This window comes from Schistosoma mansoni, chromosome 1, assembly GCF_000237925.1.
Source record: "Schistosoma mansoni strain Puerto Rico chromosome 1, complete genome".
In the NCBI taxonomy this organism is placed as follows: domain Eukaryota; kingdom Metazoa; phylum Platyhelminthes; class Trematoda; order Strigeidida; family Schistosomatidae; genus Schistosoma; species Schistosoma mansoni.
In genome coordinates this window covers 32,453,451-32,524,732 of record NC_031495.1, presented here as the reverse complement: position 1 = coordinate 32,524,732, position 71,282 = coordinate 32,453,451, and the positions used below count along the sequence as shown (strand labels likewise).

At 37.4% G+C, this 71,282-nt stretch overlaps 4 protein-coding genes across 6 annotated transcripts; 1 reads left to right on the top strand and 3 right to left on the bottom strand.

The window, feature by feature from the left end:
• Window positions 1-11,146: 11,146 nt before the first annotated feature.
• Smp_004940 (putative 60s ribosomal protein L35) lies at window positions 11,147-11,657 on the bottom strand. The gene is made up of 3 exons (XM_018794092.1): window positions 11,625-11,657; window positions 11,449-11,591; window positions 11,147-11,404 (listed from the first exon to the last, which is right to left on the bottom strand). The coding sequence occupies exons 1-3, from the start codon at window positions 11,625-11,627 to the stop codon at window positions 11,173-11,175; spliced, it is 378 nt and encodes a 125-aa protein (XP_018648539.1). The 5' UTR covers window positions 11,628-11,657; the 3' UTR covers window positions 11,147-11,172.
• A 16,796-nt stretch (window positions 11,658-28,453) lies between these two features.
• On the top strand, window positions 28,454-41,429 carry Smp_124820.1 (putative chromosome region maintenance protein 1/exportin; the record flags this gene model as incomplete). Of its 2 annotated transcripts, XM_018794090.1 has the most annotated exons (14): window positions 28,454-28,525; window positions 29,580-29,903; window positions 29,939-30,045; window positions 30,078-30,483; window positions 30,521-30,594; window positions 30,632-30,976; window positions 31,767-31,931; window positions 35,876-35,947; window positions 37,289-37,468; window positions 37,509-37,646; window positions 37,728-37,913; window positions 38,008-38,358; window positions 40,328-40,478; window positions 41,425-41,429. In XM_018794090.1, the coding sequence occupies exons 2-14, from the start codon at window positions 29,597-29,599 to the stop codon at window positions 41,427-41,429; spliced, it is 2,487 nt and encodes an 828-aa protein (XP_018648538.1). In that variant the 5' UTR covers window positions 28,454-28,525; window positions 29,580-29,596. The 2 variants fall into 2 exon arrangements, with proteins under 2 accessions (XP_018648538.1, XP_018648537.1); XM_018794091.1 differs by having other exon boundaries at window positions 29,580-30,045.
• An 859-nt stretch (window positions 41,430-42,288) lies between these two features.
• Window positions 42,289-58,201, bottom strand: Smp_124830.1 (family C54 unassigned peptidase (C54 family); the record flags this gene model as incomplete). Of its 2 annotated transcripts, none has more annotated exons than XM_018794088.1 (8): window positions 57,941-58,201; window positions 55,542-55,613; window positions 55,380-55,495; window positions 55,127-55,346; window positions 52,848-53,082; window positions 51,463-51,571; window positions 44,824-45,077; window positions 42,289-42,513 (listed from the first exon to the last, which is right to left on the bottom strand). In XM_018794088.1, the coding sequence occupies exons 3-8, from the start codon at window positions 55,465-55,467 to the stop codon at window positions 42,289-42,291; spliced, it is 1,131 nt and encodes a 376-aa protein (XP_018648535.1). In that variant the 5' UTR covers window positions 55,468-55,495; window positions 55,542-55,613; window positions 57,941-58,201. The 2 variants fall into 2 exon arrangements, with proteins under 2 accessions (XP_018648535.1, XP_018648536.1); XM_018794089.1 differs by having other exon boundaries at window positions 55,127-55,327.
• Window positions 58,202-58,332: 131 nt separating this feature from the next.
• Smp_004980 (putative 50s ribosomal protein L20) lies at window positions 58,333-59,027 on the bottom strand. Its single transcript, XM_018794086.1, has 3 exons — window positions 58,844-59,027; window positions 58,551-58,808; window positions 58,333-58,517 (listed from the first exon to the last, which is right to left on the bottom strand). The coding sequence occupies exons 1-3, from the start codon at window positions 58,937-58,939 to the stop codon at window positions 58,380-58,382; spliced, it is 492 nt and encodes a 163-aa protein (XP_018648534.1). The 5' UTR covers window positions 58,940-59,027; the 3' UTR covers window positions 58,333-58,379.
• Between the last annotated feature and the right edge of the window lie 12,255 nt (window positions 59,028-71,282).

Here is a 71,282-nt window from a genome sequence, read left to right as displayed (position 1 = left end):
CCAATTTAGGTTGTGGCGGATGTGGTGTTTATATGAATCAATGAGTTCTTGGTAATGATGACTGTTTTGATTTCTTGGTCATGTCACATATCTCAAACCTTTCCAAATAATCCTCGAAAGCTTCAGAAAATTAACGTTTGATAAAGGTGAATCGGCTTACCCGCCAACTCCAATGGATTTCATTTTCGCTTTGATCTCTTGTATTCACTTCATCACTCTGATATCCTATCCAGATCAGTGATTGTTCAAAATATATGTATTCAAAGTTTATTCTCGTATTCGAATTATTTAACTCCGTTATTCATCACGCGGATTAAGTCATTTATTACATAGGAGGATAGTTGGGATGTATATTTTGACAACAATCATTCATACGATCTAATTCAGGATCAGATCATGGCCCCACCAAAAGTCCATTCCAATTTTAGTCGTTAATTATTATACTAATGAATATATTCTAGATCCTACAGAGTCTATATCCAATACACAGTCGGACAGACACGATGAATCCAATGAGAAAATGTTTGACTGATCGCAGAAATTAGGATATGTTGTTTGTATGAACTGCTGATTCTTATTTAGTTGATGATTCTTTGATTTCGAATTCCAAATGCAATACGTTCGTTTTTGCTCACGTAGTTCTTTGTGGTTTGAATTGCGTTATTTCTGGGATTCCTAGTTTGTACTATAATTCAAATGTTTCTAATTATCACCATTATCCACTGGTAATCTGGTGCGGATGTGATGCCAAGCGCTTTCAACTAGGCTGTGTTCAATGAAAATAATGACGTCAATATCAATGTCGAAGACTTGCAGAACTATTTATTTTGAGGATATATTTCTCGCTCCTTCTTAATGACTGATAGTATGTCCTATATTCTTGAAGGTACAGTTATTACTTGGTTGAATGGTATATGGTATAAACGTCTGTTCACTGCTTCAAGGCACCTTTTTTTTAATGGTCGGGTCGAAAATTTCGTTATGACGCTAAAAAGAGTTAATCATGCTTCCTCATTATTTAATGAACTGGAGAGGGGAGTAGACAAATTACTTGTGTATTATAGAAATTCCAAACGGTAAAGACTACATCGAAGTTATTAAAAGGAAGAATTTTTCTCCTCAATATGAAACGCCTAGACTCTTCAGCGTTACATACTATTGTGGAGCTGATATTCAGCCAGACATGGGGATTGTGGAGAAGAATGTTGGAAAATTTAGGGTCCTCTTTCTAGATACTAATGATTTAAGTATGCACAACAGATATGTTGATCAAATACATTTCCAGGAACCAGGTGATTCTGTTCCAATTTCAGTTGGTAATTCCAATACTAATGAGTAGACTCTAAATCTGACAGCCTATATATAATACAAAGGCAGACAGACACAATGGACAATGGAGGAATACAACGAATTACAGAAATCTGGATCCTCTTGAGTTTCACCCAACTTAATAGTCAAATGTGGTTTTGCCTCAGCCCACTATCGGTTTTTTTTAGTTTTTACGTAAAGGCTAGTTTTTAGCTTATCGTAACCCGTTTTTATCCACTTTTGCCCGTTTATGTGTACTGTGTTTCTTTTTACGGTCCTAGACTTATTGCTTGTATTTATAAGAGAGTCTACATCATTAGTCATGAGAAATTCATGCAAAAGACCTGGTTGCCGTTTTGCTGTTACATCTGGCATGCAATGTGACAACTGCAAAGTTTGGTTCCACGAAGCGTGAACATATCTAACAGCAACAGCCTATAGTAGACCAAGAAAGTCTGATCGTAGGTGGGCTTGTGTTACGTGCAACACTGATACTGTAGTTTTGCTGGGTACCATCATTACCCTACTAACAGGTCTGAGGAACAAGTTGTCTAAAGACTTGGTAAACGACAGTATCACGACGGAGAGAAAAACAGGAACGCACAGTACAAACAAGAAAAGGGATATTGACAGGTTGACTATCGGCGGTGCTGGTAAAAGCACGAGTGATGACGTGCTGAAACTCAGCACCATCTTAACATCGACAGTGATTGACTCCCTCAGTAAACTTGAGTCCCCCAGAGAAGAGTCCTTGAATAAAACAGTGGTTCCCAAAAACTCTGTAGGTGGTTGGACCCACGTTAACAGGGGTAAAAAGGACCAAGCGTCACCGCCGAAGCTGGACATCCCAAGTACTGTACAGAAATCAATTGGTGACTTGGCCACACAGTCTACCCCCAAGACTGTAGGCCTGGTCATCACCGAGCCTAGGAATCGAAAACGCGCTTCGACATCCAAACAACAAGCTACCGAACCTAGACGCCCTGGTAAACCTGGGAAATAAATTACGGTTCGTGACGACTCTGTCATAATTATGAACCTTATTGACAACCCTGACCTTCCTCTCAGTACACAAGACGAAAATGATAGGATGCTCTGGGAAGAATTGAACAAGTGGCCTGAACTCCCTAGAATAGAGTGTTTGTAGGTCACACGGCTCACTCGGGGGAAGGACCCTAACCACCCAAACCACCCGAGTTTGCTTCGTGTTACACTTAAGAATGCTTCCGACGTAAATGACGTCCTGCTAGCGATTTACTTACAGAAATCCGATGGGAACGTAAGAATACTGCCCGACATACCGTATTCTGAACGAAGTCTCATCCGGAACATCCCTAAGGAGTCTCACGAGGCGTTTTTTTCGCTGAAGAAATATCATTGTGCAAGGTGTACCGGAAAATATGGACCCAGCTCAAGAAAACTCTGATATTCGGGAATGGAAATTCATCAAGCATTCCTTTAAACTCAAAAACATACTGACCCAACAGGTGACGCGACTAGCCAAGAAGGACGGAGACTCTAGACCCCGGCTATTGAAGATAACCTTCCCCTCCTCCCATATGGCGGCTGCAACTCTGGAAGCATTTCATGCCAATAGACGACGGTTGCCAACTGGCATCCATATGCATCCGGATAGGCATAACGACAGCAGGATCAAGCACAAAGGCAAGTTGGAGCTGACAATTCCACTTGTTGACTGTCTTGATCATAAAAAAACATGTAAAGGACAGGGAATAGCAACTCGGTAAACATTGTATAGGTAGGCTATTTGTCCACTCACGCAAGGCTCATATAAACACACAGGAAGAAGCTCACGCATTCCAAATTGAAAGCACAAACTGTTTATACATGAACGCCGCGTGTTTGCCAAACAAAATGGATAAGCTACGTGAACTTAGCAACGCTAATGATGCTCATCTGATAGGAATATCCGAAACTTGGATATCGTCTCAGTTTACGGACCAGGAGTTAGCAATACCTGGAATGTCTTTATTTCGCAACGACAGGAAAACAGGAATGGGGGTGGGGTAGTATTATACATACGGTCATGCCTGGATGCGCACCAACTTCACAACCAAGAGTTTCTCAATCTTGATGAGTCAGTATGGTGCTCAGTAAGATTGTCTACCATCTCGAGGTGTCTAGTTGGGGTCATCTACTGGAAGCTCACTGCTGGCGTCGAGTACGACAATCGTTTGCTAGAAGGATTAACTCGCTCTACGCGTCTTGGATTCTCTCACATCCTGATTCTAGGGGACTTCAATCTTCCTAGAATCAACTTCACGGAACATACCAACATTGGAGGTGACAACTCTACTGAAGCTTGTTTCTTCAACCTCATTGATGATCTAGGATTATTCGAAAATGTGAAGTTGGCAACTCGTCAGACGCCGTCGCGCTTAGACTGGGAATTCACAAATGAAGAATTCCTAGTCGACGACCTCTCAATTCTGGCTCCCCTGGGAATAGTGATCACGCCGTCCTATCCTTCAGTTTTGTCACCAAAACTGAGCTAAGATATCCCACTAACAACAGGCGCTGGAATTTCAAACGGTTGAATGTGTCAGCTTTACATGACTATCTACAACAGGTGGATTGGGATGTTCACACTCAACTTGAAGTGGATGCTCATTGGGATTTTTTACTGCACATGCTCTTATGTGCTACTAAGCATTCGGTTCCTCAAACTGTCACAAAAGGCTACAAACAACCTTCAATCATCAAGAATCGCACTCTTCGTTTGCTTAGCCGCAGAAGGCACTGTGGGGCCGAATATAAACGAGCTGACAACGACGACGCGTACAGGCGATACAAACATATGAGGAACATATGCACAAAGGCAATAAGAGAAGACAGTACCAGACCAAGCTTATCGATAAATTTGTCTCTAGTCCGAAAAGCTTATTCAGTTACGCAGCTTCTCTTCGACAAGGCAAAACTGGAGTTTCCCAACTGCTAGGTCCTAATGGTCCAACCAATAACGGCGGTGATGCCGCTAAACTTTTAACTGAACAATACCCTCAGACATTCCAGCCGACCCACATCAACTACACTGATGAAAGCTTCATCTGAAACTGCACAGGACTTTCCAAAGTGGACCTGAGCGCTGACCTGGTGCTCCGTAAAATGCAGCACCTAAGAAAAGACACTTCTCCCGGTCCGGATATGGTTTGTTCTGCTATACTGAGGGAAGCAGCTTCAATCCTGGCATCACCACTAAGCGTGATGTATTCACACTCGCTAAGCCGAAGCAAACTGCCGGAAATTTGGAAGCTGGCTCACATTACACCAATCTTCAAAGGAGGTCGGAGCAGTGAACCCTCAAGCTACTGACCAGTGGTCCTTCTCTCCATACCTTCAAAAATTATGGAGTCTCTAATATACGACGGTATACACGAATACTTATTATCCTTAAAGTTCTTCTCACCCCAACAGCATAGTTTCAGAAAGGGTCATTCTTGTATGACCAACCTGCTGACTGCGGTGGATAGGTGGACAACCATCCTTGATCGCAAGGGGAAGGTTGACGTCATTTACCTGGATTTCTCAAAAGCTTTTGATAGGGTCAACAACGTATGCCTTATCAATAAGCTTAGACGATTGGGTATCAAACCCCCTCTGATTGACTGGCTCGCTTCATATCTAGAAAACCGACATTTTAAGGTCAGGGTTAACTTCACTCTCTCTCAGGCTATGGAATGTCCTAGTGGGTTCCCCCAGGGCTCAATACTAAGACCTTTTCTCTTCTTGATATACATAAACGATCTTCCACAACAAGTTTCATCCGACTTATTACTTTTTGCTGATGATATGAAAGTTCGGAGAAAGATTCGTAACCAGAAGGATATACTGGCACTTCAGGAGGATCTGACTCGACTTAAAAGTTGGGTAGATGCCAACGGACTTACCTTCAACACTTCAAAGTGCAAAGTAGTCCATCTGCGATATGTTGCAGACTATAGTTACAACTTAAGAAACCCCTCTCTAGAAGTTTCTCAAGTTGAAAAAGAATCAGGAGTGTTCATACCCTACGACTTGAAATCGTACGCTAACTGTGACAAAAACGCCTCTCAAGCAAACCTTGCGCTGGTAACATTGAAACGCATTTTTGGCCAGTTTGACGGTAGAACTTTCCACATATTCTTCAACAGTTTTATTCGTCCCCATTTAGAGTACGGAAAGATAGTATTTCCTTCCTTCCTCCAAAAGGATAAGGACACTCTGGAACGTATACAACGTCCAGCCACGAAATCAGTTCGGGGACTCAAATTCAAACCTTATGAAGAGCGCCTCCAATCACTTAACTTTTACCCGTTAGAGTACAGGCGTTTTAGAGGTGACCTTCTTATGACTTACAGTATCCTTAACACTTCTGGTCATCCCCTTAAACATCTTCTTAAGCTTAGTCACAACACTAACCTAAGAGGAAACACCCAGGAACTGGAGACCCAACATAGCAGAACAGACTGCAGACACAACTTCTACTCCGTAAGAGTTGTCAAGTGCTGGAATTCGCTGACGACTGGGCTAGTTCAAGCGACTTCCCCGGAGTCCTTTAGGAGGAAACTTGACTTATTCTTAAGGACTAAGGATAACATATTATGATTTACCAAATTGTTTTCCCCTCTATTATCGTTCATATACCTAGGTTTTTGCCTGGAGGTATTGGTGATCCACTGCTATTGGACACGGAGGCCCGTTAAGCGAAAGCTTCTTCTATTCCGTCTTCAACCATTTGAGCTGTGGTGGTCGTGGTATTTGTACTAACTGACTTCTTTGTACTTGGTTGAGCGCTTATTACGAATTTCAAATATAATACAATCGGTTGCGCTCACCTAGTTTTACCTGCCATCAATTGGACTTTTATGGCAAATCAAACTGTTATAGTAAATCAAATTGAATACTTCCATCAAAGTAACCCGAAAACAAATAATGTGATCCGAAGGGTAGTACATTACCCGGTATTCGGCAAATCACTTGTGTTAATTATGTGATCAATATGCAGTAGTATGTTTAATCGTTCGAAAAACAGCGTGTAAACCCGTAATTTCTATCCAGTGACATCGCTCCTCAAGAATAGAACATTAGGAGTTCGGACGGTAGGGGATGCTTTGCGTAACACTACATATGACTTCAACAGTTTCCAAATATCCTGGCTTTGTTTCGTCACTTGCATTTTTTTACTTAAGAGTTTTGCATGTTTAATTAGCAATTTTCAAGCAGCCGGAAATGTTACATAACCCCCAGTGACATCAATTAAATTTTGTAAACAAGAAACACAACTATTTTGGGGAAATGGCACAAAAAAACCGAGATTTCTTCAGGTCTGGAGAAAATTTCCAAAATAGGGAGACTGGGTAGTAATAACGTTGTTGTGACTTCATTGATTACATTTCAAGTCTCATGTATCTATACGGATAAAGAGCTTGCAATTGAAATTCTTAAAAAGGTACTTGTTACATCCCGCGTTTTCGATGTTCAGATGGACATATAAAGATCAAACTATTTTCAGCATCAGTGCATCTTTAGATTGTACACGAATAGAGAACCAAAATGGATGACACATCTTATGTGATATTATTATGGTCATTTGAGAAATGGTATACCTTCTTCCGAATATTAAAAAGATATTTCGTTCAGAAATAAACTACCTTGAAGTTACTATGTTCAATATTTCCGGAGTATATCTAGGATCATTCTGATTGATGCCAGTTCACCATACTGGATCCCTATTTGAAATGTGTGCACGTTTATCTTCAAGTTCACTAAACCCCATACTTCTAGAATATTACTTTATTTTCGTCAGTGTTTTATTTCATAAGTAGACCTAATTACTTATCGAATAAATGCCTCCTCTTTGTCACTAGAATTTTGAAGGTTGAGGTGTGTGGATGACGATAGAAATTTCTTAAAATAATGAATGGTGCTACACTTCAAGTAAAATTAGATTTTATTTTAAGATACGCCGACGGAAGAATCAACATATTTTGCTGTGGAATAACTTCCTTTGCATGGATTTCTTCTTAATTAATTAGAAGATATAAGTTAGCTAATTGACTAATGTGATACCTACTTCCTACATTAATGAATAAAGATGAATCAAGTTATCTGAAAAGGCACTTAGTTATGATGTAAAGACACTGAGTGATGTTCTATGCTCAGTCGTTTACTCAACATCAACATGATAGCAGACAACCTAACGTTAGTGAGACGGGTTGGCAAGGATGTGACAAACACCATTTATATCCTTCGTATATCTTACTCTAGGTGTGGATACTTAGGTGATAAAGCAACAAATTCATCCGAAAAACTACTGTAATTCTTCACTGACTTAATGTGTTACTAAGAAGTCATTCGAGTAGTTGTATGATAAAAACACTTTCTACTTGTATTGTCCTACAGACAGTCACAACGTAGAATTTCGAGTTGCCATACCACATGCACAGGGATGCAGTTGTCGATTCAAATCCCATAGTGGTATAAGTAGTAAGAGTATAAGCATTATGTGGAAGATTAGAGTTTGAAGATGTTATTGAAGGAGTATAATCCAGTGAAATAAATTTGAAAAGAGAAAAAGGATAGGGACATGAATTCAGAAAATTAGAATTTGGTAGAACACAAGTCATATGAAAGAAAACCACTAACAACACGGTTGGTGTTGTAGCCACTCAATGCATTCAGGTAGAACAGTCGAATGCTACTACTACATTTTTAGAATTCTTAAGACAAAGCTATTTTAATGTAGGGATGCGAACCACGAGGTAACTGCTGAAACCTCCTTAAGGCAGAATCAACAAACAATACTCGATGCAAAAACAGGTATGTCGGTAGTGGGAATGCGGACGTACATCATACTTATGAGTGCGAATTTCTCCGCTGAAGAGCATGTGTTTTGATTGAACTTCCACATTTATTACACAATATTGACAATGATATTGAGACAGTACCAGACTTGTTCAGTATTTACTGATCAAGTTTAACATAAGCATGCATATGATCATCTGCTCAGAAGTAATCAATGTAAAGCCTGTAACAAATGCACATCAACACAAGTCCACATTCCAAATAAGCAAAAAGGGATGGAATAGTTAAGAGGGACATCATTAATCAGAATGATAATCGTATGAAATGATAGTGAGGAAGGCTAAACTTTGGAATGATGGTCAGACAAAAACTAATACACAGGGAAGTATGTAGGAAGGGGGACTGAAATTTAGCATCTAGAGGGATTCATTTACACCACTGCACCTGATTGAGATATCTAACTCAATATATCTGGCCACTGACTTTTGTCATCAAGAAGTCTATAGCAAAGCGGTCTGCGCCTACCAGCCAACATGGTTCAGTACAACAAAACTTTATGGACATGTATCATGTCTTAATTTGGTGATCCCCAGCACTTATGAAACTTGTTCCTACCTGTCAGCATTGCATATCGAGATTACGCATGGACATTTTACAGCCATAGAGTAATACAGAAAAGACTGTTGGGTCGTACACTCCCCCCGTATATGTCGACAAACAGACTATTCTGTGCATCAAGTGATGAAATTTGGTAAAAAAAATCAAGGTACCTATCAAATCCATGGGGAGATATCATTGTTAGAAACAAGCAACCAGGGCTGATGAGAGTGGAAAAAAGGGAAGTGTCCAGCTATTTTAAATCATGTAAGTTTACTTACTGACGTAGATAAGTTCTGAAGCAACACTCCAGATTACTAAACGAAAGCCATTTTAAACCTACTTGAACGACCATTCTAGGGGTCCAAATGACCCAGTATTTTGTCAGCTTTTTCCCCGAATAGAATGATCACACCTGCAAACTCTAAATCGATAAGTTGATCCTAATAATAGATGGGATAAATCGTAAGAGCACGTTCAAACATATACTGTCCGAACCGCTTATAAGGATAATAAACGATAGCAAGATAATCTGTCTTATGATGTGATGATTACCAAATATTCACAAATGGCTGCAACATACCTGCAGAGAATTTTGCACCGATCGTTGGAAAATGTTTGGTACATGCCGTGTACACTGATTGACCTTCGACATCTCAGTATTTTAATTTTTTTGAAATATGAAGACGAGAATGCAATGAGGTTTTATTTTGAAATGCCGATTTGCGTTTTACAAGTCATGCAGATTGCTTAACTACTGCCAAGCCAGCAGCTGGTAGCATAAATAAATTGGTACAGTTTTTAAGGGTTACCAGATCCAATGACTGCTTTAAACTCCGAAACATACACTGACCACTTTAGTTCACAATTCTTTAGCAGGACCTGCGAACATTCCCCAATGCATCAACTTCGGTTTGGTCAACACAATAGTATTACTACCTCACGCAGAATATGGTTTACAGTTAACACAAATGTATACGTCGTAAACGTTTTAAAAAAATCAAGTAACCTACATACAATCAGAATAGTTGTATGTAGCTCTTCACAATAAAGCATATCTAGAGGGTATATGTGGTACTAAGATAGGTACGTTATACATATTTATTGATAGCTAACATAAACCAACCTCTAAGAGATATAAGATCATCCGAACAAAAGAAATTTTAACAATTAAGTGTGCGCTGATGGCAATCCGAAATGTGCATATCACATGCAAACAAACTATATGCAGACATGCAGTGCAATAGAGAATGTAAATAATAATGTTTCCAACAATATATCTGCATAGGAAATAAAGTTCGTAGTTTTCATTGCCTCGACTAACAACATAATATTCAGCGCCAAATTTTTGTCATACCATTAGCTTTAATATTGACGAACACTCGTTTAAAATATACAATACTGTTAGCCCACATGAACTGCAAGAAAGCTCGAGCATCAAGCCTAGAGATTCACTTTATGAGGCAGCGAGAGAACGTAAGATGCAGTACCACAACTGCTCAAGTACACACATTCGCCTCCCCAACCACCAAAGAAATCTTACCAGTACACTTGATACTAGTGACATTAGTACTATAGTTAATCTGAAATGAAACCTGTTACAACTGACAACAAACTGGGATCTCAGCAAGGAATATCAAACCGTTGGCTAATTACTGCTTCAGTTCGGGCACCTGGGCAGTATCACAGCCCTCACACAAATCAAATGAGATTTGTATGGCGCATAATTATCTGGTGCTTCCTTGTACCAATATTTATGTGTTTAAATAATAAAAAAATGATAATGGCTAATTACTAGAACAAGATGGGAAGTAGCAAGAAAAGATCATCGTAGTTTAACCACTTCCACCTTAAGGTTGGTATAACCAAACGCTTTCGTATTTCATTCCAGTCGCTAATAGACAGTTGACCTGCTGAATAAGCCAGTCGAATATGAAGATTATGAGATCCTAATAGTTGTGACCGGACATCAGAAATGCAAACAACCTACACAAAACACGTATTCAATGACTATAGAGTACCAAGCATGGTACGATATAAATCAGTATCGTCATCTTTGAAAGTATTGCTGACAACTACCAGTGAAAAACATAACACTTCGATTACGCCCTTATGTGTAACAGTCGACGCAAGTCACACCACCGCTGATACATTTAATAAGCAGAAGTTTGGGTGTCGAACTCAACTAGATTTCCACGGTTTCGAATAACTCACTGAACAAGAATCCCGTAGTATCACATTTTAAGTTACGTGTAGAAACAAAATGAACTTTTAGGCAGACAATATGATGATGAGAACTGGGAACTTATATAGGGTGGTATTGACGAATATAGACATGTAGCCGATACGCACAGCAAACTAAAATAGCGTTTATATAGACGAATCTAACATCCAAGGGACAAGCAATTCAGGTAAAAGCAGGCAAAAATTCCATAGTCCAAATTTGACGTAAACTTTTATTACTTAGCATTTGACAGCATATACACGAGGGGGGAAGGAACGTGCCTTGCGCATCGAACGCGCAGAATGAATTGACTGTTCTTTTTTGGTAAGCCTTCTGCGTATTGCTCTGGTCTTCTTCGGTCTCAAATCTTTGGGAACATATCTTTTGGAACGATAAGCTTCACGCTGGCGAAGTTTTTGCGCCTGATGAATAACTGTATATACACGAGCAATGGACTTTCTTAGTGTCCGGCTAAAAATGAGTATTTCATTACAATTGGCAGCAAAAAAACCTACATTTTCTTCAACTTCCCATGGTAGGATGCGCCTCTCGTTACTCGATACAAGCGAAGATTACCAAGTTCCGTCTTAAGCTCTCCAAGTTGCTTCTGCAGTTCAGGCTCTGGTTTATTACGTAGCTTTGACGCCCGTATCTTAGTCTACAAAATGCACATCATTACCACACAACATACCATGCTAATGAATTCGAAAAATCTGCCACTGAAGCAGGATTATTCAAACAAATGATCTGACAAAATATTATTTTCAAAGTTTGACTTAATAAAGTCAAATAAAGTTCACATAGCCTAAATTGCTAATGATAAAAGTAATATATTCGCCTAATCTCGATGAGCAGAAAAATTAAATTGTACGAGGTATCGTGATTCAGTATAATACTCTTTCCTAAAGTATAAGTAAGTTAAAATAAATTAATCAAAGCCTTAGTAGTACGGTGAAACAAAGCCCTTTGTGTGTATTCAATCAAAAACAAATCTGACGAATCCACTGTCATGTCACTCAGGTCAGTGTGGGTTATATGTGTTTAGTTGATGTGTGTTGCGTTCGTTGTGTGAAAAGACAGAGTTAAATTTGTCTGTGTTATAACGGTTTGAGATGTAAATAGAGTTAGAAAAGATAGTAAGAACAGATAGTCCGAGTCGAATGGATGGTCAGATCTTTTCTGCTGGGGATTGTAAGAAATGGCCATTTATTAGAAAACTTCAGCTACTCTCCTGTCATTGATATTAAAAGAACCAGTTTGTATTATTTTGATGCTTTTACGATGAAAATAATAGCTACTGAAGATTGCATATACTACTGTTGTTGATTTAATTCGGAGTACTACAAGTTCTGCAGGATTATTTGGTTTTCATTGTTTGGTTGGATGATATTCGACTCTGATCAATAGTTCATAAAGTGACTGTGTAATATATCAAGTGTCACAGTTGACATAAACTAACCTGTGGACACAGTTCTGTGCTGAGGTAAGGCTTGTCATATCCTTTATACTAACTTTAGCACCTTGAAGAGTGTTTGTTGCTCTGTAGTATGATGTTATTTTGTGATGTTTTAAGTTACAATGGAATCCTGTCGTACCATGGCGTCATGGCAGAACTACGGTACTAATACATGAGATCTGTCCAAATGCTACTTTATAATAAGCCACTTCGGTTCGTTTCTAATAATATCTACCGGAAAATGACTGAACCGCAAGATCTTGTCCATATACTTTCTTACCTTTCGCTTTTCCTCCACAGATTTGATAATCTTGTCTACTCTTCTAAAGAGATATAAAATTAGAGAGAATTTTGCACTGAACGAGTGCTCTGAATCGAAGTCAATATAACTATGTAGTGATTTGGTCTACGATAGGTAGTTAGATTTAGAGTTCTACTCGAAATTTTCTTAACTAACCAACATAAAATGATCATTCACTGTGTTCATTTTTATTTTCGTGAGTTCATTTAATGTTGAATGCAAGTGTGTTGATCATCTTAGTCAAAGCCCTGTGGAATAACTTTTACATGGTTACGAAGACATCGTCCACATACCTAGGCTGAGTCCATGGTCTGATGTTATTGACAAGAATATTTGATTCTATATTTGTCATGAATAGACTGGTCAAAGTCGTGAAAGCGGTGTATCTCATTTTCACACAGTTGGTTTATTCGTACAATTGAAGTTGATATAAATTTTGGGACTTCATGACTAAACTAATGCTCAGTATGCGTCAACCAGATAAAGTATGTTCATTACCTTTTAAATTGCTAATTAATTCTAGGCGTTGGTCAGAGGGAATACTATTGTAAAAAGTTCATTACCTACCGTTGTTTTGTACTTTTCGGTAAGTTCCACATCTTAGAATAATAGTTACAAAAATCTTCAATCGCTTTATGTAAGTTGTGCAGAATTCGCTTCAGCTTTTCGCCGAGATATTTAAATGGTAAGTATGTTGGGGTGTTTATGAAGTTCGCTATAAGTCATACTTAAATGTTTGATTAATGGACTCTAAATAAACTATACACATGTAATGTGTGGCGCGGGATAGAATTGGAAATGAACTATTCAGAAATCCTAGTGAAAGATTTTAGTTCTTTCAAAAAACAAATTTTCTCAGACTCGATTATATTTTCAACCATCTGAATTATTTCTGGATCAATCCTTTAACATAGCTCTGTGGACGGATGTTCGAAAGCTTTACCATCATAGTCCTTTTTATTCGCCGTATCAGTTGCATTGCGTTTGTCATCTTCTGCGGCTATCAGTACTTCTTCCTGAATGGTAAACGGGAGTTTTGGTTTTGTCAATATATGAATCGCTTTTAGATGCGATAACAGACTCATTTCCATAGTGTAATAAGAAGACGAGGATCATCAGAACTATGTGATATATTAGCGCAATGCATTTCGAACAATCTGGTCACCCATATACTTGTTAAGAATATTTCTATATGAAAATAAAAGGTCAACTAGACGGACAGTTTTTAGGCTAGCTGTGCTATAACTAGAGCAGATTCCAGGTTGTCAAATGATCTATGTAGATTGAAATTAGACCATTTATTCAGCAGAATGATTTCGTGGATGCAAGGTTTCTGTCTGAGAGATTAGGAATAACTCTCATATCATTAGAGCAGGGCGTGTTTTTCATGTTGTCTTTTAATGTTGATAGCTACCACTTGTTTTCTATTTGAAAGAAGCCAGATTGATACTTTTGGTGTGTAATCATTCCCATCATGGTTTCAGGGCAGTTGGGGCGAGAGGTTATCATTTCAAACGCAAATCTTTCAACATTTAATATAAGATGCTAAGAAATATTGTGCTTACGCAAAATAAGGAAGCAAATGAATAATTGAGCCCTCATGTCATGATATTACCAAGATGTATTCGGCACTCTTAGCCATCCAACTTAAGTCCTACAATCTTTTTAATCCCTGTTTCTCAAGTTTTTAGTATTCTTTGATTGGTTGACATGTCAATGAACTAAAATGATGACGTTTTCTTGGAATAAAAATATTAGAACCGATTGTTTGTAATTTAATAGGAATTAAAAGTTTTGTTGGTAATCTGGTTTACTGACGCATTCTTGGTATTTAGCTAGTAAATATATGCAATTTCGAATACATTTTAGTTAAACTATTCATGATCTTCATGGAGAAGTCTGAAGAGATTTCGTAGAATTGTGTCTAGTTCTGTATTAGTACATTTATCTTCGCCACTATAATAACGGACTTAATCCCAAAATTGTAAATTTGTCACCATGTGACTACCTAATCTATAAGATCATACGCGGAAGTCACATCACTGTTCATACTGACTCGTCGTATCTTAGAGATCAGCAATATGGTGTTTAGCACCTCTAAAGAACACATTTGAGTTGGGGATAAAATAATATATTCATTGTTAACAGGTATACGTTACACAGAGTGACCACTTCCGCAACACCGAGCTATGCCATACTGAACCACTGTTCCCGCGTCCACCATTATTAGCCTCTCCGCGCTAGATGTTGAATGTAGATTTTCTCAGTAATCCTGTCTCTAGCTTCGAGAATCGTGTGGTCATAACTAATACCGTCATAATGTTTTCAAGGTTTCCAAATCACTCAAAGAATATTGAAGGTTTCGGAGCTCTGTGAGCGAAATCAGAATTAATTTAGTCATATAAGCCTTGGAATTTGCGGACATTAGGATGTTAGTGCTTTAAGAAGTAGAATAGAACTTGCTGGGTCGGAAATATGTAATACTGCAATCTAGTTAACAAAATCTTAATAGGTGTTTCTAATAACGTCATCATTAGGCTCCTTAGACGTAAATCAATAACTGTAATTTTGAAATTTTCAATCAAGTGACCTCCACTTTTCCTTTATTCGGAGACACATTGTAGCCACACACATTGATTTCTATTCAATCTATTTTTGTCTGTCTGCCGGACATATCTTTTTGACCTGATCACTTATTTTATTACCGTATGGGTCTTTGCTGATTGTTACCTTTGTAATTACATTCATATGTTTTCGTGTGTACTTGCCATATGTCTGTCATATACATACAGTACCATCGTTTTGTATTTTTCCAAACGCATCTTCAGAACTTTAAGTACTGTACATTTTCATTGCATGTGCAATTTAAACTATGGGAAATACTCATAATCATCCGATCTGGTTATTGGTCTGCTCATGAGCAGTATTCGTATTCTATTTCTGTAGCTGGTTCGAAACTTTACTCTCTATGCATTTAGTTCCTATTTGAAGTTTGTTTTAATCATGGGCTTGTGCTATTGCAGGTTGTCGCTAATTGCTTTCCTCTATGGGAGTGAATGAAATTTGTTCGCCTTCTTGGTCATCAAATTATTTTTCCTCCTGTTCATCTATTAACATTTTTTCCTCGCAAACAAAACTCTCATCCTAACCTTGTACACAAAGTGCCTTCTGGCTTGATGTGAATTGCCACAGTTTCGTGTGCAAGGAGGAAATCAGTCCCCCATCACGCTATGTGTTGGTCTTCTGTTATTGCAAATTCCAAAACCGTGGTTCAGCGCCACTGAGTTAAATTGATACACTTGACCAGAGATTATCGTATTGTATCTGGAAATATATATGTATTGTGAGGGTGCAACATGTACTGTAATGGGTTATATGTACAAACGCGTGCTTTTCAAAAAGACAGTGAGATTTTTCATCGCAAAACCACACTTCTCAGTTCCGATTGTTGATAAGGACATCAAGACAACACTTTTTACTTCCATTGGGTTAATGTTGTTTACTATATTAAATAGAGTATCTTTTTTGGAAAAGGATTCCTCTGTATCTTAAGTATTTTAAAGCACAATAATTTATTCGTTTGCAGCACCGTTTATACATGACGGTTTACAATTTGACCATGCGTTTTAACGAACATTTTCAATCGACAGCTTTGCCTATTAGTATTTTTGAACCAAGATACCTGAGAATCCAATGATTGGACAGAATAAAAACGTTTATTATCAGCGGTCGAGTAGTTAAGATCCTCTGGCCAGTATTATGTAGTGTAGTTAACGCAAAACCTAACGTTACGAGGCTTGCAGGTATCGAATTTTGAGATATTTTTGTGCGTAAATAAGACTATCGCGCCCCGCGTTTTCTCTGGCTTGGGAATAAGCCTATTAGGACCACTTAAAAGACTTTTGATATGAACCGAATGGGGAGTAAATAATATTCAGACACTACGTAACTGACTAACACCTGAAAATATCTCTAAGGTCATCATATTCGAGATTTAAAGACCACATAGCTAGAAGACAGACTTGGCAATCGAACCATATAGCTTTGGATGACATACGAGCCTCTGAATGAAAGTAATTTAATAGTACATAGTTCATATGAGGCATAAATTATCAAGAGGTTTTCTAGGAAAGTCTAGTCTCTCATCAACCGTATGAAAAAGAGGGGTGCTGAAATAAGGCTAAAACTAATATAAGATACCGGTGACAAATATCTCAAAATTGTAGATTTTCATATGGTGAGCCTCGGAAAAGTGTGATTCCAAACCCAATTTGAGTCTAAAAGAAATTCACTTAGCTTGTCTTTGGATCTGTCACATAAATGCTGGGAGCTTGTCCAATAAGCACTCCAGACTTGGCGTGTGGATTGGCCCCATCACGCACTATGTATTCGCCGCAGCGTAGCTTAACCCAGTCAGTGGAAAATAAGGAACTTGATTTAGTAAATTTACATTGGTATAAGCCGACAAAACCCAGAAGCGTAAACGAAAATCAGCAGCACGATATGTTGGGTATAATGGAAAATATATGTCTACAGGAGACTAGGAAAGATTGCATTATAAATTGATTCGACAATAAATAACATATGAGGTTACGTACTAATCTAGGGGTAAGGAAGAAAATAATTTATGGTTTAAATAGTTCAGTTGACAAAAATTAAGAAACGCGACAAACACAAAGGTCACAATAATAATCTGAGTAATAATCAAGAAAACTTATATAAGGTAATAATAATAACTGGTTAGAGTTTGAAATGTAAAATAGTAATTTAAAAAACCAAAAACCGATAATAATCAAATAAAAGTGCAGAAAAGAAAAAAAAACAACCAGAAACATACTCATTAAGGGAATTAAGGCCAAGGAAGGGTGAGAGGTTGGACAAATCGTTTCTGGACGCAAAGTTCAGGCTTGAATTCATGGATTGCCAACGCCTCAGCAGTGCATAAAATATTGATTCGACCCCCCCTTGATCCGGTTCCTTTGACTCTATAGATTATTTTAAAAGAAGAGTCTTTTGGAGCAATGTGTCCACAGTTGATCAAATGCTCTTGTATCGAACTAGTTTTCTTTTTACATTCTCCCTTTAGGAGCCAAGCCGGATAGTGTTCAGAGATGCGTTTGGAAAGCGGTTGCTTTGTGCGACCTATGTAACTTATTCTACATGAGCAAGTAAACTTATAGATACATATCGATGTGGCTCAAAGCGAAAAATTATCCTTAACACAACCCCGAATGTCAGGCCGGCTAGAGAAAACGACTTGAAGCTTGGCTGTGTAGAAAGTTTTATCCAACAATTTTGAAATCCGTTTATTCAGGATTTCAGCAGCCGTGTCTCCTTTGAATTTCATATTCACAAACAAGGTTTTCTTCTGCACTATCAAGGCTTTTTCTTGGTAAAGTCTAGGTGTTAAGTTACTATCGACGAACCTAGGTGGATAACCGTTTTTGATGAGGGTCTGTCGAAGATGAAGTAGTTCTTCATTTATTGTGTCACTGGAACAGATTCGCTTAATCCTAGAGGATAAAGAGTGAATTAAGTTTCTCTTTCGACTCAGTGGAACCCAACTATGGAAATTCGTGTATTGTCCATTCCAAGTAGGTTTCCTATATATAGATCTTTGTAAATAACCATCAGGCATTCTTTTCAAACGGAAATCAAGAAAATGGACTTCATGGCTCGTTTCTGCCTCTAAGGTGAATTGAATTGATGGGTAACAATTATTGAAAATATTTAAGATTTGATTGTTGTCCATCTCATCTTCACAAATAATGAAAGTATCATCCATATATCTCTTATATAAATGAAATTTCTCGATTATTGGTCGAAGTACAGAATTTTCTAGATTGGCCATGAAATAATCAGCCAAGGGAGGACCCAATGGAGAGCCCATTGTAACTCCATCTGTTTGTCTATAGAAAACATCATCAAATTTAAATTGCACGTTGAGCGTGCATCGTAGAAGTAGTTCTTTAAGATATTGTTTCGGGATACACATTTCAAGATTATTGTTTTCAATATAGTCACATAAAAAACAAATAGTTTCTGTGAGAGGAACATTTGTAAACAACGAAGTGACATATAATGAGAGCATTTTCTTACCAATTACGATGATATTTCTAATTGAGTCGACAAATTCAAAGGAGTCAAGAGAATTGTATTTATTGATATGATTTTTAACAGGTTGTAAAATGTCAACTAACCATTTAGCAATAGAGTGATATGGAGAGTAAAAATAAAACCTTCATTCATCGTTTTAACTAGTTGAATAAGCAAATGCAAAATTTAATAAATCGAAATTTCAGTAAATACGGGGTTAAATGTAACGCCTAAACAAAAACTGTAGATGTACTCTTTGAATGATCGATTGTGCCCATCTGACATTTTGGTCATTTGTAGACGATTCTCGTTTGCACTTGTCAATTCTGTGATTGCTTTGCCAGATAAACGGTCCAATAATATGTTTGGTGGTTCATTGTCTAGATAAGCTGGTTTTAGCCCATCAATACTAATCTAATTGGAGTTTCCTTGTTTTTGTACCAATAAATGTTTTCTTGAGATAACTTCGTGTGGGCCTTCCAATAGAAGACTAAGTGGTGCTTTTACTTCGCTACACTTTATCAAGATGTCCGTGCAAGTGTTAAGACATTTATGTACATGTATCACTAGTGGGTGTTCCCGAGTATTAATTGGTTTAACTTTGGATATTCGGTCCCGTAGATAGTCTACGTAACTTCGCAAGTCATGCTCTCTATTTTCTGTATTGAGCCGTCATCTCGTGTAATCTCGACTAGAGCCAAAAACATATCTTCGGCAAGCAAAGAAACCGCCCAACAATTTCGTAGAACTGGGAAGACTATGAATTAAATCGACGATAGCAGTCTGTGGCATTTTTATCAACCATCAAGTCGGTATTAAAAACATAAAAATAATACAAAAAGGCTTTTCCAACTACAAAAAGAAGTGAGTAGCTGAAGCTTTCCATATATCGCTCAATCCTATTACCCTCAACAGAAAAGAAGGTCTCACTGTCCATCCGACATGAACCATCTATCCGAGGTAACATGTCCAATTTTATTCACATCTCACACCATTATCGTACATACAAGCCAACTTTACCCTTCCACACAACGAAAGTCTCTTTTTTCATCCTTTAACATACAGACATGCACAAAAATGCGGACATGCCTTACATGAATTATCTCGCCGAATATTCTTGTTTCGTTCTTTTGTAGTACATAACCTTGGGTTAATTTCACTTGTTTATCGAGTCCCTGAAGAAATGGCTTACACCGAGTCACGAAACGTCAAAAAATCAAAAATAAGTTTTTCTATTCATTGTAATATTATAAACATATTGCTTTTGTTCATAACGATCTACTCAATGCTCAGTTTATTTGAAACTATTTAGTCGAACCTTGGTAATTATAGCTATTTCTGTACAAGCACTGATAAACTTTTCCGTTCGCCTGAGGGTCGTCCCAAAGACTAGTTCTGCCGCTGAATGCTGTGAGTCACTTTCGACAGCTGTTCATGTTTGCAACATACCTAATCGTAGGAATTCTGTATATTGGCTTGGGTTGTAGCATGATATTGGGGCACCCTTCAACTAACAGTGGAAACGTTCTACCATTCTATTAACCTGAGGATGATATGCAGTACACTGTGTTCTTTTGGGGCCTAGAAGTTTAGGTAAGTCGAATAGTTCAGATTAAAGTTACGCTCCTTTGTCGGTCGGTATTAGTATAGGTGTACTGAAAACGGTCACCCATTTCTGAATGGAAGCTTTAGTCACTGTTTCAGCTGGGGTGTCGATTATCATTACGACTACTGGAAACCTCGTGAGTCTATCTGTGCATTTAAATAGATAGTCAAAACCGTTAGAAGGGGGTTAAGGATTTATCAAATTGATATAATCATGGGTGAAACGTGCATCATCCTCTAAGATGACTTTGTGTGATGGTTAACCTCTAACTGTTAACACGCCGAAACACCGCCTAACCCATCTATGTACACCATTTTGTAAATTTACTATTTATATCGAGCTTTTGTGCCAGGATGAAACAAACTATGAAAGGTATCGCTTTGGTTGTCACAGTAAATCAAAATGCAGTCAATAGGTGGTGGTAGCTGCTTTATTTTGAGACTAGAGTTTCTACTGTAAGTAGTTTTTGAAGTTCTTCACCCTCTTTCTGTCTCTTTACGCCTCGAAATTCAATGTAGGTCGTCATGGCATACTCATTTCCAGTCAGTTAAGTTCAGAACACCAACAACAGCCGCTGCAATATGAATCGTTATTCCCAAACATACTAGGTTCATATACTAATCATGCAGACCATATCGTACCACAAAGTAGAAAATAACATTCGTACAAGATTTGGCCAAATATGGCTGTGAATAGGGGGAACAGCAATTAATGGACTAGGGATAATTCAAGAATGGTAAATCGTATAGTAATAGTCTATAGGCCAAAATAAAGCTTATAATAAGAGGGACACGAATATGAATAGTTTAGTTACTTAACAATTAAACAATAGGAAATATCCATATTACATTGGTCCATAAGTAGTCCTCAAAAGTTACCCTTCATAATTCTTTTCGGGATGTAACAAAAAGCGGGTAAAGGAGAACGGTAATTTGGATAAAACATTGCAGATACTTGGGTCAGTTTATCCGTCAGCTATTTAACAGCCTCAACAGCCACAGAAGTAAGCCTAAACTCCTCTGGGAATCTCTCAATGGTTGTACTAATTATGCACAAACATGTGTGAATCGATGATAAATGTTATTTTAATCTGGAGGACATCTAAGTTATATTAGGGAACTTGGTATCGGGCATTGCTTAATAGTGTCCATTTCTTTGATCGATTTAACCCTGTCTGAGCTTATAGTGTGCCTGAGAAATCTTAAAAATCGAACATCGAAAACACACGTAGGCGTATGTTAATCCCATTTTCATCCAGCCTTTTTAACATTGCTCTCACATGATCTTCGTGTGATTGTAAATCGGAACTGACGATTGACAAATATTTTATCTTTCCCTGTGCAAATGACATAGCCCGAATCAAACTATCCACAAATCTTTAAAACCTTTGTGCTGCGTTCCTCAGGCCAAATGGCATGTGTATAAACTCGAAAAGTCCAAAGGTTGTGGTAATGGCTGTCTTGGGGATTCATCCTCGGCTACTGGGATAAAGTGATATGCCCCGAGTAAGTCAGTTTTAGTAAATATGTCGATATCCTGCAAGCCGTTTTTTAAATATTGGATGTGAGGTATTGGGTATCTATCTGTTGCTGTTTGGTGGTTGAGAGATTTGTAATCCCTGCACTGTCGCCAATCGCCATCGTTTTTATTTCGCACCATGTGCAAAGATGATGCTCATTGGCTATAAGATGGATAGTTAACACCAAGGTGTATCATGTAGTCGAATTCGGCTTTAGCTCTTTTAAGCTTACCTCGTGCAAGTCTCCTGGGTTTAGCAAACACAGGTGCGCCTTCAGTTTTGGTTGTATGACTTGCCTTTAGTTTACTTTTGTAAAGCTGATAGTTTGACTTGGTTAGGTATGAAGATTCGCGAGTATATCCCGGAATTTTTCAGTTGTCACTGGCAACGTTTATATCGCATTTATAGAAGTGATATGACACTTTTGCCTTTTGTTTAACTTGAAGTTTCTTTCAGTGTCAAGAGTCACCTTTTATTGTCGACTAGAAATTTATATCTCTCTAAAAAGTATATTCCCAGTATTGCCAAATCTTAATCGGCTATGACAAACACTCAAGGTGATCGTCTCTTAAACCGCAAGTCTGGAGTCAACATTTTCTGCAAAAACCTCGCAATTTTAGTTTTGTTGGCGGCTTGATGTGTAACTGGGGGACGTTTAATGACCCAGCTCAATATTTTTCTGAGGAATGATACTAAATGCCGCACCACTATCCACCAAAGCTCAAGCCTGAATTTATTTCTCCAGCATAAATTAAGCATCTATTTAGGAACCCCTCCTCAGTCGTCGCGACAAGTAAAGAGATTATTCGTTTTAAATATTTTTGGGAATCTGTCTGGCCCAGGCACAGAGTTGACTGCACTTGATGATTGGCACCAAACTTCCAGTGATATCAACAGAACTGTCCATTTTTTATGGACGTTTGTTACTTGCTCTCTGACTTCGATCTCAATCTGTATGTGGCCAATATGTTCATATAATATGAACGGAGCAAAATAATGACTACAACACAAATAATTTGTGATAAGAAACAATTCATATAAATATGCATACGAAAAATATGTTAGGATAATCAGGAAGTTTGCTTTAACGACAAAGCGAAAAAATAGGCGAAACAGAGATTAGATCTTGTTTTAAATAGGGTTCACCGATCTCCTGCTGCTGGGCACTAGTAGTGAATAGGTATTTGTTTAGGTCATGAAACAGAAGCGTTAGAGCGAGAGATTATCTTTTTCAAACATACAGAGCTTTTCAACCTTCAATATAAAACAATAAAAATTATGATGCCTACGCAAAATAAGGAAGTGAATGAATGCTTAAGCTACAATGTTTTGTCATCATTAAGATGTGTGCGGGAAAGTCTTGGCTAAACATCCTAAGTTTCTGTAGTAGTTCTACACAGCATTTCAAACTCAGATCAATATTCACAGGATTATATACATATACTCCACGGAAAATTGGACGACAGTACCGGAATGCCTGATAGAAATGGCATTAAAGGTTTCAGGGATTCGCACAGAAAAGTCATTGTGTAAAAAAAGGTATCGAGCAGGAGGAATGTAATTTTTTTTAAGTAGTTACAAAGTGTTTGCATAACATAAACATAGCCTTTAATCATCCATTTGTGTCTTTAGGCGTGTTTTGAGATCTTAACTCTCTTCTCGTCTGGTCTACAAGTATTCTGTCTACGCCGCACTTCCCCTGTATTTAAAATCTCCTCTCTGGCTGGTGACCGTTGTAACTTCATCGCCATGATCTACCACACACAACTTACAAATAGGCTTGTGATTAACGTTCCTCAAAACGACACCCTCATGGTTGTTGAAGCTTTAGAGAAGGATAATTGAAAGATGTTGCTTGGATATCTAGATGGAGTATGGTTGCGTTCAGGAACCCTGACTTTAACAAGGATTTTGACGAATTTCCGTACAACAGGTTGTTATCTAAGCCTAGTGAGAGATGGCTTGAAAGTAACGTATGTGTATAAATGGTTGCTTGTTTATACACCTAAAAGAAGTACATGCTAGCTCTAAGTCGACGAGGTGGAAATATGGGCTTGTTAAAGTACCCCGGGGTAAGTCTTTGGCATAATTTGTCCCTCCTATACGTAAATAACCTCCATAGTTTACTATCATAATCTATTTTGTTAGGTGCTGACTCTATCAATGTTTAGAAAGTGATGAGAAAAGGAATAAGAAAGCTAAAGCTTCAGAGTGACGTATAGAACTTACTTAATCGGTTTGGGACTTGTTTTACGATTTCTTAACCTGACTTGGTGGTTGAGCTACCCTTCTCTTCTGGGACTCCTGAAGTACAAACAAAGCATGGTTGGTAAAACAGTTTGTTTAACGGTAGAAGAAAGACTATGTATGGTCACTTGTTCATGGAACGAGACACTGTGTTTGTTTCATTTTCACGTGTCCATTTTCACTTACCATCACCACTGGTATTTAAACGAACAGTATTCGCGAACAAGAAGCAATTTTCCAAGCCTGCCTGGAGACTGCATAGACGAAAACGAACGGACAATAACACGCGGCACAAATTTGTTGATAATGATTACAAGTCAAAATCACTCGCTCACCACAGTAACAGCTAGGCAACAATGTCCGAATATTATCAACAATAGCAAATTACATCAGCACTCCTATTTGGCATAGTATGATCGCTGTATACGTATTCACTGAGTAGCGGGGCCTGAGATGACCAAATATGGCAGAAACAAACATGTGAGAATTAAAACCTTGAACGGTGAGAGCAAGCTAGATAATTAGTCCCAATACCGCAGCTACGTTAATATTGATATATACCCTTAACTCAAAATTCGCGGTTAATCTTCCTGAATAGTAGTATATATTTTAATCGATAGTTCGGTTATAGCTCGGTTTTACTTCTCTGACCCTACAGAATCACTTCCACACAATTTTATAACGTCTCCAAATTCTCTAGTACGGCCCAGAATAAGAATAGTCCATCCCCTTTGAAATGCTGTCATATGGCAACACGTTGACTACTGCATTCAGAGAAATCCTGATCACAACTTTTTCTCAACCAAGGTATCGTTTGTGGACGCGAGGTAGCAAAAAGAGAACGTTGATACTTAGACTGAAATGGTGGGTACAGAGGACCAACCCAGATGAGTGTAAAGACTTTTACTCTAAATGATCCCCATGGGCTTCCAGGGCTGTTCTTACTGGATAACCTTGAGTACGAGCTTTCCGTGTTAAAGGTTAGAGGGATGTCATCCAAAGCAAACGAACCGCCTCGGTTTGAAGGCTGAAGAAGTATCATAACCTTCACTCAAAATAGCCTCCTTCGACGTTCTTACGCTGATTTATATCAGACCACAGATAGGTTAAATCGTGTATTCGGGAGGCCTTGAAGTGAATGTTTACTGTAGATCCATGACCTATATTCCAACTCAACGACTCGTAACCCGGGTAGCATTATTAAAAATAGAAATGCATCTGAAGGTACGAATATGCAATACACAAATGGCTTTTAAGCGGGCCCATAAATTCAACAGATAAACGAAAATGAGTATAAATGACTTCACTTTGATCTAAATATGAGCAATCAACAACTAGATAATAATTATATGAGAATTCAAAGATAACAATAAAGGTCACTCGTCAATTTACTAAAAAGAAAGATGAGTGATTATAGTTTTCAATAGCTATACACGTCTCTAACAGGTGGGAAGCGTGACGTCCATCCCTTGGGGATATCTGTTTCTGCGAGTAGTACAGTAGTAACGTAGCGCGTTATATATTGATGTTCACTGAAACAACAACACAACAGCCAGGACCGGTAAGTGCCTCTGAAGTAAGAACGCGGTGTACTGGAACAACAGATATCTTTTTAAAATTGAAAGATGTGGTTAGAGCATAAAAAGGGAAACTTATTACAAAGCAGTTTTACTCGTTTTTCTGCAGTTTCAGATCGCGTGAGGCTTCTTCCTCCTCTTCCAGTACGTTTACTCTTTGTTGCCATGCAATAAGAAAAACAAACTCGCATTAGTAACGTCACATGTGATGATTTTTATTGCCGTTACAGTACAGTCGCTAGATCTGGCCTCCACCGAAGTACATTGAATAAGTAAAACAAAATGAATAGATTGATAAACCGAATGATAGCAAGAAAAATATCGAAAGCTGAATTTAAACACAAAATAAATGACTCTAAGCCCATAGGAATCAAAATATTTAATGAATTTTTAAGCAAGGACATCGAAAAACGCCGACTTTACATACAAATAAAGATAACAAGTTATCATGCAAAACGTAACATGAAGGCGTTTTCAAGCATGTTCACACTAAAACATACGCGAACATTATTACTAAAGTAGTTGCAAGACTAGTCATCAATTTACCGAAGAGCGTATAATGAGGATGTATAACCAAGCTTTGATTGTTTCACTAAGGCAGTGGGGCTAGCAGGGTTGCTTCAGATAGCTCTGAAAGTGGATAGTGGTGGAATAGATCTACTACCTGAAGTAAAAAATTTCGACCCTGAGTATTCGAATGAAGTCATCTGGCTGTTGAATGATACTTAAGCCATTTAATCCGCACCTCATCAGTTGGCAATCAGTGTTTGTAGGTAGACCATGAAATTAGGATCTTTTGGGTGCAAAGTACTTATACAAGACTGGGTAGAACCCGTATCTACACTCAATCTCAGTAGCAAGCAGTAGGAAGTAGTCACAAAGTTCGTGTACTTAGGCAGCTATGTAGGTGCTGGTGGCGTCACGAGTGATGGATTGATCCAAGTGTTAAGAAAGTTCGAGCGGTCTATGTCAAATCAGACTATCGTTGTCATTGTCATGATGCTAGTCTGGCTGATGAAACGTAACCTTCCCAAGATGAGGAGATTTAGAAACTCCTGCTGGATCACTGTTTCCCCAGAAGGATTGAATATATTTAGAGACAATACTGTATTAGTAATACGGAAGTTTGTGAATGTGTGTTTGAGTGTGATATTCATATCCCATTCGGTATCGCTATTTTGAAACACAGGCTTTGGTGGTTTGACCACGTGTTACGAGCATCATCCCAGTGGACTTCACATTGTCCATTAGTTGACGACTTTTGAACTTGTTAGAAAAAGCAAGGATGCAGCGAGTTTATGACAAGGGTCTGTGGTGTGAATGAAAATTGTATGGTAAAGGTACCTGTCAGTCCATCACGACTTCTTGTCTAGGGTATGAGAGATGGTGATGCTCAGTGGCTTGAGACATTGTTAGAAATTACTCACAATAGAGGGCAATAATTTTCATTTACTTCCAACACATTTAACTGAAAGGATTGTTCTTGATTGCACTTTTCCTAAGTGAATCGTTCTGTCATAACATAGTACTGTAACTTATTTTTATTTACTTATTTGTCTAGACTATACACATCCTCCTATCCACGTCTTTGCTCCTTTTTACTCCCCTGTTTGTGATGTGCATTTATTTTGGTACCTAATTTTACAAGTAATCATGTATTCAAATAAATGATTATATAATGCTGGCACATCACTTCTTCTTCCCCTAATTTTTAAAGGAAAACATACGTTTAGAACATTCCCTATAGTCCATAGCAAGCTTAGCTTCATGGTTTCTTCTTTTAACTGTGTAGAGGTAGGCCAGAATTATTCCTAATTTTATGTAGACACTTAGTAGTCTCCCACTAACCTAAATTTCCTCGACACTCTCGTTTTATGCAGAATCGCGTGAATATTGTTGGATCACAGGGAACAGTTTCGTGGTATCAGCCAAAGTACCTATTATATGGTGGCTATGTTGAATAACTTCACGATCACCGCCGAATCCTTTTGATGACAGGATTCTGGTGTAGTCCATTAACGTTGATGGTCTCAATCGAATGATGGGAGGCCTACTCGAGTTAAACGGGAACGCTGTAACGAACCAGCTAACTTCGAAGTCACACTTCGTGGTCAGCATCTAACGTGGATTACCCCTTTCACGTATTTAAGCACTATGCCTGCTTTGAAGACCGTATAACATAAAAGATATTATTACGTAAATGTATTGGTAAGAATGAGTACATAGAAGATAGCGAGACCACTACCACATGCGCCAGTTCATGGTATGTGATTAACTGAGGCATGTTGGTGGTCCTTGACTTTGACAGGGGTCAATGATCTGTTCGATATTCAGTGGCCCAACTGCCGGATGATATGTCTACGACTCAGTGACATTTCACTGCCCCTACACTGGTTTTTACCATCAAACTTACTGTGGATGCTGCTTGCGTAATTTACGATGTACGTATTCCCATACATTTGACGTACCTGAGTTCTGATCATAATTGTTGTATGGTAAGTAAATATTAACAATACTTGGACACTATTACATAGGGGCAGACTTTAATCGAGTTTAGTGACGCTTTGCTAAGTGCAAATAAATGCAAGTCCTAGCAACGTTGATTAGGGGCGTCCCGACCACACTCGTCTCGCAGAAGCATTCAAATCTTTTACGACCTGAAACCGTGTTAGTATTGCAACGAAACTTTATATCCTTTAGCATCGGTTGTTGAATATTGTCAATGGATGGCCTTGAGGAGTCTGGTATTTCGCACGTGAAACCGGTCACAAACCGGTTTTCCTAGCAGACGTACGGGTTTGAAATCTACTGAGGGCTTGATTGTTTTTGTTCTCAATAAGTCTCCATTCCTCAAGATATAGTTTGTAAGTCAACCCTTAGTATTTTGGTGTAGTCGGATGATTCGAATGGATTGATCGATCCGATAAATTTCAATTCGCTTACAAACAAAATAGGTTATCACAAAAACCTAATGTAAACACTGTCGTAACGATTTTCAGGGTGATTGTAATCGTATAACTAAGACTCGAGCTAAAGACACCAATCTACTGTTTAAGCAATAACAGTCAATTGATGTCTTAAGACACCAAAGATAAGCTATTATATATCCGCCACGAGATTTTCGTAAAAAGTTTAGAACGGTGTTAATCATGTTACAGTAAGTTGTTATTTCCGAAAAAATTAATAAAACGTCCCCATTCTAGGATACTTGTCACTAGTTAATATTCTAAGTCTTGGTCCAAGTTCTAAAATCATCACAGATGATGTTCATAAAATCTTTGTCCATTACGTTTTCCGTGTTTTAAAACACCTCCAACTATTGTAGTAAATGGTGTGTAAAGTTATGGAATCATGATTCACGGTTTGCACTCTATATATGTAGGCTGGAGCATACGTTTAGTTATAATTCTAGCTTTTATTGTCTCACTAAAATTCGTATTTAGACAGCCTCCATCATCCTTTTGAAGTTCTTTTCTTTTAAAAAGGTAGGGCAAAAAGTAAGGGTTATTTTTCTCAAAACAATTCATTTAGTTATTAATCAGTTATTCGAGCATAGCGTGGAACGTAATCATCCAGCTTAAATCCCTTTAATACATAGTGAATATGAAGGTAGTAAGGTTGAATATTTCTACTTAAATGCCCTTGAAATTTCAACTCAAGGTACTGAACAACTAACAACTTTACTACATTGTTTCCACGTAATTACAATTTCTTTCAATTCATGTGAATTTGTCACTAGATATTCAAATAGCTGCATGTATCAGGTTGTAAGCTTTTTACATGTTAGTTGTGATCGAACTGGTGCAAATGTTAAAACGACACAAAACTTTTATATTACGTTTAGTTACAACTTCACGATACATGCCACCAACGTCACCGATGGCAGTAATATCGGAGTCTGCTGCCGCCCAACTTTTAGATTTTTCTCAGCGCCTCGATATTGGACTTCTAGACCGTGTTGTAAACTGTATGTATCATGAAGCAGGCGATCAACAGAAAATCGCAGAAAAAGTCCTGAATACACTCAAGGAACATCCAGATGCATGGATGCGTGTAGATTCGATTCTAGAATTCAGTTCAAACCAAGAAACGAAATATTTCGCCCTTCAGATACTTGAAGCATTAATCAAAACACGTTGGAAAGTCCTAGCTCGACCACAGTGTGAAGGTAACCAGTACTGTAACCCAAAACTGTCTTTTTAGGTATCAAGAAGTACATTGTTGGTTTGATAATCCAAACATCGTCTAGTTCGGAGCTCTTGGAGTCGGAGAAGACGTATCTTGGCAAGTTAAATATGATTCTGGTTGAGGTAAAAAAATTTGATGACTTACTCTCCTTCAGATATTAAAACATGAATGGCCTAATAACTGGTCAACATTCATTAGTGACATTGTTGGGGCAAGTAAGACAAACGAATCTTTATGTCAAAACAATATGGTCATCTTGCGTCTTTTAAGCGAAGAAGTTTTCGACTTCTCTTTGGGTCAAATGACTCAAACAAAAGCCAAACATTTAAAAGACTCTATGTGTCAACAGTTCAGTTTGATTTTTCAGCTTTGTCAATATGTCTTGGAAAATTCCCAAAATGCATCTCTAGTTGTGTCGACGCTGGAGACGTTACTTCGTTTTACGCACTGGATTCCCTTAGGATATATATTTGAAACTAATCTAATACAAACCTTAGTATTTAAATTCTTCAATGTCCCTCTGTTCCGAAATGTTACTTTGAAATGCCTTGCTGAAATAGGTATGTTTTATTTTTGTATTGATTTATTTTTGTTTAGCGGGTGTATTAGTTGACGAATATGAGACCCAGCTAGTAGAATTGTTTGTTTCTACTACCGATAAACTAAAAGAAGTGAGCCAGTCCATATTATTTAGTAATTGTTATACAGATGTTGCCTTTAGAAACACGGCTAAAAGAAGCATATGAGCGCGGAAGTAATGATGAACAGAGTTTCATCCAAAACCTGGCAATTTTTTACACAACATTCCTCAAAGGTCATAGCAGTCTCGTCGAAAAACCTGAGCTTATTTGGAAATTACAAGATGCTTATGCTTACCTCTTGATGCTCTCCGAAGTCGAGGAAAGGGAAATATTCAAGATTTGCTTAGAATACTGGAATATTTTGGTTTCTGATCTATATCGAGAAAGTCTTACAACTACGGTAGTTGGAACATTGGCTGAATCCACCACTGGTGAAGGTCGAAGTAAACAATATGCACCGATTTTGTCTAAGGTATTCCCCATTTTATTTAAAGATTTATTCTAATGGAGGGTTAATACGATTGCTTTTTTCACTTTTTATCGATGTATCGGTACTGGAAACAGACACTGATCACAATTTCGCCTGCGGGAAAGTGCTGTTAACCTAGTCATGACAATTGAACAAAGTTTGTCTTACTTTTGGAGTCTTACGACCATTATGAATAGTGACATTAGTAATAACATTAAAAGGGTCTCCTTTTGCAAGCTCATCATAATGAAATAATCTAAGTAAATATTCTGATCCTTCAATTCTGATGCCGAATTTCGCTTGATTTGGGAGTTGTACACCTTAAGTATTATTCCAAAATTATTCCGTATAATAAATTAAAATAGGCCATTTTTAAAAAAAGGACGATATGATTCATTGTTGGGATGCACATATTTCCTACTACATCATGGTCACGTATTTCCACCGCCCAGATTTTCAAGTCTTTCTCCTGTCGTTACTGAGTTTTTACACATCTTATTACTAATGTATGTGCTTTTTCGTTTATTGTTTTCTCTTTCAAAGGGGATTGTTTAATAGTTTGTACATATTAACATCATATGATGTCTTTCATTTATAGAAGGGGTAACCTTTGTGTTATCATCGTACATTTACGCTGTTGCTTAGCTACCAAATTCTATAGGTCAAGTTTTTGTGCCACGTTATGACTAAAAGTCATTTAGTTGCATCATGGTAACCCGTTTTTTTCGTTACAACCATCGTAAATATTTCGAGTTTATTTGAAATTATTTCTTGACAACTTTCCTATTCGCAGCTTCGAAGAATCATGATTTCACGCATGGCTCGTCCTGAAGAAGTACTTGTAGTTGAAAATGAACATGGTGAGGTTGTCAGAGAGTTTATGAAGGATACGGACAGTCTTAATTTGTACAAGAGCATGCGCGAAACATTGGTATACTTAACTCATTTAGATTATTCTGTAAGTCCCATTTAGTTTTATTCGCATGTTTAGATTACTGCTTTTTCAAGTACACTTGCAAGTTCAAGTGGCTGCAATTATCAATATAATTCAAATCAAATTTAATTCAATATAAATTAGTCCCTGTATTTCATTCACTTTACATATGGCATTTGGTTAGTCTGCAGAAATATTCATCATGATCAGGACATGATCTCTTGAACCTCTTTTAACGAAATAGATTACTTGTCGAATTAACAATTAAATAAATGATTTGGTGAACTAAACAGAGAAGATTTGAAATTTAGTTAACAAAAGTCCGTTCGACTTTAAACCATTGTTTTCGTTTATACAGTAATTTCGGTATGTATAGTTTGATGGCTAAACCACTAGACTTTTCACTAAACTTCATGGTTGTATGTTTCAATCGCACCCTTATTTTGGTTGAGATAGTTGACTATCATTACTGGCTCTTGTACCAGAAAGTTTTAATGAAAACGGTGTACATTATTTGGTAGTGAGTCATCACAAATATCCAAGTATAACAAACAGTTAAAACACTTAAAATGTACGAGTTAATTTCTGATCCTCGCATCCTTTGCTTGGCGTTATGTTATGTTGAGCATTAGTATAAAATTCATCAAATATACTTAGGATTTTATTTTATTATTTAAACACATAAATATTGGTACAAAGGGGCACCAGATACATATGCGTCGCACAAATCTCATTTGATTTGTGTGAGGGCTGTGATACTGCCCAGGTGCCCAAACTGAAGCAGGTGGTTTTCTTAGGGGGCCACACCCGGAGCCTTTGACCTAAAGGTCTGATCTACAAGGCAGTGGAGCAACGTCGAGAGGTGCAGTCCCATGGTAGCCGGTGACCAATGATAGGTTCATACGCCATTTGTTCCTTCAGGACACTGGAACCCATGTACACCATTGGTTTGGAATCAGGGTTTTCCAATTCCCCTAGGTGAACTTTCCGTGCCCACCAACCCTGTTAAAGCGCCAGGTATTCGCTTATCGTCCTCTCAATTTCGTAAACAACACCCCCGCCACGAGAAGGCAGTGAGTAGGACTTCCCTGGCAGAGGCTATATATTCGCGTGGCCATGTGAGAGCATTTGGAGAGGGAGAGCGGACTCTCCCCACTCTCGGTCGTACCAGGGCATTTGGGGGCCTTACTTTACTTGTGTACCTATAACCTTGTACAACCCAGAAGGGTAAATACCATTCATTAACAGGTCTTTTAGCTAAACTGTGGTTCACACTTGTATATACTCACGCCTGTTACCCCTCGTGGAACATAGACCACCGACCAGGATTCTTCAACCTAATCTGTCCTGGGTTCTCCTTTCCAGTTGTTTCCAGTTATTATTCATTCTTCTGATGTCTGACTCCGATTCCCGATGCAACATGTTCTTTAGTCTTCCCGTCTTCCTCTTGCCTTCAGGATTCCAAGTTAAGGTCTGCTTCGTAATGTACATTGATAATTTCTGCAATATATGTCCTATCAACCTCAAGCTTATTTTCCTAATTTTTTTTCAACTGAAAGCTGGTTTGTTTTTTCCTACAATAGGTTGTTGTTAATAGCATCCAGCCAACGGGTCCGGCGCATCTTGCGTAGACAGTCGTTTCTAAAAACCTTTACCTTTCTGATGACGGTTATAGTAGGTATCTAAATTTCAGCTCCGTACAGTGTAACTGTCTTGACGCTTGTATTAAAAGTTCTGGATCTGACGTTGGCTGACAGTTGTTTTGAGTTCCATATGTCCTCCAGTTGTAGAAATGCCGCCTTCGCTTTGCCACTCCCTCCACAGCTGCATCAGATCCTCGTTGTTTATTAACGACGCTGCTTAGGTGCGTGGAGGATTCTTCATTTTCTAGGACCATGTCACGAAGTGTGACTTGGTTTGTTCTGAGTGTGTTGTTTTTTAGGGTCTTGCCTTTTCCCTGATGAATGTTGAGATCTGCTGCGACGGAAGCCGTTGTTACACTGACTGTCTTCGCCTGGATTTGTTACTGTTTGTTATAAAAGGGCTAAGTTTGAGAAATCCAAATCATCCAGTCGTCACCAAGGTATCTAATGTATTCTGTGCTTCCACTCAGATGTGGGAGTCTTCGTAATCCAGTCAACTACCAGAAGAAAGAGGAAGGGGAAGAGTAGGCAGCATTATCTGACTCCGGTCTTCACTTGGAATGCGTCTTTCAGTTGTCTTTCATGCACGACTTTGCACTGTAGACCGTCGTATGAATTCCGTTTGATGTTAACGATCATCTTAGCTACTCATACCATAGTGTCGAAGAAGTTTCCATAACACCCTCCTATCCACACTGTCAAATACATTCTGATAGTCAATGAAGTTGATGTATAGTGACGAGTTCTATTCAATTGATTGTTTAACGATGATCCGTGGTGTTTCGATTTGGTCTGCGCACGACAGCCATTTACAGAATCCGGCCTGTTGATGTGGAAATCGGGCGTCTACTGAATCTTTCATTCTGTTCAGCATTACTTTGTTAAAAACTTTCCTGGTACTGATAGTAGTGTGTATTCCTCCGTAGTTAGTTGTCGCACTTGCTAAGATATCTTTTCTTTGTTGTCTTGATGAAGTATCCTTATTTCCAACTTGTTGGCACTTGTTCTTCTTCTCAAACCTTTTTGAATAGAATATAAAGCATATTTGCAGTTACTTCTATGTCCGATTTTCAGTGCTTCAGCTAGCATGTTATCTGGTCGTGCTGCTTTCTCACTTTTCATTTGTTTGATAGCCATTCTGACTTCGATTGTTGGTGAAGTGACATCTATAGTAAGGTTGTTTTCTACGGAATGGGGTAACTGACCCCACGTCCAACCCTCCTCCTTTATCCGGTCTTGGGATCCAGGGTAATACTAGAAGAGCTATAGGCGGAGTTACCCTTGTATATATGTGTTACAGTAATTCTGGACTGTTAAAACTCTGATTAATGAAACAAAATTGAATGCTTTACGCGTTTAAACTAGGTAACACTTTTTAGGATCGACTACTGTACATCTTCGGATACTCACTGGTGGAATAAAGTGGTAGTTTGATGGCTAAAAATCAATCAAATACGGTAACTGTAAAACCAGTTACAGGTTTAAGTATCTCTTTTTGAGTCACACATTTAATGAGTACTGGTGGTATTACTCAGGTGCTCAATTAAAATTATCTGAATTGTGATCCGAAAATTCAGAGTCAAGAGTTATTAACATTCATCACGTAAACGACGACAATCATTTTAAGTGTAAATAGTTCTAAATCCCTGTTTCATCGTGATCACTACAATATTGTTGCTTCTCACAATGCTGTACGCCATGGTAGGTAGATGCTTATTTGCTAAGTTACTCATGTGATAAGAAACCGAGTTAACTGATCATTAATTGTTCTAAAATGTTTTGACACTTCGTTTGTCATGTCAAAGTAAACTATCAGAATCGGTAGACCAGATACATAACGAATTAATATTATGTGGAGGAATTATGATAAACTCTTCCTATTCGTGGTCAGGAAAACATAACAATATGTTTCCGTTCATGATATCTACCTATCTATCTTCATGTATAAAACTTTGCAACTTTTTCAATAGTACTTGGTAGTTAGTAAACATTCCTCGTAGACGAGTAGAGTAGCCTTATATAACTTTAAGGATGTCTCCATGTTAGAATAATAATTCAAATATAATTAAACTAACAGACTTGCCAGTTTAATTGGTGTCTGGTATTTGTCTATCAAAATTAGTTGGTACGTAATTTCAAACAGTAAATCACATTCAACTCCTTTCCGCTGAATTTTCAGTTCAAAAATCTAAATTGTGGTTAGGTATACCAATGAATATGCACATATCAGATCCTCGAAGAAGCCCTGCTTGTCATTCAACTGGCATTGATTTCTATTCAGGTGCATCACTATACGGTATTATTTAACTGAGTATTTTCTGTTCCAAGACGTTAGCTAGTTCAATCTTGCAACGTTATGAGTGCTTAAATTGTAGTAGGTGTTCACGATGTTTCATTGTTGAAGCAATAGATTTTTTATTGTAAAGTCCTTGGCAGTTAAAATAATCGTCTTTAAATAAGTTATTTTTTTTTTATCGAAAAACATTGTAAGTGCTCCTACTCATTCCGACCGTTCCCAATAAAAAGTTTGATTCTCAGTGTTTTGTTTAAACTGAAGTTTCGAACTTTAACTATCAATAATAGTATAATTATTGTTTATAGGACACAAAAAAGATTATGATCGAAAAGCTGCAACACCAAGTAGATGGACGAGAGTGGTCTTGGCACAACCTTAATACACTTTGTTGGGCGATCGGTAGCATCTCTGGTGCTATGCAGGAAGACGATGAAAGAAGTTTTCTAGTTATTGTAATTCGAGACCTTCTTGGTTTATGTGAACAAAAACGGGGCAAAGATAATAAAGCTATTGTTGCAAGCAATATCATGTACGTTGTTGGTCAATACCCTCGATTTCTGCGCGCACATTGGCGATTCCTAAAAACTGTAATTACAAAGCTTTTTGAATTCATGCACGAAACACATGAAGGTGTGCAAGATATGGCTTGTGATACTTTCATTAAAATTGCTCAGAAATGTCGGCGACAATTAGTAACTGTACAGGTACGTGCATCTTATGAAATATTGATTGCATTATGTAAACACTAAATACATATCATTGTTTGCGTTTCTCTTCCAAAATATGTGGCGTGTATTTTTATAACCGACCAATTTATAAATGAGTTCAGGCGACCATAGGTCAGTAATTGTTACTGGAATCCTTTCATGAAGTTACGAAACTGAATTTACTTTCTCATTCACGTTTAGTAATTTGACAAAGTCAGTAAGTCAGTCAAACTAAGCGTGGTACCTGTTAACTACGTACATCAGTTCAAGTTTCCACATACCATTAGCATGAAGAGGTGAAATTCTTAGGGAAAAGCCCAGAGTAGTAGAGATAATAACAGTTTCAGTGGTATTAAAAAAACAGACATACAAGATACGATTCAAGGAAATATAAATTCGTGAAATATTAATATTATGAGGGACTCAAAAGCTTAGAATCTGGGGAAAACAATGAGTGAGTCCATCCGGCTGTTTGACATTATTGGGAATTTCCCTGATAAAATTTCTGATCTTTAGAATTTTCTATCTAACATGCCTAAAACATATTTTATTCTAGCCGACTTCATTTAGCGAGCTGATGAATGTTGAAAGTAAGGTGGCATTTCATATTCTCATGGAGATTGTCGACTCGTTATAAACATGTTTCCACACCTCATTATCCTGTTCATTTGTAATATATTAATAATTCGATTCCGGTTTTACTGTACAATTCTTGTACTTTTCTTATTCGGATAGTACGGAGAAGCAGTTGAATTTATTGAAGAGATTTTAAAGGAAATTGATATCATAATCAATGACTTACAACCTCAACAGGTTCACACATTTTATGAAGCTGTAGGAGTTATTATCAGTGCCCAACTTGACTCAGCTGTTGAAGCTAGACAAATAGAACGACTTTTCCGATTACCCAATCAAGTAAGTTTTATACTATCCTTTTCGAATTATCTGGGTATAGATTTGGGATGGGATTCTCGTCCAAGCTGCATGCAATATTGACCTGTTAAGGGACTTTGAAGTTGTACAGCAACTTTGTAACTTACTGAAAACAAATCACAGTGCTTGCAAATCCCTCGGACATTCTTATCTTGTTCAGGTAAGCATGGTCATAAATCCTTGATACTTGGTTTTTATTAGTTAGTTAATCTTTTCCTAAAAGAATATATATTCTTTTTAGCTTGGTCGCATTTACCTGGACATGTTAAATGTTTATAAGATAATGTCCCAAAATATTGGCCAGGCTGTGGCTACCAATGGAGAGCAGGTGACAAAACAACCACTTATTCGCAGTATGCGATCAGTCAAGAAAGCGATATTGAATCTGTTATCTTGTTGGATAAAAAGGACTACCGATCCTGTTTTTGTAAGTTGTTTACAAATGTCAGACATTGCATTTATCGAATCTCCGTGCTTAAAATAACGGCCATCATAAATCTTCACTTCTATCTTTTATGTAGGTGGCAGAGAATATTTTACCTCCGCTATTGGATGCCGTAGCTGACGACTACCAAAAAAATCTTCCTGCTGCTCGGGAGGCCGAAGTTTTGAGTTTAATGGCTACCCTTGTTAATCGTCTTGAAGACCATATTCTTCCAGCTCTGCCTCGTGTTTTAGATGCAGTCTTTCAGTCTACTCTAGAGATGATCGATAAAGACTTGGAGGAATTTCCTGAACATCGAACTAATTTTTTCACTCTTCTACAGGCTGTAAATGCTCATTGTTTCTCTGCTTTGTTAAGCTTAACATCTGATAAGTTCAAACTGATTTTAGATAGTGTTATTTGGGCAATCAAACATACTATGCGTCAAGTAAGTTGTCAAACCTTTCATTTCTATTTTGACAGCTTTAATGTCACCTTGTGCATATTAAAGGATACTAAAATTTTGTTATTTTTGTAGCCTGCCACATAATTACCTCACACTAATTTGTTAGACCTCACGAACTATATTTATAACTGTACACATCACTATCTACCAAACAGTCGATGTTCTGATGAGTCATTTTCACTAGATAATTTGGTTATATTCAATCGTATTTTATTTCACTCAAGATCGTACATGAAGTATTTATTGGTCAATTATGCATAATGTATGCAAATAGACCCTTAAGGTGATATCTTTTTGAAATCTGATCACCTGGTCCGCTGTTTTAGTAGCGTTATTTGTCTTACATCAATATTATCACATAATAATTCTGCCACAGCTTTGTTTCAAGGGTATGATAGAATAACTGGGATCTTCCCATGTTGAGTATAATGTCTTGATACCATATAGTTAAAAAGCATGCTGTAACAATATACTTATTTGTTAACTGTGTAGGTATTTCGGTAGGATCACTAGTTGGTTAGCTGAATTTTCTACAATCGTTTCTAGAGGTCGACTGATGATCCACATTGGTCTATGCAACTCTTTGTACAAGTTGATTTATTAACATACTTAGATATTGTCTACGAAAACTAGCTTTAAAAAATAATCCTACATTTGACAGTAGTATGTTACATTTTGATTATTTCAGCCAGGTCTGAATTCTACTGTTCTCTTGAATTTGTCTCTGAAATCTAAAAGTAGGATTTTGTAGGCTTTAACGGCTTCCTATCGAGATAAGTTTAAAATGATTGCTCCGATTATACAGCTTAGATAGAATTTCAACCATTATTTCTTGAGTATTGCCTTTAAAGACTGCCAAAGGTAACTGGTCACACGCTGGTATTCTTTCTGATTTAAGTTTAATGATCTCAACTTTGGTCATATTTAATGGCTTGATACTAATATTTTTTCTGTCTTCTGAACTTATGGTTGTTAACAGTTATTCTATGTACCTCGATCTAGATTTTGTTTTGTTTATCTTGACTCATAATTTTCGGGTTTAGATAAAATGAATGTATGTAAATCGATAACATTGGAGAAAGATACTATTCGTTCTAAATTTCGACCAAAAGTTAACTGTTATAAACTAACTACAATTAGTTTTTATGCATAAAAGAAATTGGAACGTTGACCACTTTTTATTTCCAGGTCTCTATCAATATTGATATGAAAGACTAAACATGACATCGGGTAAACCAGAGTATGACTCTATTATATTACTTACATCATTTTACTGATTCCCCAAACCTCTCACTTTCGTATATAAAGAAGTATTACTACTCCTGTTTTCTCAAAACCACAAAATGTCTCGTCAATCTTATCTGAGCTTAAAAAACAAAATAACACGATAACAAATAAATGAATTTTTGCAGATTTATTTTATTCACTTAATGTGGTGAGTAGTTTCCCAGTAGTATTGTTATGCATAATGAGGAGTAACTGTTTTCGAAATGAAATTCAAATGTGATTTGCAAAGAGAAAGTTTGGCTCTTACGTCACGTAGGTTGTTTACCTTGGAAATACACAGGATACGGCGTTTCACGCTAACTGTATATCCTCCATTGGTGAAATCTTCGTTTCAAAAAATGATCAACTTTCTAAGCTAGGAATAGATTATGTTGATAGAAATTCATTTGCAAAATAGCTTTTGGAGAACAATAAGACTGAAAGCTAGAATTTTTCAATCCAAAGATGAGTAATTTTCATGATTGGTTACGAACACAAGGTCTGAAAAATTAATCGTTTACATGTATGTCATTAGTTATTATTTTATGTTTACTAAAAAGCAACGTAGTTGACGTAAGCGTTGATCATTTCGGTTCGTTTATAATGAACAACAATGTTAATTTCGTTAATAATTGACTTATTCAGTGAGTTGATTCAATCCTATTAACACTTTAATATATTACAGGTCTCAGAAACAGGACTCAACATCTTGCATACAATGCTTGTAAATATGTCTAGTGCGAACTCCGAGAAACGTCAGGTATTCTTTAAAACATTCTTTATGGATATTCTTCAACACATGTTTGCTGTCATTACTGACCGCTCCCAAACAGGAAGTAAGTATTTGACAAACCCAGTAACTTCATTTTATTTGTATGGTCAGTTTTTTGTTTAAATTAAAGTTCACAGATATTTCACTTTCCGAACAAACTGGATTTTTCTACGGATTGTCTCGAGCAGCTTACCGAAAAGCTTCTAGTTACCGTTTCGTATTAGATCACACACCTTGAAAGTGTATTGTCAAAATATCAGTTCACATAACTCGTAGTGCAATGTAAATGGAACTCAGTAGTTCATCAGAAGAGATCACCCTTAAATGTTGGTTTGTATACGACTTTATATTCAATGCCCTAACACGTGTAACATAAATTTTTGGAAATTAGGAACTGATTCAATCATTTATAAACCATCTTACTCTAATAGTTTCTTTCATGTTAACTTAAAATCTTAAGTGGTATATTTTATTTTTTATAAATTTTCCGCTTCAAATGCGTAGAGCAAGTACAAGCTTGTAACTTTATTGCTAAAAATCTGCAAGTTATAATTGCACACAAAATAAGGTCTAAGTATGCTATTCTCAATAAATTCATTAGATATCGAACTAGAAAGGATTGTATCCGTAGACACACAACAACTATATCTATTTTCACCCTACTAATCTTAGCACCTTAGTTATCCCAGCCTAAGCATAAATAATCTATTGTTCGACCGGGGGTGTAATGTTGCGAAGCCTGGTCTCTAACTCGACGACGTTGGATGATTTCGTGTTCAATTATTGTTTTTTCCTTGAAATTTTCCACATATGGCAACTCTGTTTAGTTAATGATAAATTCCATAAAGTTTTCCTCAAGTATCACAAATAGTATTGATTTGGTAAACTGTTGTGGTAGTTCATATTTTCATTAAAAAGTTAAATACCATCATAGGAACGCCAGTGGTATTTTTAATGTCTTATCGTAGATATCAACTTGACTATTTCTCACTATTGTAATACATTTTAGATTTAACTCTTCAGTCATCGCTGCTGGCTTATATGTTCAAAATAGTGGAGAATGACATAATTACAGTCCCTCTTAGCGATGCTCCTGAGTCAACAACCATACAAGGTTCAAAAGCAAATGTACAATATGTACACCAAAGCTTGAGTCAGTTACTAAAGCAAGTATTTCCTCACCTTCAAGAAACGCAGATTCGTGTTTTTATTGATGGACTATTTTCATTTGATCAAGACGTAGCCGCATTTCGTGAACACGTGCGCGACTTCCTTGTTCAGATACGCGAGGTCGCCGGAGAAGATTTATCTGATTTATATTTGGAAGAAAGAGAAGCTGAGATTGCTCAGGCACAAGCAGCAAAACTAAGACGTCATGCTTGTGTTCCTGGAATTTTAGGTCCCCATGAAGTTGATATGTGTGACTAGTTGAAAGAATATTCGACCAATTTTTAGTGCATTTGAATCTTCATATTAAAACTAACATTCCCTGAAATCATACACATATGTGACAACATATATGTCATTTCGATGATAACCAGTAATTTTTCCCCTATATACTGTTGCATTAGAACCACTGGAATCATTATTGTCAACATAACTTTTCCAGAATACAGCATTCGAACATGGCAGCGTTCCACTTGTAATGCAATACTTACATTAAATCTCTGCGAAGCTATACACAGTTACCCTAAAATAATTCTTATTTCAATTGCTAGTTACTTTTTATTAAACTGAGTTCATTTCGATGAAAAAAAAAACAAATATGGAGCCATGTATATCATTATTAAGATAATATTTGTTAATATACGGAAGTAATACATTTGAAGTTATCCATAAAAAAGTACATTCAGGTGTCTGGAAAAACAATAGTGCTACGAAGATCTGTTTTTCGTCTTGTCAAGACCTAACACCTCAACAGTGAATGCAACAGGTCGGCTTCTAGTTGATGCCTGGAGATTATCACTTACTGACATAAGGATAGGTAACCTATCAATAAGGTCACTTAGTTCTCCTCTAGTCCTGCAGTAGAATCCAACAGCGCAAGAAGGGTTTAGGTTCGCTGCACTCATCGTTTTAGGAATAGGACAGTGCCAAGACTGAAAAATAAAGATTCAGAATATCAAGTTATTTAAAATAATACGAATCACTGCTCAGATAGTGATGTTAACGAATACATTTATTGTACGAAAACCAAGAAATGCACCACAATATTAACAATAAATTTAGGTTTGAGGTCCCAATATAACTGTGGATGTGGAGTCAGTTTGGTGGATTTAAAACTGAGTGAAAACAGCAGATTTAGAACTATATATCGCCAACCGCCTGGTGTTGTAGGTCACTAGAGTTTACTTAACGTACATAAATGTCCTAATGTAATCAATAATATCAAAGGTTTTCAAAAAACGGATAGTAAACTGAGATCGGTCAAAATATAGATAGAAAGTGTTGCGAAGGAATAAGCACATTGTCTTTTAGGTCAACTTGGGAGGTAGTCGACCGTTTCTATGTCATCTTCTTTTACAAATGAAAGTCATTCCTTGAAATGGTCTGTTCCAAGCAGGCAGGGAAACTCAGAAACTTTGAGAGAAGGAATGTAAGTACGAATATAATGATTAGCAAGGATTTTTATTGATCTAGAACGACGAACTAAGACGGACAATTGATGTGTGGCTAGTAAAAGTGAGTGTGGTTGACTAATGAGCGTGAACTGACAGACTAACTATTTGATTTGAGATTTTCATCCAATGTACATCGGAAATTCACTAATGTAGTAAGTAGCAGTGAAGTCTTGTAAACTTGGTATATAAAGCGTTAGGTACAGATATATTGTGATTTACAAACAGAGTTAAGTTAGGGTGGTTTTGTTTAGGTTGCAGTGATTATATATATAACTTTCCTTGATGCTTAGGAAGTAATTATCGTTCAGACGAGATTTACTTAAGGAGACATAACGTTTTCATAACTCAGTGCAACACTTCTTAGAACCCTCTTAATATTGATTTTCGTAGCCGACTTCAAGTTAGCAATGAACTTGTTGGGAGATTCATTTCGCCGCGAGAAACGTATTTATTTCTGGTATACGGTACCGTAATATGCGTACGATGAGACTTTTATAATTACATTCACCATGATTAGTTACTTTGTCGATCTCTTGTTAGTTAGTTGAAATTCGTGATACCATTGATATAAGAGTTATTCGTTTGAATATATTTCCTCCTCCTATCACTGATGAAACACATTTGGTATTTATATCAGAATAAAGGTTATTGAAAGATTAGAGGGGTTGAGTATTCTTACTAGATTGTATACCTGAGTTTTGTTTGTGTAACAATATGATAACGTTTCTTTGGAACCATTAGCTTGATTTTGTACAACAATATTCAAAACTGATATAGGAAATGTAACAGCTATTGTCAAAATGTCATCAAGATTTTGAGGAATCATATGGTAGGAAAAATTAGGCAAATAAGCATTAAATTAATGATAAACTTGGTGAATATTTCATCTAATACTTTACTATGTTTAGTTACTTTTATGAGCTTAATGCTATTATGAAAAGTAACCAATAAACTTAGGAATGTTGAATACTGAAAGTGTGACAAAAGTTCCGGAAGTATATGTTTGTACGTTATCTGTCCAATAAATACACGGAGTGGTACCATGAAAACTCTTATACAAAATCCTAAGTACATCAGTCTCATCCCCTCCAAAATTAGTTCCCATTTGTAGCGAAAACTTTTCTCATCTCCGTCTCCATTGTTCAAAACATGTCACGAGATCCTCCGACTTCAAATTCTTCAGAACTCATTTTTTCGTTTTTCTAAATTCCGAGTCTTTTGTTGAGTGATTAGAAATAGTCGACAGGAAAACTTTGACCTGAATTTCGTGCTAGGTGACACTTTAACAAGGCGTACGTGTAATCTTAAGTGAACCAGTGGTCCTTGTGCGGTTCGAACTCACGATACCCAGCCTCACAATCTGAGACGTTACTATCGGGCTACGACTGACCTATCGGTACTCTTTGCTGACGAGTATCAACTAGCACAAAACTGAAGTCAGGGGTTTTCTATCGACTTCTTCTAATCATCTAACATCTCAACACATTGCACACTATGGTGTTACTTAAACTGGTGGAGATACTGCAATCAGCACCTGAAGGGCTAGAAAAACATGACAATGGCTTGTTAGGATTGTGTGAATTTGTGATTCTTCCAAATTCAATTCATCAAAGGTCATTGTGACAATGAGTCGGCGACCGAAAGACACGAGAAACCGTTTAAGTCCGACTTTTCCATAAACATACATAGCCAAGGGCTGTTTTGGCCTTGGGTGGTTTATAGCCTGTAACCAAAACGTTTAACGTAATTAGATGCAAAATTGCATTCAAATGAATAAAGTATACTTACGTCAACTGAAAATTTAGGGGAATTCAGATTTTGGGTGGGTTGAGTAAAATGTGGATCCAAGTAAATTAGCGAATTATTTTGACATCCAACATAATAGCTGGAATGTTTTCGACGACCACCGATTAAGCCTACAAATGCTGGATCCGAAAATAGACGCAGTACCACTTGAATATAACGTGGGTTAATGCGATTTCCTTTTCCGAACATCAGTGGGATGAGTAATAAGATAGCTGTTGGTTTGAAGCTGTGTGAGTCTATAGGAGAAAAGTATTGTTACAGAAAATTGAATGGAATATTATCTTATGGTTATTTAGCTTTTAAGTGGAGAAATTCCGAATATTAATTGGTTAGGCAGTTTTCAGAGATAGTTTTTCACACGAAATGTTATCAGCTGAAAAGACTTGTAGGTGGCGACGGATGAGCTGCGAACTAGGACGAAACACCAGTTTAGTGATCGCTGACTGATGTCAATATACAACGAAAACTATCCTCGACTAGAAACGTTAGCTGAATATCATGACAAACATCAAATACATAAGTAAAGTGATAGCAGATTAACGTTGAAATTAAAGCTAACCAGGGAGGTTAGTTTGAAAATAAGTATTGAGCTTTGACATCTTAATCATTGTTGGCTTTCACAACAGTTTGTTTGACGAGAAGTGAATTGGAGCATTTGGTAAACACAAAGTAAGCTTTCCATTAAATTGATCCAACCTTTATTTTTGTTTGCCCAAATGCACTTCAACATCTATTATGTCAAATGATTTACAGTCTGAAGTTTAGACTAAAGAATCCCTTGGCATCAATAACAATTCTGTAATCACTCTTGAAGAATCAACTGACAGTAGCAAAACTCATGTTGTTCAACTCAGAATGAAAACAATCATGTTTATTTGTCTAAGTCTGTAATTTAAAATGAATAACTTTTACTGAATCTATTTTTCATGTTATAAACTGGAAACGAGTTATTTGATCTATTGTTTGAAACCAAGAAATGAAAATAACTGTTTTAACTTAAAAGTTGTACTTGTATATAGAATATGTTGGTAGGGCACACAATATTATTAGGTCATGGTACTACAAACAGAAATAATTACGGCTTCGGTAACCGCAGATTAAACAATTATTTGATAGATGAATATGAAATTTATTCAGTATTTGTTCATTATTTTTGTATGCCCACGTAAGAATATTGTTGTTTGTATTGACATTTATAACACGAGACGAATTTTTGGTACAATAAGATTTAAATATAGCACAGAAATACAATACTGTGAGGCAGTAAATGATGGAAAATTGTGTAGTGATTAGCAAGAATTAATAAGAAATTGCAGTCCAAGTAAGAACACAAACAAGAAAAACTTTGTGGAAATGGGTAACACTTATGAACGCCATGGCCCTCAAATGCCCTGGTACGGCCAAAAATGGGAAGGGACCGCCCTCTCTCTCGAAATCCTCTCACACGGCCACACGTATACAGCCTCTGCTAGGGAAGTCTACTCACTGCCTTCTCGTAGCGGGGATGTTGTTTACGAAAGGCGAATGTTCGGTGCTTTAACTGGGACGGTGGACACTGAAGGTCCACCTAAGGGAGTTGGAAAAACCTGATTCCAAACCAATGGTGCACATGAGCTCCAGTATCCTGAAGGAACAAATGGCGCATGAACCTATCGTTGGTCACCGGCTACCATGGGACTGCACCTCTTGACGTTGCTCCACTGCCTTGTGGATCAGACCTTTAGGTCAAAGGCTCGGGGTATGGCCCCCTAAGAAAACCACCTGCTTCAGTTTGGGCACCTGGGCCATTGCTGCTACCTTGACGTGGTGGTCGGGCTTGCCTATCGTGATGAACCAATCGAGCTATACTGGCTGGAACAATCGTTCCTCAAGGTCCTACTATGCCAGACAGGTCGATTGAAGAGGGGTAAGATTAAAAGCAGCAAACCCAAGGTCAGAAGGCGAAGTCGTACTGCTGACTGTACAGAGGTGTGACAGCAGTAAGGTGTTTCCTTCAGACAACCAGCATAACAGCGATGCTGCCTTCCCACAAGGAGGGGTGGGGTTAGAAAAGGTCGACCTTGAAAATGCATACCTCGCCTTATCCCACGGATTTCCGTCTCCGGCGGTAAGGTCCTTTTAAAAACTACCCACAAGAAGGTCGTGTGTGACCGACCTCAAGCAGTTGTCCCTTGGGCACTGCGGTCACGCTCCCAGGTCATTAAGACCACTTCTAACCCAATTTTACTTTTCAGGTACCTCTAGGAAAACCCTTCCACGGTGTGGGCAACCGGGAAGTGATAACTGCCCTCATACCTCTAACAGCACTCAAGACCACTGTATTCATAATCAATCTCCTTCTTCACTTTCTACTATTCCTTCTACCTCGACTTTCAACACTAAACTTCCTCTTTTAACTTCCTCCTCAAGTGTCACCATGGCCAACGATTCTAGTGCGCGAAACACTGTCCCAGGTCTACTAAAACCTCGCTCCAAACTACACATTGGAGCCTTCAACGTACGTACCCAAAGTCAAATCGGTCAATAGGCCTCCTTGGCTAAAACCCTAGAATCTCGTACCATTGACATATGCTGTGTCTCCGAAACACGCATACAAGATCCCAGTGTGGTCATTCACTTGACCTCACCTCGCCAAAATGGACAGCCAACGAAATACACCCTCCGTGTATCTGGCGACCCCATGACTAGTTCTCGTGGACTGGCAGGTGTAGACATAACACTTAGTACGAGGGCAGAACAAGCACTACTAGAATGGATCCCCGTTAACAGTCGCCTGTGTGCTGTCCGGCTGAATGGCTCCGTAAGAACTCGGAGGGATAGGGATACACGTCGTTGCCTTTTCGTCGTTTCCGCCTACGCTCCCACTGACTGCAGCCATGATGAAGTGAAAGATGACTTTTACAGAGAGCTCTCTGAGCTTCTTCAGAAACCTAAGCGCTCAGACATAGTAGTCGCAGCGGGTGACTTTAATGCCCAGGTAGGCAGCTTAAACCAAACAGAAAGACATTTAGGTGGGTATTTTAGCATTCCGGCTCAACAAACCGACAATGGTGATCGTCTGTTGCAACTATCCTCAGACAATCGTTTATTTTTAGCAAATACTAACTTTAAACATAAGGAGAGACATTGTCTAACATGGCGACCATCTGCACCAAACCAACGATGGACTCAAATAGACCATATTGCCATCAGCCATCGTTGGAGAGGCTCGATAGAAGATTGTCGCTCGTATTGGAATACTTGTTTAGACTCTGACCACGCTTTAATACGAGCACGCATTTGTTTGCGCCTCACTGGACGCAGGAAAACTACACTATGAAGACCCATTAGGATTGAACTGGAGGACGAGAAATTCAAATGTAAATTCCAGGAACAACTGAGTTCACATCTAGGCAGTTCTGTAAACGAGACTGACTTAAATGCTGCTTGGAAAGACATACGAACAGATGTGGGAACAGCAGTCACATCTATTAGTAATTTAAACCATAGGGTTCCGAAAAACCAATGGATTTCTTCCAAGTCTATTTCACTGATGGATTCGCGTAAATTCATCCCATCAGGCTCTGAACACAACGAAGAGCGTAAACAAATCAAATGTAGGTGGACTAAAAGTCTAAGGAACGATCGTGAGCAGTGGTGGGCAACGAAAGCAAAAGAGATGGAAAAGGCAGCGGCTGTAGGCAACACCAGGCAACTATTCAGACTAATAAAAGAAACTGGAATTAAGAAGTCAAGTGTGAGACAATCTCGGAAAAAGACGGAACCCTTATCTGCTCTCAACCCAAACGTTTAGAACGATGGGCGGAACACTTTAAGGAACAGTTTAGCTGGCCTTCAGCTACTGCACAACTACCCACTATTCCCAGACAGTCTGAATGGAACATTGAAAGACGTACCGCAGAAGTACATAGACCTTGTTAAGACTGTTTACTCAAACACTACCAGTCGAATCAGAGCTTATGACGAACTGTCACCTCATTTTCCAACCTCAAGTGGTGTTCGTCAAGGCTGTCCACTATACCCATTTTTGTTTAACTTCATTATAGACCTGTTGCTGGAAATAACACTCTCTTCAACTGAATTTTCAGGAATTGATCTCCTACCAGGGGGTCCACTAAGCGACTTAGAATACGCAGATGACATAGTCCTGTTTGGTGAAGACGCTGACAAAATGCAGAGTCTTCTGTTGGAACTAATTAATAATGCTAGGATATTTGGGATGCGTTTCTCCCCATCTAAATGTAAATTGTTACTCCAGGACTGGCCTGCGTCAACACCTGAACTAAGGTTGGGGAGCGAAGTAGTCGAACGCGTCGACAACTTCACTTATCTTGAAAGTCTGATTAGCCCTAATGGGTTGGTGTCTGACGAAATCTCAGCACGGATTCAAAACGCTCGTTTGGCTTTTGCCAACTTACGTCACTTATGGCGAAGACGAGATATCCGTCTATCAATTAAGGGCCGAGTATACTGCGCAGCAGTTCGTTCTGTTCTACTTTAAGGCTGTGAAACATAGCCATTAAGAGTAGAAGATACTCGTAAGTTACTAGTATTTGACCACAGATGTCTTAGAAATATTGCTCGCATCTGCTGGGATCACCGGGTAAGTAATAGAGAGGTCAGACACAGGTTATTAAGAAATGATGGTAAATCAGTTGATGAGGTCATGAATCTTCATCGACTGAGATGGTTAGGCCACGTGTTACGTATGCCTGAACATCGATTACCACGACGCGCTATGCTGACTAGTGTAGGGGATGGTTGGAAAAGAGTTAGGGGCGGTCAAACCAAAACGTGCCATCAGTGCTTGAAGTCACTAACTTCTAGTCTGAGCCATGTTGGTAGATGCAAACTACCTGGTTGGGGTCCGCGTGACTATTGTAACCAATGGTTGGAGACTAGGTGACATGGCTCAGAATCGATCACAATGGCGTAGGTGTATACACTCTTTATCTTCCCTTAAACCTTGAGATTGAAATTGCCTCATAACTTTTTTTCCTTCCTATACTATATCCTTATATACAACCTTTCTTTTATATACTACCACCACTAAATTAACTACTTCTATGAATTTGGTGTTCATCTTGTTGTGCTAACGAGGTATGGCAACTTGGACCGATATATATGTGTGCCTGGTCCTACGTTGTAGCTGACTGACTGACCTGGGCAGTATCACAGCCCTCACACAAATCGAATGAGATTTGTGCGGCGCAAATATATCTGGTGTTTCCTTGTATCAATATTTATGTGTTTAAATAAATAAAAATAAATAAATAAATAAAATAACCTTGTACACTTATTGTTCTTGATGTTTATATATCTACATATTATTCTTATTGTAATTGTGACCGTCGTTTTTCTTCATATATGGGACATTCATCACGCAAACCCAGCCACTGTCGCTTCTGACATTCAGGGCCATGTTGTGTTGAACTGGTATGGTAACTTAGCCTAACACACATTCGTGCTAGACACTACACTGATTATGACTGACTGATTGATTAGGCTGTTAGTAAATCCAGATACTGTTTGAGATGAATGAGATAAACGTAACCTCAGGTGGCATGGTTCGAGATGGCTATGCAGATTTACTAAGTTTGTATCTCACTTGAGTTCTTATATTTAATAATTTCCACTCTACCAATATTTCTTGTTTCGTTGTAAACTATCACTGATATTTCTCAGCTCAGATTTTTATCTTATATGTCTCCTTTCGACATAAGCTACCCATCTATTAAGGAACCAGGAAATACTGGATAGCTATTTCGTCCAGGCATGGGGCTCCTTGGACGTGTGTATTCACGACCTCAATGAAGATCAAACCAGAGCCTTTGATCCCGTGGTGAATGTTTAACCACAAGATCACTGAGTCAGCATCCAATAATGTGCATCTCTGAGTTCAGATAAATAGCGCTATTGCACAACCATCTTCCTAGTCTCATTATTAATAACATTCAGTAATCTCCACAAAACTCCCGTAATTAAAAAAGATCACGTGCTCACTGGTGACTAGTCTCAAGATAATTCTGAAATTCTAGTGAGAATTTGTGACCAGTGAAGTTCGGATATGAAGCAGTAACCTACTGAAGACAGTTGAAGATGGCTGTTCACTATCGGTAATTGAGTGGAATTAGACATGTACACCAACAGACGGCAGTTCAATGGTTTTAGGTAAAGTGTTCGTTGAGAGACCGGAGGTCCTAGGTTCAGTGTCCAGTGAGGTCGTGGATACACACTGGTGAGCAGCACATACTAGGGCGAAACAACTGTCTAGTGCTTTCTGGTTTTCAATAGACATCTAATTTTGGTCGGTTCGTGGCATCAGCAACATCCAATAATCTTTACAAACCTCCTATACTGACCTTATTTTTATTGCTCTAATATGAAGTGAAGTAACTTGGGTGGATGAACGTTTGTGTGAGGTTCTATGTTGCTTAAGATTGGTAAACTTGAGATTTAATTATCAGTTAACTGTTTATCCGCCAATCCATTGATTTATTTTTATAATCTCAAATACAGAAAAAATAATTTACGAATGAAGTCAAAAGTTTTAATATATAAACATGTACAAAAGAAAGTCAAATTTACAGTTGGTATGAATCAAAAGTTTAACGTACATACCGTTAGTCTGATCAGATTGTGAACGATATAAAGCTGTGTGATCAGTGAAATATATCTTGGGTTGATACTGATATGAAGTGTGTAATCCTCTTGCAAGATCTATAATTTCCTTGGTATACGAAAATAAAAAGACGGCAATTTCGTCTAAAAGAAAGCGTTGTTTTATTTTACAATGGTTAATGATATAACATAATTACTCAACTGACGACAAAGATTGTTGATAGAAACGACTACTTACTAATAACAAAATCATACTAAGAAAATGATGAACTATAATGACAAGAACTTTTGGGTTTTTAATTAACAGTATTCTACATATTAATCTTCGTAACAGTTCTGGTAAAGTCAAATTTATGGATCAACAGATTCTGGTTCAATGCGTCTAAAGGTAATGTGGTTGCCTTAGGACTTGAAACATTATATTTTGATTCAAATTATAGGGTGAATTTGCAATTTTGAACAATCTCCGATTTAAAAAAAGTATATATCCAGTTCTTCCAAAATCTAAGTGGTAATCAAGTTGGTATCAGTTCATAATTAAAACTTTTTTCATACTAACTGTTAATTTAAATTAATTCTAGAATATCCAAATGGATTATTAATTTACAGAATCCGTACTATGTTACACGTTTAGTTTTGCACTCACACTTTTTAGTATCTGACAGATTACTAAAATAAATAACAAAAGATAGGTCAAAAATTCTTATGTATATAATTTGTCTTCTCTTAAGGAATGAATTCCTATCGAGCCATTTAAATTAAATAGCGATTACATTAAATAATCAGATCTTAGATCTACATTTAATTACAACATAATTACTTGGAAGGGATCAAAATAAAATTAGAATATAACTATTAGATAAACTAATAAAATTTTCACTGAAACTTTGTGGGACGCTTTTACTAATACAAAAGAAGTAGAAATAGTTAGGGGGGTGACTATTATAAATTATTTGGGAGCTAACAAAGATAAATCCATAATAAAAAAGATGTGAAAAGTCACTGTTTTTCAATATTATGCATCTTATTTTAACAACGAAATAATGACAAAACAATTACATCACAGAATTTCCATTAAGACAAGTCAGTTGACACTTTTGGGAACCTGGAACAACTTTGATAAAATCTACGTAAATGAATAACCTGCCATGGTAGATGAATTTTATAGTACAAAAAATCTCTTGGTAGTTGAGATAAGCTATGGTTAATAGAAACTAAACCCTTGACTCAGCAAGATTACAGAGATCTTCAGCTTGAAGAATGGGTATCCGCTCCAATTAACTTGAACTTTTATTGTCAATTTCAAATAATCTCAATTCATGTTTATTTCGAATAAACATGATATTACAGAAATACACAAGAGACATCGAATAATTTGTGACTACCTCACGATATATAACTCTGTCACGAGCTAAATACACCTGTACTTGGCTTAAGCGGCTGTCCAATGAACTTCCTTTTGCCATCACACGTAAGATTGCCGAGCAAATTGAAGATGGCCCGCACCATTCACCTGGCTTTCTATCACTCATTTGAACTAAACGATGCAAAGATAACGGAGAAAATGGGGACCAAGAATCATTGAACCATTTGATAATTTGAAGGCTGAAATCCGAATCTCTGAAAATATGCAAATCGAAAACTATAAAATAAAAGGTAATTATGAGGAGGTTATAACAAAAATAAAATCATTGTAAGTACATTTCGTTAATTTTATGATTATCAGTATAAGCATAATCAAAATTACCATTGTATCACTATAGAATCTCACCAACAGCATACAATTAGAATGATTAAAGTGAATATAAGTAGTATATGATAGGATGATGAAACTTTAAACTTTACTGAATTATTTCATTTTGTTACAATTCACAACACAAGTGTGACATATGAAACTGAAATGAAAGATAAATAGAACTTTTAATTACCAGTTATTTTACTTTTAAGTTCACCACCTATGTCAATTAACTTCGAAGTTATAGTACATAAAATGAATGTAGAGTGTGACACATTCTCAGATATTTAAGCACAGTGTTCAAAAGACTTGATGTAGTTACCGAACTATATAAAAATTAATCTCCGTGTAGAGAATACTTTTGGGCAATAAAAAGCAGAGCGCTACAGTTTCTAGCACTTCAAGTAAAATGGAGCAAAAAGCGAAAATAAACAGACAGTGAACAAAGTTAGCTTTGTTCTACTGGCCGTTGTTAACTCAAATGGTAATTCCACATAAACTTTTCATGTAAATTTTAGGTTTGGTGAAAGACTTTAGTAATTTACTGGATGTTTCAAACATTCTCTTTGGAAAGAGGTGATACAGAAAACTTCGATAGCTCAAGTAATATAATCATTGTTTAACGCTAGTAACAACCTATGTAAGAAAAAACGGCAAAGCGTGAATAAATAAGCAATCTGTTTTCAACTGAGTTTAAAACCTGTTTGGTTCTTTAGGCAGATAAATTGGTGCATGAAGGTTTCATTTTGAAATATTTCAATAGGTTTTAGAAACGTTATTGGCTTGGAAATACTTCACTTTCACCAGATTAAACAACAATAGTATAGCTACTATTTTACTTATGCTACAATTCGGCTATGTAAAACATTACAATAGCTGTATGTTATACTTCTGATCTTCGACCAATTTTATTGAGACAGCGACAAGCAACAAATGTTTCATCATTACACCTCTACCTGATCACTATGATAGGTTATCCAAGTGGTTAAATCAAAATAGTATTTGATAGTCAACCGTTTTTAGACCTACAAGAAAGGTTACGTTTTATTGTGTTGTTAGCTCTAAGGAAAAAAATTTATATCCGTCAACTCACAATGTGAGTCAAAAAAGTGAAAACACGGACAAGAGTGAACAAAAACTATTATGCGAATGATACTTTCCCAGGTTTTTTTAACAGAACAAGGACAGAGCACAATAAATTCAACTTTGATGCCGATGCCTACAAAAGCGCACGATTATTTCTTCATGTTACCCTGGTCATAATTCTTTCTTCCAAATCCATTGACATGCTAGTGGCTAATGTTATTAGTTTTATTGGGAAATCATATTCTCCAGTATTTTGATCTTGGTATTTGATGGTAACTTAAAGTTAAACTATTTGCTGGGGGAGGAAATAAACATAATACAAAAGTAGAGTTTCGACAAGTAGTATGGTGTGAACCAAGATTTAATTTGCCGGACAATCTGTAGGGAATTTGAAATGAAAGTCATATATATATATATATATATATATATATATATATAGTAATAATAATCCGTGTTGATCGAAAGTCAGTTGTATATTTATGCAAATTAATATGTTAAAAGTCATTTTGAGAAAATATTTTATTACTTTATAATTCTGTCTCGCCGTAGAAAATTCATGTTGAACGGTGATTACTGCTGATGTAGACACCATAAAATGCATAGGATTCTCCAAATATCAGTAACACCACTTTGGTAGGAAGTGAAGAGAAGGCTAACTAACCTTATGGTTTAAGTTGCTGTTCGCCATGCCACCAGCACGTTCATAAAACAAATGTGTCGTACACTCATGAATACTACTAATAGGTTAATAGTGTACATAAGACAAGTGAGTAAGGTTTATAGTTTTTTTAAAAATAGTCAGTGAAGTTTTATGTATACCGCGAAACGATATTTTGAACAAACCTTTGATTTTTTGTTAGCCTCCAATTTCTGCCCAAAAAATGAACTACTAGGGCTTGAGCAAGCAACATTTGTCCACATCGAAACATGCATCCCCATCCACAATCTGATGTCTGGACAGATAGAGGAATATATGGACTCGGGATATTCGTGGATTGTGACCCAACATGATCTGTAGATAGTGGAATAAAATGACTACTTCTGCTGTAAATCGATAAGTTTTCTGTGTATATATAATAAAATAAATGGGACGTACTTGATTGAGTTTTGAATAGATCAACTTCGGCTTGAATACTTTCACAGTCACATGATGCTGGTCTTTCGGTAGATAGTGAATACGGCATATTATTGGTAGAGGTACTAGAAAGATTTCTTAATAAGGGGGGGAAGTCATCACGATAAGTAAACCATAATCTACTTGCAAAGTCTGAAGCAAAATCTGAAAAATCTCCATCCAAAATTATATCCCTTGTGATAGTTGGGGAATTGTCTGAAGTACAAAAAACGTAGATAAAATTAGCTATAAAACTTTGTTTTGCTGATGTACATAAAATTACCAAGACTTTTTAGGTTACATATAAAAATATCCATTAGGTTTAAATTAAGATACACAACAAAATTTTTGAATGTTAGTCGCGGAAACTTTATATATAAAAAATATGAAGGATATGAAAATCAAAAATTAACTTTAGTCAAATTAATAAATGGTTGAAATGTAGCATTCACCATATAACCGACGCCACTCGCCACTTTGTGTAGATGTGAGAGCGAATGACCAAGGACCTATCGTAGTTACATTTCCAAGGTCTAACCGACACCTTATTCGAAAATACAACGATATGGAGCAATTGTGGTGAGATTTGATGGAACTAGACAGCAAAGGTATCCTTAAAGTTTCTGGGTTTCGTAGTAGCAAGATTGAATATTTCTTCCATAAAGTTAGCAAGTAATTGTATCGGAAGTGAAGATGTGGGTGCTCACTGTTGAAAAGTTACATATTAGGACGAAACGGCCGTCCAGACCTTCCAAGTTTTAAATGATTGTCTAACCTACACCGGTTCTTGATTTGAATAAAACTTAACAGCCTCCACAACCCCATACTGACAATTCCCCATGAGTCATTAAAGTTTTTGACTTAACATCAACGCCAATATGGTCATAAATTTTAAGGTGTCAAGCCATTCGAAATGACTACTGTTATATCCTAGTAAAGACATAAGTACAGGTAACTCCCGGGACCTATTAGTGGACGATTATTCTATATATATTCCTATTTTCTATCTATTGAGTAATTAGATTATGTATATCTATATTCATCTTATTATAAGCTTCATTTTGACCTATGGATTATTGTTATACGAATTACTGTTCCTAAATTATATTCAGTTTATTAATTATTGTCTTCCACGTTCACAGCCACATTTGGCTTGTCTCTTCAATGACTACTAATTAGATCTGTGAGCACTAACTACCGTGATGAAGGCCGAAACAATTTTTCCAAAAAATTTCAATTTGATTACTCTAAAAATTTTTTTCAGAGAATGAATGTAGACTGTGGTTGTTTTTTCTGTTATTTGTTAATGACATGAGTAGCTATATCCTATTACATATCATTGCACAACTGGTGTAGCTCATGTTCAGTACGCAAAAGTGATCATGATTGAGTTGTATTACTTTTATTAACTGTCTAATCACCTCTACCCCCATGTGATAGAAGGAACATATGATCTACCGATATGCTCGAGTTGTTATAACTGGGAAACGTAAGCACCACAAGCCTAGTTCTCTTCAACATTTGGCATTTGCTTTGAGACACAAAGTACCAGAAACCACGGGGAGAAGACATTTTAATCAGATTCTAAGAACAATTTTCAACGAGAACCTCGAAAATGTTAAGCACTATTTTGTAATGTGTTGTATAAGGTTTTTTTCAAAGAATCAATACACCTATGAAAAGCTGTATCAGGGTCGGTCAGTCGCACATTTAAGTAACGGTATAAAATGCTTTACCAACAAGTCTAACACACACACACGCCCGACTGGTAAAGGTTCTTAAGGACTATCATAAAAAACGGAGAGTTGAAAGATAAATTTCTAGAAACTACCGTGTACTATAGGTAGTGATCCCAGCTTCGTTATTGCACTTTATGTATGCTCATGGAAGTGGACAATTTTTGTTGAGCTAGAAAAAATATGTCTTTGAACATATCTAGAGGACAGAGTCGAGCAGTATCACGTAAAACTAAAATTACCAACATAAATATTTTTAAGCCCACAAAGCAATTTATGAGTTAGATGGTTAGCAAATACGAACAATTAGATATTACTCGCCCTCACGTCTGAATCGTAAACTAAAGCTGAATGTGGTAATACAGTCTTCGTACATAAGTAACCTTTACATGTATTCATAGCTTACAAACAAGGAAGATAAGAACATGTTATCTACAACAAAAGACTTCCTTATGACCTACTTAGTTTACGGTTTAAATTGGAATTCTTTACAACACTAAAAGAAAAAATGGCATCGTGAATCGCAAATTAGGATGAAATAACTATTTATTTACAATAATCGAGAAATGTGATGAGATAGCTAAGACACCATAAGAAATTTAACATTTAGGTAACATACTCTGTGATTAAGATGGTCATCTATAAGTCAAAACTATTGACGGGAAAAAATTCGTTAATTTACATTAATTCGGACTGGTTATTATTAGGTCAATTTCCAATACTTGTAGTTACAATAATGTGGACCCATTTACAGTGGCCAAATATACAAGGAAACACCACATCTAGCAAAAAATCGCGTTAACTAACCGGAAGTAGGAGAGAAATAGCACCGACCGAGCATATATATAATTGCATTTTGATCGAAATTTGGCCAGAACTGAATGGACCAACCAAACTTTAACTGATTCCACACTGAACGTATGTGGTCAAGAGTTGTGAAGCTGGATCGGGTAACAGATGCTGAGTTTTTGCTCCGAGAAACTCTGATCTGAGTGCGAATGCGATTCCTTTCATTTCGGTTCATTTTCAGGATGATCGGGTGACCCTTTTGAGTATAGCTATTTCCTAAAAATCCTAACAAGGACGTGAATCCGAGTTCACATTGGAAACCCAACAGGACTTTTTCAACTAAATGAAACAAAACATTGTAATTCATGATAATGATGGGCAGCTGAAATAAGTGTCAAAAAAGACAAAAAGAATAAAGTCAGATATTTATTTGTTAATTTACTGTTATCAAACAGAATTATTCATATAAATTTCTATTTCCTGGAACAACAGGCGAAGTCAGCAACCCTCTAGTAATAACTGTTTGAGGTGAAGACATGTTGGGAACAGATACTCCCTTTTCAAGATGATATTGTTTGGACAAATCCACTAAAGCCTGAGAAATATGACTGTAAAGATCGGGACTTACTGAGAACGTACGAGGCTCGTAAATAGATAAAATTTGTAGTATGTTTTTATTAAGAGCGATATTAGACTGGGCTAAGCCTTCACACAATGCTCTTGCACTAGGTAAACCACACTGTTCACTAGCTATTTCCAGTCGCTCCATCCACAAGCATTTCATTTCGTTCCTCCGGACTTCTCTTGCATCTTTCATGTACTGGAAGGCCTTGATAACACGGTTAGTGCCTAGTTTATGACATCGGGCCATTCGACCTTTGAAAAACTTCATTCGTTACTGGAATGTTATGTATATCTTACGAAAGCGAATTTCATTAAATTGTCCTTCCGGAACCACCTGTCACATGGCATAAACGGGACAATTTTTCTAATGCAAAGAGCATCTGTTAACTTCATTTTCTTAAGGGCTGAAAAGTCTGGATGGCAAAAAAGGTCACGGTAAAAAAGTTAGACCCTCTTAAATCCGCCCGCCGTTTTCTTTCAACGACCCTGAACGGTTTGAAGTGAGTCGACCATTCCGTATTTCAATTGCTGTGGGTTTGTTGGGAGTTCATTGGGTTGTATGAACATTAAGTTTTCTTATATTTAAGTAGTCTTTCGCTTCAATCAAATCACAAAATTATTACGATGAACATTAGTTTAGCTTTCTTTGTGTTGTAGTGTACACGTCTCGATTGTTGCTTCCTTACTTGATCTACTGAACCTAGCTAACTAGGTCCAGAAGACAACATACCAGGGATTAGAATAAATCGACAGCTCTAGATACGCGAAGTTTGTGTGAATCGCTGTTTTACTCAAGGATTAAGACGAAATGTCAAACAACCGGAAAGTCTTAATTGATTATAGTACTTCTTTCACTTAGTAAAGTATTTTTGCAATTAATAACTTTTTAATCGATTACTCAGTCCTGTTTATAGTGCTTCATGTTCAATAGATATTCTAGTCACCGTAAGCGAGGCATTTCAACATATAATGGTGAAAAAGCGTTTCAGAAGCTAGACTATGTAGCTGTAAAAAATTCCCCAAAACCAATAGCTTTTCAAGTGTTCGACATTGGATGTTGACCACATTAGTTTTAGTGGACTTGTTTAGCTGAAGGCGTTCGGTCATGCATCAGCACCAGGTCACGATACGACCCAGCGTGGAAACAGTTCCTACGTTTACTAGCCAGATTAGATCAGTCGCTTCTCGATATATTGATAACACATCAAATATATCTTCCCAACCTCTTCGCATCTGACTTCTGATTTTAACTGGTTGGGGGACGATTCTAATATAGAAGGTGTTACTGGTTAATAGTTGTCAAACTAGAATACTGGTCGTATCTTCAGTGGTGAGACCGATGTGATCTGGTACACCAAACGTATTAACTGTGAGTCTGTTCCTTTTTAGAACTTAATTATTCATTGTGTTGCTTTATTTGATTTTTATATATTGTGATATTTTTTCGAGTTTTCATATATACTTTAATTATTTATCTTTTGTTCATCATAATACGGAGATCTAACCGATCGACAACGGTTGGATCGACTCCTTAACAATATCGATCTGCAACATGGCTCCGCGACGGACGTGTTGTTAAGGATGAGCGAGGTGATAGGTCAAAGAACTTTCGACGATGGCCTATTCAAACAGCTTTTCTTATCTAAACTCCCGAAACGATGGCAAGCAGTTCTTGTCTCGTTTCAAAACAACTCCGTAGATGAACTGGCTGCATCTGCTGATCGCATTTTAAAAATTACGAAATACACTAGCGCTGAGGTCTTTTCCGTCAAAGAAAAACCTCAAACGACCACGACTGACATAGCCGAACTATGTCACACACTCACACGCTACCTTCGATTTCGTAATGACCGTAGTCGGTCAAAACCCCCGTGTAGAAGTATCTCACGTAGGCGATCTGTCTCTCGACCACGAGAGACAGATAATTCCGACTGGTGCTGGTATCGTAACCAGTATAGTAAGTCTTCTAGAAATTGCAGGAAACCCTTCAATTATCCGAACTCCGAATCCACTGACACGAAAAGGAACTCGGGAAACTTCCAAGCCGGCACGCGTTAACGGCAACCGTAGCCGGCGAACATAGCCGTCTGTTATACGCCACGGATGTGACAACGAAAGTTCGCTACCTCATCGACACCGTCGCAGAAGTTTGCGTTCTTCCCGCGAACTCTAGCGATAGACTTCACGAGTCTGTTTTAAGTTTACAGGCGGCAAACGGAAAGCCAATCGCTACATACGGCAAAAGGTACGTTTACCTTAATGTGGGTTTACGCAAACCCATCCACTGGATTTTCATTGTTGCAGATGTCTCTATTCCAATCATTGGTATAGACCTGTTACAATACCACAATCTGCTCATCGACACACGCTCACGAAAGTTAATAGACGGAAACACTAAGTTATCTGTCTGCGTAACTCCTTTTTCTGTTTGCAGATTATCCCCAGTCACAATTAAGCATGCCATGGACCCCCTATATCAATCATTACTCGACAAATACTCCGGGATATATCAACCATAACCTAAATTGCCTTGTGTAACCAGCAATGTTACACATCACATCTCGACTACAGGACCACCTGTATTCTCAAAAGCACGCCGACTCGCTCCCGAAAAGCTTAGGTTGGCTAAAAATGAGTTCGACCACATGATAGACTTAGGGATCATTCGACCATCAAATCGTCCATGGTCATCCCCATTGCACATGGTCCCTAAAAAGGATTGGCGTCCAACTGGTGATTATCGGCGTCTGAATGCTAAAACCATTCCCGATCGTTACCCATTGCCCCACATTCACGATTTGACAGCTACCTTAGAAGGCACAACTGTCTTTTCGAAAATCGACTTAGTTAAGGCTTACAACCAAATACTTATGGCAACCGACGACATTCCAAAAACCGCCATCATCACTCCTTTCGGCCTCTACGAATTCTTGCGAATGCCTTTCGGACTAAGAAATGCCGCTCAAACCTTCCAAAGGTTCATAGACGACGTCTTACGAGGTCTCAACTTCGTACATGCGTATGTTGATGACTGTCTCATAGCAAGTTCGGACAGAGAATCACATCTCCATCATCTGGACATCGTTTACAATCGACTCAAAAGGCGTGGCATTACTGTCAACATTCAGAAATGACAAATCGGAACCAACTCCTTAGACTTCTTAGGACACACTATTGATGCTCAAGGCATCCGACCCCTTAGAAGCAAAGTGGCGGCCATACTGGATTACCCAGAACCGACCACGATTAAGCATTTGCGAAATTTTAACGGCCTCGTAAGTTTCTACGGACGGTTCATACCGAATTGCGCATCCCTTATGAAACCGTTAACCGACCAACTTCGTGGAGATGCAAAATCAATTAGTTTAGACGACACCGCTCGCAAAGCATTCTCCACAGTTAAGGAACAAATGGCTAAGGCAACTCTGCTTGCGCATCAAGACACCCGAGCGCCCATTAGCATCGCCGTAGACGCATCCGACTCAGCAATCGGAGGAGTCTTACAGCAATGGGTTAACAACTCATGGCAACCTTTAGGATTTTCTTCGAAACGGTTGCTAGACGCTGAATCTAGGTACAGCACGTTCGGTAGGGAACTCCTAGCTATGTATTGTGCTGTACGGCATTTCCAACATTCCATCGAAGGAAGAGAATTTACGCTTTTTACCGATCATAAACCTCTTAACTTCTCTTTAAGTTCATCTTCAGACAAGTACTCACCCCAAGAGTCTTAACAACTAGACTAAATTTCGCAGGTTACTTCAGATATACAACACATTTCTGGAGAAAACAATGTAGTCGCAGACGCCTTGTCCCGAATAAGTTTCTTGAATAGTTTTCAGGGAATCGACCTTCTTAAACTCTCTCAGCTTCAAAAAAGACACTGATCTTCAGCACGAGTTATCCTCGACAACTCTTAAACTAAGTATTAAGCAGATGGGAACAGGTAAGGAAACCTCACTTTGCGACACATCTACAGGTAGGGATCGTCCAATAGTACCAAAACATTATCGACGCAACGTCTTCAATACGTTTCACAATCCTTCTCATCCAGGTGTTCGTGCATCCATCAAGCTTATAGCCGAACGGTTTTGCTGGCCTGGTATGAATAGAGACGTGAGGGAGTTGGCACACTCCTGTGTGAGGTGTCAGAAATCTAAGGTCATAAGACACAACAAATGTCCCTTAGGCTCTTTCAAAACCCCCGACGCTCGTTTCGACCACGTCCATCTAGATTTGGTAGGACCCTTACCCGACTCAAACGGATACTCATATCTCCTAACATGCGTAGACCGTTTTACTCGATGGCCAGAAGCAGTACCGATTAAGGACATTACTGCTGAAACTGCGGCTCGCGCTTTCGTTGAACGATGGGTTGCAAATTTCGGCCTCCCTTCAACTATCACTACAGACCGCGGACGCCAGTTCGAATCTTGACTTTTCCTTTGTCTGACCACACTATTATGAATCACTCGTTTCCGAACGACCACCCACAAGCGAACAGGTTGGTAGAACGTTTCCATCGACAACTAAAAGCATCTCTATCAGCTACAAACGTTCCAAAGTGTGCAGACGCTCTTCCACTCGTCTTACTAGGTATCCGCAATGCAGTGAATGCTGACATTGGATACACTGCATCTCAACTCGTTTATGGAACGACGCTCCGACTTTTAGGAGAATTCGTAGATCCTTCGGCTTCTTCATTGAACATGGATCGAAACTCTTACACGAGCGGGCTTACAAACGCAATGCGTTCAGTTAAACCTGCTCACACTCGACCTCAATCAACTGATGTTTTCGTTCAACCTGAATCGCGACATAGTACACACGTTTTCGTTCGTCGAGACTCACATCGACGACCACTTGAATCAACATACGAATGACCCTTCAAAGTTCTTCAATGTGAGCCCAAGTACTATGTAGTAGATAAGAACGGCACGAACGAAAGCGTCAGTATCGACCGCCTAAAAGCAGCGTACTTAGAAGGAAACCCTATCTTCGTCGAATTTCTTTCAGTACATTCGAACGACACGGCTCCTACACTTGTAGTACTCCATTCGACACACACGTTGATACTTCACTAACGTCGTAAAATAAACTGAGGACAACGCGTTCTGGAGGAAGAGTAAGAAAAAGTCCTACGACGGTGGACCTGACGGGATTCTCTCATCATTTGTGAAATATGGTAGTAGAGAATTCCCATTATTTTGTTCAAAACTTTTCAACTTATCTATGGAATATGGGGCCTATCCATCTGTATGGAAAACATCTCTTATCACCCCCAGATTCAAAACCGGATCACGCAGTGATATTGTTAACTACAGACAAATTAATTTGACATCCGTGCTGTCAAGAACTATGGAAAAAATAGTCCACAAACAGCTGTTATCATTTTTGCTTTCGGCTAATCTGATCAGCCCATCCCAACACGGGTTTATGATCAAACGCTCATGCTTCACATCGCACCTGGAATTTTTTGATCAAATTACCCAGAGAAGAGATGTTGGTCAGTCTGTGATAATTCTGTACTTCGACTTTAGTAAGGCCTTCGACAGCGTCTCACACAAACTTCTTCTTCTAAAACTCTCTTCATATGGAATACAGAATCCCCTTTTATCTTGGCTCAAGTCATTTTTAGAAGAACGTAGCCAAATTGTCCGCTTTGGATCTTTCTACTCCAAACCTGTGAATGTAACCAGTGGGGTTATACAAGGAAGTGTAATTGGTCCACTACTATTTCTCCTTTTTATCAATGACGTTTGCTCCCTCTTTCAATATGGTAAACCTTTTCTTCTTGCCGATGGTCTGAAAGTGGTTTATTCATTCTCATCTCCCACAAAAGAAAGCTATATTTCAACGGTAATCCAAGAAGAAATAAAAAAGTTGTACGAATGGACTATTTCGTGGAATTTGCCACTTAATGTTGACAAAAGTGGATTTATTAACATTGGCCGTTGCCTTAACTTAAATCTGGCTATACACAAACATACACTGAAACCTCTCAACACTGTTCGTGACTTGGGTTTAAGATATAGCGACAGTTTGAACTTTTCTGAACACATTGCATCTCAAGTATCCAAAGCTAGAAAGCTCATCGGATTCATAATGATTAATTTCAATAATACCGAATCGAGATTATTATTATACAGAAAATGTATCTTACCAATTCTTGAATATGGTATTCTAGTTTACAGGAATTGCAGGCATAATGACCTGATTAAAATTGAAGGTGTTCAAAGAAGGTTCACCAAAGCTGTTTTGGGGTATTCTGACGACAAAGACTATCACCAAAGATGTCAACAACTCAAACTAGAACCTCTCTGGATCAGGAGTATCAAATTAAACCTTATCTTTCTCTACGGGCTTCTTAACGGTATTTCTTACTCTCCGCTATCTACCCCTTCATACTCTATGATACCGTCCCACAATCTACGCAATGAGGAAAATATTCTAGCGATTCCAAAAACGCACACAAGTTTACGCCAGAATTTTTTCGTTATTCGCTACTCAACCATGTGGAATAGACTGCCAATGAACCTCTGATGCAGTGAAACTATAATCCGGTTCCGAAGTCTTCTTGATGATTTTCTTTCCGAAAGTGGATTGTGTCACCTATTGAATATCAACGTGCTTAACAACGATTTATACAAAAAAGGTCCGTCATCTATCTAACTGACTGAAAAGCAAAGTGAAACCTTTGAAACTTTTCACGTCTATTTCACTTTATTTTATATTTATCTTAATATACAAAGTCTGCTTATGTTCGTATTTATAATTATTACTGTTATTAATATCATTATTGGTCTTTCGACACATCAGATATTCTCTTCGTCTCTTCTTGTCCTTCTAAATATATTTTATTCCTAAATATCCAAAGTCTACAATTAAAAACAAAAAACCCTATGTTCCACTTAAACAAATAATTTTTTTTTAAAATATTCACAACATATATATAACATATAGAAATTTATATTTAATTATTCTTTGCAATTAATTGTGACTATGATAGCATCATTCTAAATTATTATTATTGCACTAATGTTTATACTAATACCCGGTTTCACTCTGTATACTGTTACATAAATCTACACGTATTTATCCGTAAGGTTTTATTATTGTTGTTATTATTATTATTTTTAAATTATTCGCTTATCTCAAAAGTCTATATCCATTACACTATTATGATCACGGTTGGACCCTTTCACTATGTGTTCATTTCTTTTCTCTTTTTTTTCCTTCTAAATAAATATTATTCTTAAGATTACGAAGCTTTGGATTAAGACAATAACTTGTGTTACGCTGAATTCAACTTATCAACTCGTTTTATCTTCACTATGTATATACACCTCATACATATTGATTATCTTTTGCACTTAATTGAGACTTTCATAGCATCACCCAAAACTATGACTGTATACGCACAAACACTTATTCTAACGTCATATCTTACCGTTATAATAAGTTGTTTACTTATTAATTTATTCTATTTTATTTTATTTTTATTACTCGTTTTTGCTATACATACATAGTTGTTTATTCTTGTTCTGCGTTAAGATATTAACGTATTCCGCGACTCCTTCATTTCTATTTCCTTAGTTTTTTCCTTTCCTCCTTCAAAATCAATTCAAAATTCTTTCCAATTACTCAGAACCTGATTTATTATTACTATTCTATTATTAATATTTTATTTTTCCTTGCTTTCTCAAACATGGCAAATGTAATGCTAACATTATTGAAAATTGTGTATTATTGCATTTTTGAAGAAACCCGAAATGGTTTCTTCACAGCACTTATGTACCCATAAGGTGTTTGTGAATAATAATAATAATAATTTCCAGAACATTTAAACGACTATTGCACGTAGGACACAAACTTTATCTCAAATCTCCCTTGCATTATTTATTATAAAAGATTTTTAATATGCTCATTTTTATATACTTATTCCAAAAAAACACAATTTTTTTACTTTTCAACGTATATATTTTTTTATAAAAAAAACCCAAAAAACCAATTTTTTTACAATCGCTTTTATGCTGTCAAAAGCGCATTAGTTTATTTACTTTTTTTCCGCTCACCTTGTGTCCTTACTCAAGTACGTGTATTTTCGACATGCACTTGCACGTTTATATTTTTTTTCTTTTTTAGGACGGCTGGAAAAGAACGACGAATTTTCACAAGAAACCGAAATTCTCATTTTACTTTGTTTCCTTATTACCATGTTGCACTTCATAGTCCCTTAGTGTAGGGAAAGACAACCAGACGCTGCTAAACATAGCAAGCTATCAGAAAAGTGTTTACCAACGACAAACTCGTTGGGTTTAAACTTCTGGCTGGCCACGTCTTAGGGTCATCACCACCTCACTAGGGGGGAGTGATCTGTATCTGTAAATAATTGCCCAAAACCAATAGCTTTTCAAGTGTTCGACATTGGATGTTGACCACATTAGTTTTAGTGGACTTGTTTAGCTGAAGGCGTTCGGTCATGCATCAGCACCAGGTCACGATACGACCCAGCGTGGAAACAGTTCCTACGTTTACTAGCCAGATTAGATCAGTCGCTTCTCGATATATTGATAACACATCAAATATATCTTCCCAACCTCTTCGCATCTGACTTCTGATTTTAACTGGTTGGGGGACGATTCTAATATAGAAGGTGTTGCTGGTTAATAGTTGTCAAACTAGAATACTGGTCGTATCTTCAACTGAATTCGATAATGTGCTAAAGGAACTCCAAAAAGAAGAGGAGAATACTTCTATTCCTTCTCGAACTATCCACGTTTACTACGTTCACGCCAGAAGTAAACTTCTGAAGGACGTGAGGTTTAAATATATGTTTGGGTTGTTTCAATCCACATTTGGTCATAAGCGTGTGGAGGTAGGCATAACACACCTCCTTTGTAAATAGCTTTTGGTATTATTTGCATTTGTTTCGTTAATTTTCACAGTCTGTACATTCGCCACAAAATGATTGTACATGTTGTTTAATTGTATGGACTTGAACACACTTTTCCGTTCTGTATTGCTCATTTCATGACACACGTTGTTAACCGCTCGTAAATACACTACTATTCACACGTCTCTTGTTCTCCGTTGCTTGTGGTTACGATAACTGAACTCTGAATCACTTATCATTTTCATTTATTGACTGCAGCGACATTTACATTATATTCTACGCTTAGGTATATTACTGGAACCATATCAACCACACTGGTATTATTAATTATCCATAATTGCGGATTCTGTTACCAAACGCAACCGAACAAGCACCAACCTGGTGACTTGAGTAACATCCCTTAACCTTTTTTGTGTTTATAACTTAGAATTTGTATACTATAATATTAACATTTGGACGTAATAACCTTATTGCTATTGTTGAGTTAATATAATTTTTGGTCCACCACAAGCGTAAACCACAAGGTCTAACAATAAATCAAAAATCGTGAGAACTTTAATTAGCATGTGACGTCTAAGGTCTATGTTTCTGGACTGCCAATCAGTGTTCTGTGTTACTTTGGACGGCGGAGGTGTCATAAAATCATTCAAAATGCTTCATAATCATCCTTGTAGTAGTTCATGAATGGTTTGTGATGCATGGACCAGAAAGTTGTTCTCAGAAGCAAAAGAAAATTTGAGGCAGGTGATGCCGCAATCACCATCAATAGGTGAAGTACTAAAAAGTATTTAGGGTCGAACTGGTAAACAGGTCATCGATAAATTCAGGGAAGTACGTCAAATACACAAAGTTTTTTATGGATTGAGTACAGGTATCAAACGAAGTGTGGAGACGTGACAGGAACTGTTTACCACTAGAAGTTCTTTGTAGCAGTATTTTTAACTTAACTATATATACAACTTGTAGACTGATTTTTCTACACCAAGTGTTGCTCTTCTTTTACCAGTAGTAGTGAAGCACCAATAAACTTGCCCAAATTTTATTTTCGTTTTCTTCGTAGTTCCATGGGGAGATATACCGATAATCGTAACGAGTAACTGTTTGTGAAAATGAAATACAACTATATATTTGCTTTATAAGTACCCGTTTCGTTATGAAAACTTGTAGCGCTGAATCCGTTTAGAAGTTTCGCTAGTGTAGCGCTGTATATATAAGTTTCTTCACGATGATAGTATATTCCGATCAATACTTGTTGTGGCATCGGTTTCTAATTAGACGGTCTTTAAATCCGAGCATATGATTTCTGAAGATACGTATATTTAACATGTAAGACTTAGAGAAGGTCAGCATTGGTGAATGCAGAAACATCCACTCAATCAGATGACACGGCTCAGGCCTGCAGATGTGGTCATTTCGTATAACCTGCCTTTATTCACTTTGAATATATTATTCTACTCCCAGCACAAATGTATTCTTCTGAAGTACTAAGTATCATATAGTTAAGTGTCACGTTACGACAAGTCATTGTAAATAACGATGTGACTTCCACGTAAGACCTTATAGATTAGGCATTCACATAGTAAAATATCTGCAAATTTGCGATTAGGTCTATTATCAAAGTAGTATTAATATCGATCTACACTATAATTACACATAATAACAAGGTTTATAGTGCAAAAGACTGAGTACAATTATTACACTTACATTTAAATGCTTCATCAGATGAACAAACGTGGAAGTAGTCAATATTAAACACAGTTATCGTCAACTTGTCAATTGTTTCTTCACATAGTTTTCCATATCCATAAATTTGCCAAGTCGTGTACTGGCATAGACTTGATTATTAGAAAGGTCTGAGCCCTTCAATTAGTTAATAGAAGCCATAAGTTGCATGTCAGAAAACGTATGAGGACCTTCCCAGATTAGTGTGATTCTGAAAAACAACCAATCAATCATGAAGCAAACGATTAAACTTCGTTATCAGTATCATATTCATTAAGTAAACGAAGTAGCAACTAACAGAACGTACTTACAAGTGTCTTGTAAACAATGCGCTTCATTTTCTAACCCCTTAGAATTTCACCTAACGACTTACTATTTCTATGGAAGCTGCAAGCATCGAATAAACCGATCCAAGGACTTGAATTGGTAATATGAAATCTCAGAAAAATTTAGCTACAACGTTCATAATACTATTAGTAGTTCACTGTTTACATACAATAGTGACACCACTGACAGGCACTATTTATATATTACTCGTCCGTATGCATTAGAACTTTGTTTATAATCTGGTTAGTAATTGCAGATTCTGTTCATGAAAATTCATTTGTTAACCCTATAATTTATTATTAACTAAGAACATGGTTTAGTTACCATACTCATAAAAAACATGTATCGTTTTACTTATGCGGAATATGTGACCAATGAATGTGACAGTTACAGCAATGTTGTATACGGTTCCTATATATGTTCAGAAAGCGGGCAGAAGAGGTTATCAACGACAAATACTACTCATATAATTTTTATGTCTCAGATAAGTTACATAATAATGTGCCAGTTCAGTAAAAAATGATGATATTTATAATGAATAGAATTGTTAATGATTATATACTAGCAACTTATATAATGCTCATAGTTTACTGATGAATTGCTTCAGCCTACATTTTATGAACAACTACCACCATCCATGTTCGTCGCCACCCTAATTAGGGAGATAAATTTATAGCAACTCTCCTACAATCGATTCTGATTCTGGTTAAACATAGTGAGCTCTTATATTAACCTACCTAACACACAATGTTACTGGAACAGTAACAATTCATATATTTCCTTGTACTATTGTGATCACTGTCTTGTCTGTATAAACGTGTACGCCTGATCACATGACGGCCTACGCTCATTTCACTCCACGTGATGGCCTAAACATCACCTGATGAATCATTCTCTCCCCCATGTATATATGTACTCGAATCCCATTATTAGCCTTTACCTTACCTAGCTGTTCCTTATCCGATTTGACTATAAATTCACCTCTGTAGTTGCTCACACACACATTTACCTCTCTGCTTTAAAGTCGCTCAATGTGCTCGTAGCCTTGCGATCTATGCCGTCCGCTAACAAACTGTGGCCTCTGCTTCTTATTGCCTTCGGATTTCGAACACCATTGGGATTTATATAATAAGGATTATGAAGGTGATCGATTAACGAAGCTAGGTCACTATAAATCAAGTGTAAAAGGTTTTAGGGTCAATTTTTGTTTGAAAATCTGACTATGTTTTATTTTTAACTTGATAAATAGTGACTTTCGCTTTCAGGAGTTGCTTTGTTACAAATAACCACATTGAGCAAACCAAACATTCGCCCAGGTAGTAAGCAGCTTCTACATCAAACTACTAATTAGCTGGAAGAAAAGCTGTTTAACAACCACAAACATTACGAAACCTAACGTGTGACGTAAAAAATGTTGATGTTATCTGATAAATAATGAACATTTTCGGCGATTCGTTGGCGTGGGGCAGGAATCTAAGAGGACTAGGTTTTTACTTTGGTGATGGTGTGCGTCCTAGACTTAATTAGTATCTTCACATATAGAATATAAAATTCAAGGTGGTGTTGCGCTTGTTATTTCATGTCAAAAAGGTTTTTCAGACATTCTAAATGGGGTACTTTAACTCAAACTCTACCTAAATCTTCAAATATTACGTTGGCAGTTAGACTGATGATGGAGTTCTTATAGTGAGATATTAGGCCAGCCAGTATGTAACAATCCTCGCAGCACGTATTCCTGTGAATATCCGGTTGGTCTTTAATGCTGGGTTACATAACCTTTAGAAAAGCTCC

Excerpts from the sequence above, each read along its gene's own strand:
- Smp_004980 (XM_018794086.1), bottom strand. The coding sequence starts at position 58,939 with ATGAAGTTAACAGATGCTCTTTGCATTAGAAAAATTGTCCCGTTTATG. Across the intron at positions 58,809-58,843 it reads ATTTAATGAAATTCGCTTTC|TTTTTCAAAGGTCGAATGGC; the intron begins GTAAGATATACA and ends TAACGAATGAAG. Across the intron at positions 58,518-58,550 it reads ACGAGCCTCGTACGTTCTCA|GCTTTAGTGGATTTGTCCAA; the intron begins GTAAGTCCCGAT and ends CATATTTCTCAG.
- Smp_004940 (XM_018794092.1), bottom strand. Across the intron at positions 11,405-11,448 it reads CATGGGAAGTTGAAGAAAAT|CCGGACACTAAGAAAGTCCA; the intron begins GTAGGTTTTTTT and ends ACTCATTTTTAG.